The following is a 72,089-nucleotide window of genomic DNA, read 5'->3' as shown; positions in this document are numbered from 1 at the left end:
AAATATTATAATTGTTTGACTCTTATGAGCCCAGTATATATATCTCTGCATTGGAGAATGAGCTAGAGTCCTGTTTAAATGCTTGAGCAGAGGTGTACCCTCAATCAAGTAGGGATCCCAGAAAGTGACCTCACCAGTCTAGAGAGTATTGTCTAGTATTAATATTGTGTGCCTATATCACACAACTACAGGATATAACTAGAAGAATGTTTAAACAACAGGGAATCAGCCAGTATTTTTTCTCAGTACAGCCTACTCCCTAAGTATTCAATAAGCCCAGTGAGTGGCATTGCCTAAATATAGAGTTTAGTCTAAGATCCTGCCTGGTCATTGAGGGAATATGTGATGCTTTTTGATCATGAGACCTGCCTGTAATCATAGTTAAAAATGCAGGAATTTCTTGAGGAGCTCAACAAAAGGCCATACCCATGGAAGTAGTTATTGAATCAAAATTGCAGTTCCATCCAACTGCAGTGCCCAACCAAAGACACTCCTCATGAGGGAACACAAGTTCTGCCCAGTCAGAAGTGGTTTTGAAGTTCAGATTAGGACTCCTAATAACTGCAAAGATTCAGGTAATACTATGACGTCAAGTAGAACACAGGTGTTACCCTCACCCATCTAGAGACCCCAACAGCAAGCCTCCTGCTTGTGAATTATATATAGCAGCTGACATATGCAGAGAGATCCAAGCAAGGGTCTTTTCATGCCCAAGGAAACCTATAAAAACTAGAAAAGGAGACAGTTTCCTCCAATGTTATGAGAAGTTGTTAAAAGAATATTAACTTCAGTTATAAGATAAATAATTCTGGGATGTTGTGACAAGAGTTGGCAAAACTGCCTTATGTACTTGAAAGTTGCTTATTTTACTTACATAGAACCTTTTACAGGCAGACATAAAGTGGTAATTCTATGATGATGGGAATTGACTAAACTTATTGTTTTATTTGATTCATAGTTTATGGAGCTGTCTAATTACCATGCTGTATCCCTTAAACTTATATTTCAATAATATCTTAGTAATCCTGGGGTGGGGGTAGGATAAGATAAATTAAAGTGTCTGTCACTCCTTGTCCTCATATCTTCGCAATAGGATCAGTGAAAAAATAAAAATGGTTCTTGAATGTCTTCAGCAAACCATAATTCATTTTTAACACTTCTTTATTCTTTTATTACTTCAACAACCACTTTCTAGAACCTCCTTCCACCCTCATTATCCACCACCACTCAGCTCTCCAACAAATATTAATTTTTTTTTTTTTACTCCAGGCTGGCAAGTAGCTCAAAGATGTGCTTTTCATTCAAGGCCTGGGTTCAATCCCTGAAACCCACTAGTAGCAACACCAAGCACCAAGTTGAAAGTAACCCCTAAGTATCATCAAATATATTAACTTGCCTTCCACCCCAGCAAATATATTCTTTCCTGGATTTTAATATTTATGCTTAATTTCTAGCCAAAATACCTAGTTAATCAGTGCTAAAATCTTTTAGACTCTAACAAAAACTCTTTGTTCACCTTCTCTTTAATTCCATGTTGTCTCAGTTTCTAGGACTGAGATTATTTACAATATAGTTTTCCCCTTATCTAGGAAGATACCTGTGGAGGGCTGAAACTACAGGTAACATACTAAGCCCAATGTACATTATTTTTCTATACATATATTCTAATGATGATTCTTAATTTTTAAAATAATTTGTAACATGCTTAATTTATAAAAAAGACCTAACTAGTTAGTAGAGTAACATCAATAATAAAATTAATAAATGTAAAAAATACTAAAATAATCTTTCCCCAGCTCCCCCTTTCCTTTTTCCTTTCCTTTATTTCTTCTTCTAGTTCTTTCCCTTTCTGACTATTGTACAGAATGTTTTCAGATCAGGGTTATTTTAGAGCTAAGTGTCTCTAAACTCTGTGTATATATATATTTGCTTTAATTTATTAAACTATATATATTTATTATTTGTGCACTTTTGTTTACTATATAACACTTAACAAGATACAATTCCAATAAAAAATAAACAGTGAAACAAAAAGGACAAGGATCAACTAGCAAAATTGCCAGGGATTTAAAAATAAAGCATTTGTATATCTTACAAGATAGAAAATGTGCGAAGAGAAAGTCATGGCTGAGAGACACTGATAAACGTTATTCAGAGTTTAGATAACTTGCTCCTTATTTGGCACTGAGCTGTGTACATATATAAAAAGCAAATTTCTTGCTTTTTTACTTAAAACCAACAATGAGTTTTGCAAAATGCTGCCCTGCTGTTTTTCTGATGAGTTGCTTCAGTATCTTTCTTAGGACTCTGGGTCTTTATCAGGCCCGAATTTCCCTTTCAGTGTTGACTGACTATTTAATATCTCCCAGTGATGGAATAAAAATGGTTCTAGAGCTGGAGCAATAGCACAGTGGGTAGGGCATTTGCCTTGCATGTGACTGATTTGGATTTGATCCCTGACTTCCCATATAGTCCCCAAAGCCTGCCAAGAGTGATTTCTGAGCTCATAGACAGGAGTAACACCTGAGCACAGCTGAGTGAGGCCCATAAACCAAAACAAATAAACCAACAAAAACGGTTCTACTTATAACCTTCTCAAGACTCTTTTCCTGGGTCACTTTTTCTAGGCCCTGCTCAAATTGGTATGCTCTCCAGAACAACTGTGCTCTATTGACTTCAATATGCCTAAATCAGCAGACTTTCATAGCCCTGTCAAATGTTTTCACCTATAATATAAATGTTTCAGTTCTCTAACATTGAGGCAGGCCATAAAACATGTTCAGCTCTGTTATTTAAAGTTCATCTTGACCTGACTCCAGGTAGGCTACAGTGACAAAATCCAGTGCATGGAAAGGTTATGAGTAGTTTTCATGGATCAGGAAAGCTCATTTTAAGTGATAAATCTGGAGGACAAGTGTAAAAATTGTTCATAAATAATTAATATCATGACAAGACAATGCACTGAATATTCCTAGTGTACATCACTGAACTATCCTGAATAAAATATTATTCTTTTTTCAGAATACGATTATTGTACATCGTATTTCTGAAATAGTGTGGGCTTTTGGTTTTAAACTTGCCTATCCCTGCAAAAGCTATGGAGTTTGAGAAATAAAAAAAAAAGCATTTTAGAAACTACATTTTGAGTTCATTTTTTGAAAGTAATGATAGGTACATTACAGAAATTATTCATATTATCCTATTTAGCTTTCCCCAAAGTACACTTATTTTATTCTTTGAGTCATCTCTTGAGGAGATAGACTTGAAGATTTTGTTCTCTATTTGAACCCTGGAAAGATTATGTGAGAGATATTTTATTAGCTTTTAACTTTGCATACTTTGAATTACTACTCCTTCCTTCCCTCCTTTCCTCCCTTTCTTCCTTCTTTCCCTCCCTTCCTTCTTTCCTTTCCTGCCTCCCTCCCTTCCTCTCTCCCTCCTTCCCTCCCTTCCTTCCTTCCTTCCTTCCTTTTTCCTTCCCTCCTTCCTTCCTTTTTTCCTTCCCTCTCTCCTTCCTGATTAAATATTATCTAAACAAAGTTTAAAAGTGCAGGAATTACACCTTTATAATCGGAACTTAAAGGGAATTCACACTTCTTCAAATGTTTACTACCACATCATAAACAACCACCAAAATATCAATATCCCATAACCACATTGACTTATACCATATTTCTTAGCTCCCATTTATTTCCTTAGGTAAATTCAGTCATATACATAGTATCCAGAGTTGGTTTTGTGTGTGTGTTCCCTTGTTCTTTTCTATATATACCATATATGATTGAACTCATTCAGCATTTATTTTTCTCTTTCTGACATTTTTATTTTGTAAAATATATTAAATAACCAAAGAGATAAATGTTCAACTATGTTAAGAATAATTAACAACAAAGGATAAAGAATAGCTAACATAAAATACATAAGTACCTAACACAAAAGTCACTTTCAAAACTTTTGTGAACCAATAGTTTTATTATGACAAGTTTTCAGAAAAATCATTTTGCCATGTAAGAAGTGTACAACACTAAAATAAACTGCTTACAATATTTAACTAAAAACAAATAGAAAGCACGATCTTACTTTTGCTAACATCCAATTAATTATAAAGAAACTTGCTCATAGAAAACCTTTAAGAGTTTTGATATTGGTTGGTACAATAGAAATAAAATTTATAATATTAAATGAAATAAATATTAAGATACAAATGGTCTACTCGAACAGAAAAAAAAAAGATACTAATGGTATAAAGGGATTATTGGGAAATAAAAATGTGGATGGTAAAGCAGAAGAGTAATTCTTTTTATTTGGGGGCTTTGTTCATTTATTTTTGGGCTACACCCGCCATGTTCACGGGTTACTCCTGGCTCTGTGCTCAGAAATGGCTCCTGGCATACTTGGGAGACCAAATGATATGCCAGGATTCTAACTGCCACCTGTCCTGAAACGCCCTACTGCTGTGCTATCTCTCCAGTCCCAGTAATTCCTTTTAATTCCTAAAAAGGTAAGATTGAGAGGCTGGAGCAACAGTATTGAGTTAATGTGCTTGTCTTGCATGCAGCAGACCTGGGTTCAAACCACAACACCCTGTATGGTCATACAAGCCCACTTGGAGTGATTCCTGAGTGGAAAACCAGGAGTAAGCTGAGTAATCCCTCGAACAAAACAAATAAAAAAAAAACCATAAAGATAAAAATATAATTTGGAACTTCTTTTGCCAGTTGTATTCATCCATTTCTCTAATACCCATAATAAACAGGATAGTTAATTTGGCACTATAAACTTAAAAAAATGATACTTATAATTAGTTCAAAATTCTAACTTTCTTTTTTTGGGGAGGCGGTCACACTGGCACACTCAGGGGTTACTCCTGGCTCTGCACTCAGAAGTTGCTCCTGGAAGGCTCGGGAGACCACTTGGGATGCCAGGAATCGAACCACCATCTGTCCTGGGTCAGCCTCATGCAAGGCAAATGCCCTACAGCTGTGCTATCTCTCATGTCCCCCAAATTCTAACTTACTTTTTCTTTTTGGGTCACACCCGGCAGTGCTCAGGGGTTACTCCTGGCTCTACTTGCTCAGAAATGGCTCCTGGCAGGCTCAGGGGACCATATGGGATGCCCGGATTTGAACCACCATTCTTCTGCATGCAAGGTAAACGCCCTACCTCCATGCTATCTCTCCGGCCCCAAAATTCTAACTTTCTAATTTGGTTTCATATGCATATGAAATATCAATGCCCATTGTTGATTGGAGCATTTGTTCTATCTTAGAAATAACAGCACACTCGTCTAACATAGAGCTTCCCCTATATTTTCTCACACAAGTAATTTATAAATGGATCCAACTTTCTTTATTTTTTTTCTTCATCATACCAGTCAAAAAGATGTGGTTTTAAAGAAGTAAAGTATATTATCACCTTTTATTATTGAAAAACATCTATGCCACAAAAAAATTCCAATGGAAATTATATATTTTAAGTGTAAACAGGAATTTGGATTAAGAATTGCAATTTGGATGAGAAGTCAAAAACTAGATTTGAATATCTTTGAGTATGTATTCTAAGAGGAAAAAAACTGTAAAAACATAAAGACCGCTAATTGCAGTTTCAGTGGAATCTGTCACAAACTGAACATGGCCTAAACTGGTCGTTGTACCAACACATTAATCTGTTATTTCACTATGAAAGATTCAGTGCTAAGAAATTGTTCTATTTCTGGCTTTTGGTGCATTTTTAAGCAAAGTATGCATCAAGTCTTTTTTTGGAGGGGGTCTATATTATTTGGCTGTGTTCCCTGTGATATATTGGTAGAGCATCAACAATTTTTTTTTTTTTTTTTTTTTGGTTTTTGGGCCACACCCGGTGACACTCAGGGGTTACTCCTGGCTATGCGCTCAGAAGTCGCTCCTGGCTTGGGGGACCATATGGGACACCGGGGGATCGAACCGCGGTCCGTCCTAGGCTAGCGCAGGCAAGGCAGGCACCTTACCTCCAGCGCCACCGCCCGGCCCCGAGCATCAACAATTTAAAGGAGTCTGTAATAATTATGTTTACTCAGTTTGGTATTATACTCCAGACTTTTGATGTCCTTTCAGAAGAAACAATTTTCTTTCATTTTTTTTTTGGTTTTTGGGCCACACCTGTTTGACGCTTAGGGGTTACTCCTGGCTATGCGCTCAGAAATCGCTCCTGGCTTGAGGGGACCATATGGGATGCTGGGGGATCGAACCGCGGTCCGTCCTACGCTAGCGCTTGCAAGGCAGACACCTTACCTCTAGCACCACCTTTCCTGCCCCTAAGAAGAAACAATTTTCTAACTAAAATGTTCATTAGACTATTTTTAGCTAATAATACTAAAGGTTCAAATTTCTTTCCAGATAAGCAGTCTTTTTTTTTTTTCCCTTAGCCTAAGTATGACTCTAAAAACTTGGGCTGAACCTCAGAAGTAGGGTGGAAACAAGGCTTTGGTAGAAAGGTATATTTAAGGGGGTAGGAGAGATCTTGAAGATGTACTGGCAAAAGGACCTACAAGAGCATGCAAATGATTAAACACCGAAAGGAGTCATGGAAGGATGTAACAATTAGGTTTATAAAAATGTGTTCTGGAGCAAAGAAAAGAGAAGACATGGGGAAAGAAAAGAGCATAAAGAGGCTGTGGATCATTACTCCATCACTCAGACTCTAAAGATTTAACTCCTAATATAGGCCAAATTTATTTCTTAGATTTCTGATTAGTTTTTAATTGAGACCAAAGTGAATTACAAGTCTTTCACAATTGCATTTCAGTTACATAGTAACAGTGAATTAGGCCCCTTCCCAGCACCAGTGTTGACCTCCATCCACCATAATTTCCGGTGTGCCTCCCATACCTCCACCCTCAGTTCCTTGGACTGCAGGTATATCAGGTCCCTTTTGTGTATAGCTTGTAGTTTGGGTCTCTTGATTCTACTATCATTGACATTGGTTTGGTTATTTAGGGCTGACCTTTTTTTATTTCCACTCTATACTCCTGAGATTGCTTGGCCCCTGGGTCCCATCCATTTTTTTTTCCTTTTCCCAGTTTGTAGGAAGACATATAAATGTGAGGCAGAACATTAATAGTCTTTTTTTTTTTTTTTAAAAATCTGTAGTTAGGCAAAGTAGGAAGCAGCAAAAAAATGTAGCATATTTTTATAGTGTTTTAGAGCTGAAAAAATGAGTAAACTGACAACTTTCACACTTTAAATTAAAATTTGAGTATATAAAATTTTTAATCTAGTTAAGAATAGCATGTTGGTTATAAAAAACAAAACAGAAAACTTAAACAAATAAAACAAAACAAAACAAAACAACACAGTTTCTTTTCCATCATTTTTGCCTTTCATGTAGGAACCATCTTTGACCTACCTATAAGCACAGGAGTAATTTCTCTCCATAGTCAAGAACATTTTAATTATGTCTTTTTTGTTGCTTTCATTGGAATTCTGCTAAAATTCTCATGGTTAGCTGATATTCACATTTAAATAATTTTGTCCCATTATTTTCTCTGACTCTTCCTTTTACATTTTAGGAATTTCTTGGGGTTTTTTTTTTCTGTTGAATCCTGATTAGATTTTCTAGTATTAATATTCTTTTATTTTTGTGGTGCTAAGTATTAAATCTATGGATTCACATATACAACATGTGTAATGTACCACTAAATCACATCCCCAACCCTAAAGTCACATGTTCTTTAAAGAACAGGATTTTTGGAGTTGTCATAGAAGTCCTTTTAAATACTGTTTCTTGATTTTAATTAATCGATAACTAAGTTCTCCAGGAATATATTCAGTTCTGCAAAATTCTTTCATGCTCTGCCCTTATCTATAAAGCAGTTTTTTCTCTTATTTCCAGGGAGAGATCACTCATTTTACTCTCTTACTGAAGTAACCAAAATCTTTATACCTATCACATCACTGATCGATATGTGATATAGAAAGAGGTATCATAATATAGCTCCTGCATAAACAGATGTTTTACATTTCGTCCAAGTTCTTAATATATCTTCCATTATAAATTGCTATATTTCTTGTAATTAAAAATAACTGGTTGCAAGTGAAATACTTTCATTTGCACAATACTTTGACTTCTCAGTGTTGGGAACAAGACCAGGTATTAAGAAAAGAAACACATCAAATGTTTTATTTACACTCTAACTGTGCAGCCAACTATGCAGAGGGATAACGCAAAGTATAGGCTAGAGCAGACTTGAAAGTACTGAGGAAGTAAGATGGGGCAATAATTTATTCTACCTACGGTAAGTCTTCAAGAGACATCACATTAAATCTAGTCTTAAATGATGTAGAGAAAATTTCTAGGCAGAGATTGGAATAAAGGAATGTCTTTTTGGCAGAAGAAATGAGAGACAGAGTATCATGGAATATTGGGACAAGAGAACAAAATGAAATAACTGAGTCACCAAATGAGTAATGATAAATCAGTAGATGTAACAGGCAAACAGACAAAGCATTAGTGTGTATAAACATACCTGGAAGAACTTCTCAAACCCCCACAAGGTTTATTACCTCATAAGAAATTATTAGGGTCAGGTACAATTTATTTTTTATTATTTTATTTAAATACAGTGTTTACAAAATTGATCATGATTGAGTTTCAGTCAAACAATGTACACCACCCTTCACCAGTGCACTCTTCCCATCACCAATGTCCCCAATTTCTTTCCCACACTACTCCTGCCTTCCTTTGGGCAGAGAATTCACTTCTTTTTTTGGTTTGTTTTTTTTTGTTTTTGGGCCACACCCGGTAACGCTCAGGGGTTACTCCTGGCTATGCGCTCAGAAGTCGCTCCTGGCTTGGGGGACCATATGGGACACCGGGGGATCGAACCGCGGTCCGTCCAAGGCTAGCGCAGGCAAGGCAGGCACCTTACCTCTTGCGCCACCGCCCGGCCCCGAGAATTCACTTATCTCTCTCTCTCTCTCTCTCTCTCTCTCTCTCTCTCTCTCTCTCTCTCTCTCTCTCTCTCTCTCTCTCTCTCTCTCTCTCTCTCTCTCTTCCTCTCCTTCTCCCTCTTCCTCTCCCTCACTCTCTCTGACATCATGGCTTGCACTATTTTTGTCATAGTGGACTCTTCTCTACCTTAACTCCAATCTTGGCTTTAGTTGCAAGTTTGCTGCCATAGACAGTTTGTTGGCCCTCATCTCTATTTTCTCTAAATATTTTTACCATACTATTTTGTATTTTTCTTATATTCCACAAATAAATGAGATTATTCTATGCCTATCCATCTCCCTCTGACTCATTTCACTCAGCGTAATAATCTCCATATCCATCCATGTATAAGCAAATTTCATGACTTCATTTCTCTAATGACTGCATAGTATTTCATTATGTATTCCAGTATCTCACAGTTTCATTAGCCACACCTTGGTTCTCATGCACTTGGGTTGTTTCCAGATCCTGGCTATTGTGCATAATGAATGCTACAATGAACATAGGAATAGAGGGCTTTTCTACATGGTGTTTTTGTTGATGTAGTGAGTCATATACTAGAAGAACAAAGATGTTTTTAAGATGTATTTGCATATCAAATAGAATATAACCTCATAGAAGATAATCAACATATCCCAAATAAAAGATAACCATATTGTACAAAATTTTATAGTGGTATATACTGAGAAAAATAATGAGGAAAATAAGTCAATATATGGCTTATGCTATACTAAAATCAAATATACTTGCTCCAGAGAAACTAATTTAACATCATTCTAAGCAATAAATTCACTTTTCTCCTATTAGCGGAAGTTCTGCCAGAGTTGCTCAGGAGCCCAAGAGCTAATTCTGGTACTCCTGATACACAAGAAGTTCAGGTTAACAATTTTAGCATGAAGGCCTAGCAATGTAGAGTTCGTTATTCTAGAACCCTTGAAGGGCACATCAGTTGGGGAATCACATGAAGAATCAACAGTGCTTAAGGATGGTATAAAGAAAAATGCAGTGTAGAGTTTTAACTCAGGTTCTCAAGTGCATCAGGCATGCACTTAGCCCTTTGAGCTAATTCCCCAGTGCCTATTTACTCCTTTAGCTTCACAATTAGAGAAACGTTATTGAACTAAACTTTGCTTTTATGGCTTGTAAATATTTTTATTTTTATGTTTTTCACACTTTTTTGAGATGAAAAGACAAGAATTTCTTTCAAACCTTATGCTAATGTGTATTAAAATAAATTGTGTGTAGAAAGGGTTTTTTTTTTTCTTTAGTTTTTTCCCCACTTATTAAAGTTCTAGGAACAATCATGTAGTTGAAAGATAATGAACCTTGGAGTTAAAGAGAGATATTCAAATTCTGAATCTGTTGTGCCTTAATTGAGAAAGTGAATTAACTTTTTAAAATCTGTATCTTCTCATCTATGAGAGAGACAACAGCATTTTGTTGAGTTTTTAAAATCAAGTAAGAGAAGAAACTATAGTGCAGTTGATGTTCTCATGTTCTTTAACTTTCTTTTCTTTTTTTACCCTAAATTCAAGTGTTTTTTTTTTTCATTGACATTTTTTAATAGTAAGCCACCAGAGGATTGCATGGGCTATAGATTAACAGAACAGTGCACTTTTGGTCCATTTAGTCCTAATGGAATTAGTGAGAGAGGGAGAGGTAGGAGTGACTTAAATTATTGGAATTACTTATAAAAGTAAATTACTCGTGTTCTTTGGTTCCCCCAAAGCAGAGGTAATCAGGTTGTGTTTAACACCTGCTTCTTTATGCTGAGCTGGAAGCAATCACAGGATAAAAATCTTTTCCCATGTTTGGCTTTTTTTTTCTTTTTTCAAATTAACATCTGCCTGAATTTTCAATCCCAAGAAATTAGCAATACAGAAAATCTGTATTTCTAAATTACTGAGACTTACATTTTGTCTTTGATTAAAGTTGACATATATGAAAAAAAAAACTTTTAACTTTGCAACACAAAGATTCGAGCTATTTATATATTCTTCATATGTAAAAATATAAATCCAGTAATAAAAATATTGGTACAATTGATTTTTTTAAATTCTTTGGAGAAATAGCCTCTACTATAAAATCTTTTATTTTTTGTGAAAAATTTTGTTATCTTCATTAAAGCATAGTGCATAATGAAACTCTAGTATAAACTTTATAGAAGGAATGTGAATCAAACCAATTTTTTTAATCTGCACAATGTGGAAAGTGTGCATATTTCATTTTTAACCTTTATCATTCCTTCTACACATCTACTTAGCAAATAGTTCTTAAGATGGAAATGTTCAGAGTTAAAGAACTCTAAACAAATCTATACAGCAGTGTTTACAATCTACTAAGAAAACAAAGATATATATCCATGACTACTATTATGAAACTTTTGATTACACGAGAGAAGATAGGGACACAACAGGATCCAGATAGAGTGGTACACGGTTGATAGAAAGGGTATAGAGTCACTATGTTACATTAGAGAATAACATAAAAAAAAAAAAGAGACAACAAAGAAATGAAAGTGGTTGAATGTGTTGAATGTATTGGAAAGGCAGTTTAAGAGAGACTCTAATTCCACAATTTGGGAGAATATAAAAGACTTTGAATACCAACTGTATGAGCAAAGGATTTGAATATCAAACCACTTAAATGGAACAGTAATAGGCACTACAATGATATGCAAAGTAAAGCAAGAATAAAATAAGATTTTAGAAGATGCTTGATGGTCAATCTTTCAACAAACAGACCTCATTCTAAAACCATATAAAGACTGTTTTGGAATGATAATGTGTAAAGTATCTGCTAACTGAAGAAAACTAGTCCTTATGTGATAAGAATGAGATATGTATTATTGTCCTCTGCATTAAATTTAAATCTCTCTCCTTGCTCCCACCCATGCATATAAGTAACAAGAGAATCTTGTCATACACAAGGCAAATTGGGAACATCATTACAGTAGCAGGCACAAACTCAATATACCCAACTTTTAGTATAGTTATATAATAATGGCTTAAAAATCATGGTTTGTTAGCAAAACAATTTTTTGTTGTTGTTTTTGTTTTGGAGCCACACCCGGTGATGCTCAGGGGTTACTCCTGGCTATGCACTCAGAAATTATGCTGGACCACATGGGGGACCGTTGGGTTGCCAGGGATCAGACCTAGGTCTGCCCTGGGTCAGCTGAGTGCAAGGCAGACACCCTACTGCTTGTGCCACTGCTCAGGTCCAAGCAAGACAAATTTTAAATCCTGTCTTTCTACCTAAATACCTACAATTCTACTTTTAATTGTAAAATTTTAGACAAATTCTTCAAATTTCCCACCTAGAGTTAAGAATTAATATGTAATTGGAAAAGAAAGTAGTTTTAGATAATGTTGATATGAGTTCTTTATATGAACAAAAAGATACAAGTGATGACTTGGTAAGTTAGTTGAAGTATAGAATCTTTATAAGTCATAACAATGGTATTTGGGGGGGGACTACACTCCTGGTTCTGAGCTCAGAAATTATTTCTTGCAGACTTGGGGAGCCAAATGGAATGCCGGAGATTGAACCCAAGTTGACCACATGCAAGGCAAACGCCCTACTTGCTGTGCTATCACTCAGGCCTAATAGTGGTTTTATATTCTACCTACCAATAAGATAGATTTTGTCTTTCCTGTACTTCAAATGACTACAAATACATGATGCTTAACATAATTGGAAAGGACTATTCATTAAATTGTATATTCAAAATGTTAAAAACATTTCACAAGGTAGTATTAAAAATCCCATTTGTTAATGTTACCACCAATGTTATGTTTAAGTATTGAAAAAATCTGTCAAGCTCTCAATGATGAATACAAAATTTCTAACCTTCTAATTGTTATTTGAAAGTTACAATTTTGTTTTTTGCAACAAGCATGTCAGATTCATAATAGGTTCCTTTTAGTTTTGAAAATTTCTACCAAGAGCTATAAGCTTAATAAGTGAAATTTGATTTAATTATATGTTAGATAAAAATCATATTTCATAAACATTTTTGTCAGAAACCAATTCAAATACTTCAGTCTAAGAAACCCACAATGTCATGATATATTTTATTTATAATTCTGGCTTATTCAAAGTATGAAAAAATTACTTAGGATAGTAAGAAACAGATATAATAAATAACCTGGCTTTATCTAAAATATCTGCTGTTAACCTGCTGTTAAAATATTAAAATATGGGTCCAAAGAGGTAGTACAGTGGGTAGGGAGCCTTGCATGTAGCCAAATTCAATCCCTAGCACCACATATGATTTTCTGAACAAGGCAAGTCGTGATTACCAATCCAATCAGTCAGGAGTGATTCCATAGCATCACAGAGTGTAACTCCAGAACAAAAAACAAAATGCAAGCATAGCAATGAAAATGTATTGGTGTATTGGTGACTCATGTCCCATTTCCCCTGGTAGAAACGAGAATGTCTTTTGTTAGAGCACTCTGGGCTCCCCAGGTGGGTTCCAGGTTGCTCGACAAGGAATACTTGGAACCCCACAAAAGTGTGGACTTGCCTGCCTCACCAGAAGGAGGCTTTGAATGTACCACAAACAAGCCGGTGTGAGCTGTGTTTGCAGGTCCTCTGTGGGTTCAGCTCACCACTGTGGGGCCTGAATGTATGTGGTGTGTGTATCCCCAGAAATAAAGTGGGGGAAAAGACTCAAAAAAAAAAAAACAGAAAAGAAAAGAAAATGTATTGGTGTATCAATAGACCAAGATGTACAGTCCTAATGCTAATATGAGACTACTAATTATGCAAATAACCATTTATGAATAACAAATTATTTGTAAATTTTGTCAACTCTGGGACATGTTTTTCTTAGCTTTTTCGTTTTATTTATTATCGAGTTGCTGTGGATCAAACCCAGAACAATACACATGCAAGGCAGGCAATCGTCACTGGCCTGGATGCCCAGCCCAGGGTTTTATTTACTCAACAGTATCATTTGAAAAAGAATTTAGAAGTAAAATTATGATGATTTTTTAACTTCATGTTTTTTGTGTCCTGAGGAAAGTTTTTAATCTAAGGTTACAAAGATTTTCTATTTTCTATAAAGTATTATGAATATTATATTTAGTCTCATATATTTTAATTTTGGATACATGTTATAAATTTATATTTGTCAATTAAATATGTATCTGTCAGTACCATTTATTGCCAAGAAAAATAGAATTGAAAATGGTTTATTCTAACATATTCAATTCAATAGAATAATGTGAATTTTCACAATTTTTGTTTCTATATGATGAAGATAATAGTCTTACCTTATTATTTATTTATTTATGTATTGGTTTTTGGGTCACACCCAGCGGCGCTCAGGTGTTACTCCTGGTTCTAGGCTCAGAAATCGCTCCTGGCAGGCTGGAGGGAACATATGGGATGCCGGGATTCAAACCACCGACCTTCTGCAAAAAGGCAAATGCCTTACCTCCATGCTATCTCTCCGGCCCCTTATTATTTAATTTTTAAAGTTTTTGTCAAGCTTTGCTATTATTTAAACAAAGATAAAAAATATCTTGGGGCAAGCTAGTGAAGTGGGTCCCTTGGAGGAGTTTAAAGGTTATCCTAGGCCAGGGGTCTCAAACTCGCGGCCTGTGGGCTGCAAATGGCCCTCCGTACAACATTTTGTGGCCCTGCCCTAGAGGAATCTTTTTTTGTTTTGTTTTGTTTTAGTTGTTTGGGTCACACCCCAAAATGTTCAAGGCTTACTACTGACTTTGCACTCAAGGATCACCTCGACTTTGCCTCCTGCGACCCCCAGTAAATTGAGTTTGAGACCCCTGCAGGCTTCTCACCCAGCTCCGAAGGGAAGGTTTGGGTGGGGCTTTGAACTTCTGGCTTTCCAGCTCCTAAGGATATCTTTTCTTCCTGGGAGCTGGGAGTTTCTGCCAGCATGAGGTTTGGCAGGCCTCCTCCATGGCAAAGGCCTTTATAACCAGGCCTAGGAAGGGTGCGGGACTTGGGTCACCCCAGCACCCTGCTACCTCCTTCCTTCGAAACTCCAGGGCTTCCTCTGGGCCACATGTCTGGGCAAGCCAGAGAGGTGGGTCCCTTGGAGGAGCTTAAAGGTTACCCTAAGCTTTCCCCACTTCCCACCCAGCTCTGGAGGGAGGGCTTGGGTTGGGGCTTTGAACTTCTGGCCTTCAAGCTCTTGAAGGTTCTCTTTCCTTCCTGGGAGCTGGTAGTTTCTGCCAGCATGGGGAATGGCAGCATAAGAGGTTCTGGCTTCAGGAAGTCCCAGGCAAGTTTCCTTACTAAACCTCTCCAATGTTCTGCCCCTGCGTGGAACATATAGACAAATATTTGGATATCATTGTGTTTAATCTGTTCGTCATATTCAGAATGCTGCCCAGAAGCTCATTTTATTCCTTTATTTCCTCACTCCCACCTACTATTACCCCACATTTAACCATGTTTTTGTGCTAATGATTTTTGTTTTGGCCAAGGTGGATTGCATATCTTTCACAGTAATGTTTTGGGGGAAGTCTGAAGCTTCAGCAGGCAACACGGGGATGACATAGATCCACACAGTAGGCTTTGGCCAAGCTTAGGGGAAGATGCAACCTCGGGCTGGCCCCACAGCCTTCCCTCCACTTCTTCCAGGTCCCCAGGATTACTCCTGACCACCTACTCAGGGTCCCAGTAAGTGGTTTCAGGCGAGGAGCAGTTGAAAGGAGACTTCAACAGTTGAAAGGCTTCTCTGTTACTGCAAGGGGGGGGAGGGGACTGGTGAACTTCCAGCTTCCAGCAATTAGGAAGCAAACGCCTCTGGGGGAGTCGGAAGCTTCAGCAGGCAACACAGGGACTATATGGCTCCATGCAGTAGGCTTTTTGGCCACGCTAAGGGGAAGATGCAGCCTTGGGTGCCCCCCATAGCCTTCTCTCTCCTTCCTCCTGGTCCCCAGGGTTACCCCTGGCCGCCTACTCAGGGTCCCAGCAAGTGGATTCTGGCGAGGAACAATCTAAAGGAGACCCCTGGCTTTCCCGTTCTGCAGGGGGCTGGGAGGGGACTGGTGAACTTCCGACTTCCAGCAAATTAGGAAGCAAATGCCTCTCTGGAAGTAGAAAGCTTCAGCAGGCAACATGGGGATTATATGGCTCCATGTGCTCTTCGCTTGGCAAAATCACAGACCAAAGTGGTGTCTCAGAAACAACACCCTCCCTCTTGACTATTTCTAAAACATAAAAGGGACATGTGTATCTCCTTTGTATATCTCAGATGTATTCCCTTAACATCTATAACTCTTTTTGAATATCCTCATATAGTGACAATTTTGTCCACTGGTTTTGTTATTTGATTGTTTGTTTGCTTTTCTCCTGTTGAGATCTGTCTTATAAGCAATACTGGTAGAAGAGTATCTCTGTATAGAATGCATGTTTGAACCAAGTTACAGGGAACGTTGGACTTTATTCATAGGCCCCCAGATGCATCAACAATATCTTGTGGCATTGTTTCTATTTTGCATAGGCACATTAAAATGAAAAAATAAAACATATGCAAACAAGTTCTTATCTAATAGAGATGGAACACAAATTTGGTAACGCAGTTAGGCCTTATACCCTAAACATTGGCATAATGATTTGGCTTAGGCCTCAGAAGAATGGGCATTGCCCATACAACCCTGAACAATGGATACCATCTATGAAACAACCACAATTGTTTATATAACATTACCAGGATCCAAACCTCTACCAGGGAAGACCTACTACTACTCTGGCATTAACTTATTCCAAAGAGTACTCTCAACACCCAGATGACTCAGCAACAACCTGCTTGCAGGGCAGATCACTCCGCATCTAATGGTGTGCTGAAACTAGAGGATGCTCTACGTCAGCCTGACTTTGATGAAAGAAATGCATAGAATCCAGAATCTTTAAATATAGGAACCTGATACCAACAACAGCTAAAGTGTGAAAAAGTTTTACCGGGACCATGGAGAATGACTCAGGTTAAACAGACTGTTATACCTGGAGCCCAGAGTCAGTCTTTTTTTTTGTTTGTTTTTTGTTTTTTTGGGCCACACCCGGCGTTGCTCAGGGGTTACTCCTGGCTGTCTGCTCAGAAATAGCTCCTGGCAGGCACGGGGGACCATATGAGACACCGGGATTCGAACCAACCACCTTTGGTCCTAGATAGGCAGCTTGCAAAGCAAACGCCGCTGTGCTATCTCTCCGGGCCCCCAGAGTCAGTCTTACACCAATAGACCTCGGGGATGAGGCCTTCTTGTAATCAGGCCAAGGATTTTTTTTTCTTTTTCCCCATATTTTTCTGGGCCTATGCAAAGAATGGCGATTGCCACTGTCACACCTTTACTATTTTTTTCTTTAACACTTATCCTTTAGGAAAAAAAAACAATTTACTCAACTTAAAAACAAATAACTAGTAGAATGCCTGTCTCGAATACAGGCAGGGGATGGGAGGGGGGCATTGAGAAGGGGGAATGTTACACTGGTGAAGGGGGGTTTTCTGTTTGTGACTGTAACCCAACTATAATCATGTTACTTAAATAAAAATATAGTTATAAAAATATCATTCAGATTTATACATACTATTTTTGTAGCTTTTTTCTTCTTTTTTTGGGGGGGAAGGGCCACACCCATTTGATGCTCAGGGGTTACTCCTGGCTAAGTGCTCAGAAATTGCCTCTGGCTTGGGGGGACCCTATGGGACGCTGGGGGATCGAACTGCGGTCCTTCCTTGGCTAAGGCTTGCAAGACAGACACCTTACCTCTAGCGCCACCTCACCGGCCCCTATTTTTGTAGCTTTTGTGTAAGATTGGTGATCATTCTTTCTTGAATGATAAAGTATACAATAGAACTATGGTATTTAAATTGAATTTAATTATTAGGGTAATTAATTAGCATTTTTAATGCAAATATAGATGTGAAGTTATTAAAATTTCCCTTTTATCAGTGTTAGATTTTGGCGTGTTTTCTGTTTTCTTTTTAATTGAGGCATACATGACCTTACATTTATTTTAGGCATGTAACATGACAACTTGATACTTGTATCTATTGAGCAATGATCCCCAAAATAGGTCTAGTTAACATATGTCACCACATAATTATAAATTTTCTCATTTAGTAAGAATTTAAGATTTACTATAAAAATATTCAAATATGCAAGACATTATTTACTATAGTTTGTCTGCTATCATTATATCCCATGTTGACATTTTTTAATGAAAGCTTGTATTTTTTTTAAACTTCTTTCAACCATTTACTCACCCAACAATAGCTGCCTTTTGCAACCACCAACCATTTTATTGTATCTGTATTATCAGGTTTTATTTTTTTATATATGAATAAAATTATATGGTATTCATCTTTCTCTGAATTATTTCACACTGGGTGCTCTCAGACACATATTGATGCAAAAACCAAGATTTTATTTATTTATTTTTTTGCTTGGGTGCCACACCCAGAGGTACACAAAACTTACTCCTGGCTCTGTGCTCAGAGATCACTCCCAGGAGGATACTGAAAATAATAGGATACCAAGGACTGAACCCAGGATGACCACATGCAACTGTATTTTCTTTATGTATGCTGGCTTGGGGGTCCATATGGGACACAGGGGGATTGAACAGTGGTCTGTTCTCTTCCTTCCTTCCTTCCTCCTTCCTTCCCTCTTTTTTGTCTTTCTTTTCTTCCTTCCTTTCCTTCTTCCTTCCTTCTCTTTTTCTTTCTTTCCTTTCTTTCTGCTTTCTTCTTTCTTTCTTTCTTTCTTTTTCTTTCTTTCTTTCTTTCTTTCTTTCTTTCTTTCTTTCTTTCTTTCTTTCTTTCTTTCTTTCTTTCTTTCTTTCTTTCTTTCTTCTTCTTTCTTCTTTCTTCTTTCTTTCTTTCTTTCTTCTTTCTTTCTTCTTCTTTCTTTCTTTCTGTTCTTTCTTTCTTTCTTTCTTTCTTTCTTTCTTCTTTCTTTCTTTCTTTCTTTCTTTCATTCTTTCTTTCTTTCTTTATGTCTTTATTTCTTTCTTTCTTTCTTTCTTTCTTTCTTTCTTTCTTTCTTTCTTTCTTTCTTTCTTTCATCTTCTTTTTCTTTTCTTTTTTTTAGAACTGTCCAAAGATTTTCAAATGACAGTAACAGTAATTTACAGTTTCCACCAAGTACACACACAGTTTCATTTTCTCTATATTCTCACCAACACTCTTTTTTTGATAATAGATAGTCTAACAGGCGTGAGTTGACTCTGGTTTGGAATTGCTTTTTCCCAATACATGACAATATTGTGTGAATGTGGCCCTCTTTCTGGTTTATTTGGTGAAGTGATTAACTTCTCTGTCCATTAGGTAACTGGTTTGTGTTTATTAGTCCTAAATATATTTTGTTAATTGAGTGCTTAATTTAAGTAAGATCTTAATTTTTTATCATAATATCAATAATTTACCAAGTTGTTCATAGTAAGTACAGTTGTTTCAAGCATTAATGTTCCAATTCCTATACCACCACCAGTGGGATATTGCTTGTTACAGCATAAAGACAAATGATATTGTCAAAATTTAGATCAATGAGTTAATTTGTAATTTTTACATCTCTCAGTGGTGTTACTAAAGTCATTGTCTAAGGATTTTCTGGGTTGATTTTTACTAGTTGAATTTTTTGTGTTGTTTAGGTTGATTGACCCTGGTGATCTTCAATGTAAATGCTCCCATGAGATTTGCTGTAATCCTACTGAGCTGACAGTACTTTGAAATTTGGAGATGTTGGTGCAGGAACTATAGATGAGGAACAATTTGTTGGCTTGGCAGTTTGATAAGCTGTAAGACAGGGTCATATAAGATACTGTAGGATGGAGTTGCTGGCTGCTGTGCCTTTAGGTAGAACGGTGAATTTTCATAACCCTGTTCTAAGAAAACTTGAGTTGTTAGTCCAAAGTCTATCCGGGAAGATTTAGCATTCATCATGCTATTATTAGTTATGGTACTGGGCCACTTATGAAAGCAAGATGGTGGGTCTGGGTGAGAAATATATTTAAAAAAAATCTTAAGGGTTGAAGCAATAGCACAACGGGTATGGCATTTGCCTTGCACGCGGCCAACCAGAGTTCTATCCTCTACATCCCATATCGTTCCTCAAGCCTGCCAGGAGTGATTTCTGAGCACAGAGCCAGGAGTAACCATTTAGCACCACCAGGTGTGTCCCAGAAACAAAACAAAACAAACAAAACTCATTTTAAATATTTTCTTATATTCAAATCACATTAGAAATTTAATAGTGGGCCAGAGAGATAGCACAAGCGGTAAGGCGTTTGGTTTGCATGCAGATGGACGTTGGTTTGAATCCCGGCATCCCATATGGTCCCCCGAGCCTGCCAGGAGCAATTTCTGAGTGTAGAGCCAGGAGTAACCCCTGAGTGCTGCCGGGTGTGACCCAAAAATCAAAAACCAAAAAAAAAAAAAAAAAAAAAAAAGAAATTTAATATTTCAAATGGAAATGGTGGAATTAGGCTTCCTTCCTTTGTTCCTTATTTCAAAAAGGTTTTTATTGCTTTATTTAAACACCATGGTTTATAAAGTTAGCATTCAATAATCAAACGCTAATCCCACCATCAGTGTGACAGTCCCTCCACCACTGTTCTCAATGTACCACTTAGCACTAAACTCCCAAGCCTGCCCCCTTAGCAGGCACAAAATTATTTTAGATTGCTTATTACAACTAAATGGCTAATGAAATTATTTTAAAAAAATGCTTTAACAAAACAAGTGAAAATAGGGCCATTAAGTTCTGGTCTCAGGGTTTACTAAACTGTTTGTTGCTAGTTGAGCATTCTGTTATATTTTTTTAATTATTAGTCGACTTTTATGCTACTTTTCCATTTAATTTGATGTGCTTCTACTATGTCCAGGAACTCCAAATTGTAGAACTGTGTTGATGAGCTTACCTGGGTCAATGTATTTACACAGAACTGGGCTGTGGGATGTTGATTTGGCTACTGGAAATGCCAGAAGTAGTGTGGGAGGAGACAGCCTGCTCCTACTGTTTTCAGCCCCAAAACCTGTGTGCTTGAAATTGTGGTCATTTTGGTCTTTGCATTTTAGGTGTGAAGCTATAACTGTGCCCTTGGCATGGTGGCAGCTGTGGGGTGTAGACATGGCTGCTGGGAAGGGCAGGATCTGAGCCTGTCCCATTCCTGAGAGTGTCCCAAAGTTTTCATCCTTAAAACTGGCGGACCTAAGATTTTTAGTTGCTTGGTTTGCATTTTTTTTTCTGAGATTAGTCATGAATTTGTAAACCAATGGCTTACTTTTAGTATTTTTAATGCTGAATATGTTAACTATTGTCATATACTATATATGATGTTGAGATGTTTCTCCTCCTTCAATACCCACCTCGATGAATTTTAATCATTGAAATTGAATTTTGTCAAATGTTTTTAGTGGCTATCACAATGATCCTTCGGCTTTATCCTTTAAGGGTGTTTAACTTTGATTTGGTTTTTAGGTCACCTCCACTGGTGCCTAGGACTTATTCTTGGCTTGAACTCAAGGATATATTTTTTTTTGCATAATCAGTGCTTCATTAATTTTTGTCTGAGGGTAATATACCAGTATATAAATTAATTTGCCTATCCATATATTCATTGCATAGCCATAATTATTGAAACAAGAAGAGTAGGGATTTCAACAACACAATGAGCATTTGTGTGCAGGTATTTGAGAACATAATTTTGCATCATGTTTTGGTTGACCATTTGTTAATTTCTAATTCTAGAAGTGTCTACTTAAATTTGTTGCCTAATACTTTTACTCTTAGTGGGTTTTAGGGGACCATACAGCCACAGGCAATGCAAACAAAACACTGTCCACCTATCTGCTCCTCAACCTATACCTATTTGGGCTGCATCAAATATTCTAGTAAGATTGATTTCCATTTTTGTCTCAACTATTCATTTAGTTAATTTGTTTTATTGGTTTTAAAATAACATGCTAATTTAGTATATTGTTTATATTCTTTTCTTTTTATAATACATTTATAGGTTATGCTTGAGGTCAGGAAATATGGTTAATGATTTCAATCTCATATTTATTGAGAATTATTTTGTGGCCTAACATGTGATGAAGAGACATGCATATTTGATAAGTGTATATTCTGAGTTGGTGCTGGACAGTCTGCATACGTACATCTGGTATGTCTATCTGGTCTAACGTGTCACGTAAGATCAAAGTTTCTTTATCTGGAGGATCTGTCTGAGGCTAAGTAGGTATTACAATCCCTATTATAGCATTGCCAGTTACTCTTCCCTCATTTGATCAATGTTCATATGTGAAATACATACATATTCACAAGTTTTATCATCTTAAACTCACTCTTCACCAATATTATGTAATGTCTTTTTTTGCTACTTACATATATTCCTTTATTCTATTTAGTCTGAGATAACTTTCTTTGCTTTCTTTACAAAAGTAAATAATTTGCACGGAATATTTTTTCCATTCTTTCAGTCTCAGTATGTCCTTGGTTTCTTGTAGGCACTATATGGCATTTTTTTAAATGTATGTTTAGCTACTCTATGTCCTTTGCATAATTAAAAAAAAAAGAGTATATTTCTGGCAGTTTTGTTTCTATTGTTACTTTCCTCCTTGCGGTTTTAGATGTTCTTTACATCGGTTGTTCAGAATTCTTTTCTATCTTTTGTGTACTTATCACATGTGTTTGCTGAGATTACCATCAAACTTATTTTTAATAGGTGAGTTAACAAGTCTGAACAATCTACAGACGTTATTTTCATTTAGGGAAAGGGGTCCCAGGGGCCAGAGTGATAGCACAGCGGGTAGTGTTTGCTTTGCATGAGACCAACCCGGTTTTGATCCCCAGCATCCCATATGGTTCCCCCCACCCCAACCCCCAGAGTCTGCCAGGAGCGATTTTTGAGCGCAGAAACCCAAGCGCTGCTGAGTGTGGTTCAAAACAAAAATGGAAAATAAGTAAGAAAGAAAGGTCCTTATTAGTGACTCTCAGCCAACAACTTAACTTTAATGTTAAGTTTCAAGGATGAAGTGCTGTTTGGACACTGAAGTGCTGGGGATTACCTTGGCTAACGAGGAAATTTTGAGGGATCCCAAGGCCACACCTGGTAATGTTCCGGAAACCATGTTGCAAGGAACAGAATGAGGTTGGCATGTAGACCTCAAATCAACCTGCTGGCCCTCAAGCACTACATTTTTATTCCTCACCTCATAGTTAATATTTTTAATGTCACATTTTACATCTTTTGTTGTGTATTAATTACTTCACTACTACTCATCGATTTGAGCTTATTTTCCATTAAGGACTTTTAAGGTTTTCTTTATTCTTTCGTTTCAACATATTCCTGTTTCTTCATTGCTTGACTCTTTATATTAGTTTCTGAACTTTAAATAGACAACTCATCCAGACTTAAAGACCTTGAGTAAAGGAACCATATAATTAGTATCCGGGCTCAGTCTCTCAAACCTGTGAGCCTTCCAGGTTCCCAGTAGTTTATGACCTCTAAGTCCTCAGAGGCATGATCTCTGAAGGTGGCCCCTTCAACTCTGCCTCACAGATCAGAGTTTTAGGCCAAGAAAATAGACCTTTTCCAAAGAAAGCTGGGGACATGTTTCTGTCTTTCATCTTCAAGGCAGTGCCTATGGCAGTCCTGTCTCAACTACCAGTCCAGTGGGACCAGAGATTACAAGTCTGTCCACAAGGTAAAGACTGTTCACTGGATGATAGTTATAAAAACAGAAGCATCAGACATATATAAACCACCCTCCACCAACATCCTGAAAACACTGGTAAATCTGGAGCACAGATGAACACTAGTTGGACAGAGCAAAAAAGGAACAAAGATGGAGATCAGCAGTCTCTGATCCAGGAAAGTACTTTGCAGGCTCCTAACAGTGCTTGCCCCTCAGACTATGTTTTAACAAGCAAATGACCTGAAAGAAATGGTAGTTATTTAGTTTGTCTCTGCACCAGGTTCTTGAGGGGTGACTCTGGGCACATTAGTATTAAGTACCGTTCCTCAGTTTCCCACAGAGCAGAGCTTTGTGAGTTTCTTAGTGCAAGAAACTCAGTAAGAATGGTATTTATAGCGTCAATTGCTTCACAGAAAATAAAAAGCTTCAAATCAATAATCTAAGCTTCCATCATAAAACCACCAAGTTCAAAAAGCAAACAAAAAATTGTAATTAGTTAAAAGCAGAAATCAGTTGACTGCATAGTCAAAAAATAAAATTTCAAATCTCCATTAAGATAAGTGTATGGAAAATATATTAAATATTTATATGCAATATGAAAAGAATTTATCTATTATATGTAATATGAAAAGAATTATATGTATATGAAGAGAATAAAAAACTTTTTACAAAAAAATTGAAATCAAAGAGTAGTAAGAAATACTGAGGACTCTATAAATCAGGTGAATGGAATAATTCACCCCCCAAAAAATATATTCACACACAAAAAAATTCACATTTATAAAAAATATATTCACATCACCCATTATGAAATAGGACATAAATAACTCAGTACCTATTTTTTAAAATTGTATTTATCACCCCATCTCATGAAATTTCTAGCTCCAGAAAATATCACAGAATTCTATAAAACATTTTATAAAATGAGCCTCAACTTTATACAATTCTCCAGAAAATGAGAACATTTAGCAACCTTGTAACCAAAAACAAAGAATAATGACAACATTAATCGTAGAAATTTATTATATAAAGATCAAAACAAGATAGATGACAAAAGTTAGGAAAACACATAAATAGAAAATTTAAAATGACAGATAGTACATGGCAAAATATTTAATTTCATACATTATATATAAAATACTAGTTAAAACAATAAAGTAGTAACATTAACCTTTAAATTAGAAATATTAACATTTATTTCTAGTGGGAATCTGAACAAAGTGGTATACAATACTGCTGACAGTGTGAATTGACAATATAGGTGAAAGGAAACAAATTTTTATGTGTATTCTGGAATATTGGACTTCTATGACAGCATTTATAATGTTGTTTTCCTCTCCCCATAGTAGACAGAACTAGTTCCAGATTTAATCCTTTCCAATGTTTTATACCAGTTACTTGGCAGTTATCTGACACCTTCAGATATATATGAAAATGATGAATGAGAAAGGTTAAATCCAGAGCCAAGAAGGGAAAATACATTGATAACAACACTAAGAAACTTAAGACTAGTGTCAAAGAAGGGTTGAGGTCAAAATAATATGTCCAAAATTGATGAGATAATGTCAGAGCTCTCAGGATTCAGTGTTTGGAGACAATGTTTTGGCAATATACTTAACAATACTAAGAGTTACAAATACTATTTTTCTGGTGCAAGTCAATGTTGTCTTTTGAGTTCTTAAGAGAACTTCCTTTATTCTTTTGAAGGAGAACTAAAATATAAGACTACCACCTAAAACACTAAGATCTGACAACCATCAACCAATTGAATTCTCTCAGCAGAATAGAAGAATATTTACATATATTATCAGATCGAAGGAAAAAAGGCAACTGGATTTAGTTTATGAACATATTCTAACCACTAACAGAATACTACTGGTTCTATTTATAGAGGGTGATGAAGATATTTGAAATATAAATTTGCAGAGCAGCGTTCTCTCAAGCTTCTATGAAAATACTCAAAGGTTTAAAAAAAGTTTGTAGAAATATTACTAAAGCATATGGAAACATGATACTCAAATAGCATTAAAATGAAAGAAAGCTATAAGATAATTTCCCATCAATATGTACAAAAACCACTGTGTCTGTCCTCAAGGAACTTCCTAATAGCTTTCATTTGCCTTCCTTCTGGTGGTCTAGATACTTCAAAAATTTTATTCACTTACATGAATGACTTTATTAGTAATGAAAATGCATATCAGACCTTAGGATTCAAACTAATTAAAAAGCTGACTATCAGCTACATCAATCTTATAATATTAATCTGTTTCTTTTTGTTTTTGACTTTTGAAACAGAATTGACCACCAAGTAGGTATCTCAGGATTCTAGTATATAAAAGATTCATGTAAGAAAAGACATTTATGAATAGATATATTTATATAAAATCACAATCACAGTAATTAGACGGCAGTATTAGTTACACTAATAAGATAAGAGGAAATCTCTGCTCATTTATAAATGATACAAAGGAAAGAGAAAATACAGATTAAGTAACAAAATGACATTCCATTTTAAATAAAAAAAATTAGATCCAAATTATTTAAAAATTTGTTTATAGGCCAAGGTGAAGGAGTAAATCTGTATTTAAACCTTCCAGAGGTGATCATTTGGGTCTATTGGCTTTGGATTTTGTCTCCTTTGTCTTTCCATTTTGACATTGAGTAAATCTGGCAACTGTAGAAACACCATCCACAAACTTGGTTTTGAAAAGAACATTTGCATTGTTGAACATTCCTTCTTTTAGGGATACCACAATGAACTTAAGGGGAAAAGGGAGAAAACAGAATTATGCTTTTGTGATTTCAGTGCCACAGTTGGGACTTCAACAGACATAATAATAATAGAGATAACAAAAACAACAACAATAAAAAGCAAACACTGAGATACATGTAACTATATATTCTCAAATGCAAGTAATAAATTATCTCAACACTAGGTCCCTAAAACTTGTAACTTTCTGTTTTGCTTTAGGAATCTGTTAATTTTACTTTATAACCTCAGGTTACAATTCCTGCCGCTTGATTGTATATTGCTCACCTTCTGGCTAGTATAGTGTATATACCCCAGTGCAATACTTCCCTCTGTGATGTTAATAATATCAAAACAGGTGTCAAGTTCCTATAACACTGCCACTAACTCAAATGAAATAACTGTTTAATAAATGAAACATTGCACTTCACTGTTACCCGTTGCCGGCCAGAATATACAGTTTTAAACTACGATAAGTGAGGTGAGGGTCCCTGAATATGACAATGCTTTATCGATATACCCTATTTTGAAGCCACAGTTTCTGCAGCCACAGCTCAATAAGCATTGTTGCGATTGTATAGCCACAGGCACCCTCTCTAGGGAAAATATTTGTTAACATTAAGTTAACTGCAAATCAAGAAAAGATAAGATTCTCACTCATACTACAAGCAACAATGGCAATGTCTGACTCTAACAGGATATTAATTGTTCTTTTTTTCTATACACACTTGAAGTATATATATTGACAATAGATGATAGCTATTAGGTTTAGAAAAATATTATATTTACAATTTGTTTTCTCATTCTTACCTGTGAATGTGTGAAATGAGTACGCAGCATTTGTCCAATATTCTGGGTGTGAGACAGATCCAATGCTGCATCCACCTCATCCAAGATATAAATTGGAGCAGGTTTGAAGAGGAGCATGGACAGTATCAGTGACAAAGCCACTAAGGACCTAAGATAGTTTGAGAAAAGATGAGTTAAGCTGTATCAAGACACTCAAAGAAAGCCGCTATGACAGCTAGAGATGCTGGTTCAGTCCATGGCATGGCATGACCTGCGAGCAATACAGAGCTGGGAGCAAAACCCACATACCTCTCTCTGGGTGTGACATCCTTTAGGCCTCCTAAAATCAAACCTGCTGTTATTATTTCAAATAGGGCAGAATTTATTCAGCTGAAAATAGAAAAACATAACAAAAGAGCTATAAAGGGGACTGCCAGGGCATACCTAAGCTTTTTTGGGGGGCTCAGCCCACCAGATGTATCCTCCTCAGATTTTCCTGGTGGGTAGAACTAATTTAGCCTCCATGGGGTTCCTCAAAAGGCCCCCTGTGGATGTCTTTTCCCCCGCGTGGATGTTTGAGGAATTTCCAAAGAGACGCCTAGCATTACATTTTCAGCCAGTATTTGACTATCTCTCCTTTGTATATATCAGGAAAAATAATGGCCTCTATCAAATAATTTGGCTCAGAAATTCCAGCACCAAAGTTTATTTGAGAACTCCTTTTTCTAGATACAGTCAGCCCTAAAAGCAAAGACAATTTTTCTCTTTGCAACTGCAGTTTCTGGTAATCAAGGGCGTAACCAAAATGCAGATCTTGACTATTGACCCTCCTTTAGAAATAGGGAAGCTCATTCTTGGAGATTTAGTTCCTCCTTTCACTTAGCCTCTAAAACTATAGAGTCCAGCCTAGAAAGATCAAGTTTCTAGATATTTCCTACTTCCTCCTAATCCTGATTCTGCATTTAAAGTAAACTTCAAGGAGTTACCTTGAGTTGTGACCTTCTCTCTTGTAACAGAATTTTTACATTCACACCCATAGCTTAGGTATTGTTAGTTATTGTTGTACTAGGCTTTGTGATTACAATTATTCTTCACCTGTGGCTAATTTTACCCTATAAATTCCCCTGCTTAAAAATTAAACTTGTTGCACTCCTGCCAGAAACATGTTGACCCCACATTCCCTGTGTGGTTTCATTTATTTCATATTTCATATTCGGCCGCTCGTGTTACCCGTTTTCCTCTCATGAAAGGACTATGACCCACGAAAATTGCTGAGACACAACACGTCCACACAGGGGACCATAGATATAGTACAGAGGGGCACTTGACTTGCATGTGGCTGCCCCAAGTTTAATTCCCAGCATCCCATATGGTCCCCCAAGTACCACTAGGAGTAATTCTTGAGTGTAGAACCAGGAGTGATCTCCAGTGATCTCTGATCACCACCAGGCATAGCCCGCAAACAAAAACAAACAAAAAAAGACAGCCAGAACAATTATTAACCTTCCAAACTTTTGCTCTCTATTTTTTGTTTTGAACACGTCTATTTTGAATAGAACATTTACTATTTTTGAAGCAAAATAAATCACAATACTACTTTTGGCATTTGTATTGAAGATGTTCATGTGAGGTTTCCTGTGTTCCAATAAAGTATTAAGAAACACATAAAGGAAAAGATAATTATGTACATCATTTTTAAAAAATGAAACAAAAATTACCAACAAAGGGAACAGTGAAATGTTGACATGAAATTGCCGTTTATCTATTTATTTCAATATAATGGAACTGAAATCATTTATGTAGCCTAAAAATAGTTTTATCTTCATCCAAGTCAAATATTTAAAGTATCAAATTTAAAAACGAAACAGTACAACTGCATCACGAGTTAAACTACTTTGCTAAACAGTGTTATATGTTAAGTTGTGAAACTTATTTTGGTTAATACGTTGCAAAGCCCATCTTTAAAAATATTAATAACATCAATAATAAGAAAGAGTGCACTATTTTTCTATTGATGTAAATGGCATGATTTTGTGATAAAAATAAACAGGGTTTAATATTTTGCCCACATAGAAATGATATAATCTCTATAGGTGTATCAGAAAAATCCAGATCATGAGCAGTATATTCTTTGGAGTAAAATAAAAACTAAATAGCCATCTTCAATTATGTGAATATTTACTGTTTTTTTCCTCAGGAAATTTAAATACTCCGCTTTTGCACAGAAATGCTCAATGATCTTCTAAGTTTCTTGAAATGTGTGGATCTTATAACCCATAGTGTTGTTAAGCTGTGACACTAGAAATTTTCCACAAGTCCTAGTTTATGCCATCAACACTTTCTAAACTTTTATACCTGCTTACATCTGGTATTTTCTTTTCACATGAGAATTTCCCATGATTTGTATAGGTCAATTAGAATAAAATTTTCCAGCTTTTGTTTTTCTAAAATATATTGATATTGCCTACAACTGGAGAATCTCTATTAGACCTCAACTTCTAGGTTGATGTATTTTCCTTTTATAGGAGGCTATATATAGTTATCTATAACTCTAGACTTCTGGTTTTTGTTTTGTGTTTTGGGCCACTCCTGGCTGTGCTCAGGTCTAATTCTTGAATCTCTGCTTAGGGATCACTACTAAAGGGGTCTGGGGGCCATAGGGTTGCCAAGGATTGAACCCTGATTGATTGCATGCAAGGTGAGCATTGTGCCTATTGCAGCCTCCAGCTCTGTCTAGACTTTTGGACTAAAATTTTCTATTTCTCTCTCTTTTTGCTGGGGGTCCATAAGCAATGTTTAAGAATATACTTTCCTCAGAGGTTGCTCCCAGGAGCACTCAGATGAGCTTAAGATCATGTGGAACGTGTGTAAGCCTGGAGATGAGATCCCATTCTACCTGGGATTCAGTGAAGTCAAATTTCTGAATTTTGAGAACTTATAAATTGTGAGAATTTAGAGCCAACACGCTAAGCATTTTTTTTCTATCTTCATTTGGAAATCTCAAGTTAGGTAAATTATCTCACAGGTCACTGAAGGTCTATACTGCTACACTTAGCTTGAATGGATTCTACAACTATCTTATCTGCAATATAGTATTCAGGTTTTTTCTACAGTGCTAACTAACAATCAGTGATACTTCTTAGAGATAACTTTTCTCTTCAATATTCTTCCTCATATTTTGGAAATAGTTACCACCTCTCTTATCACTTTCCTCCTTATAGTGGTCACTCTATTCTAAGTGCTCTATGATCTGGCCAGCTTTTTAGAGGACTGGGAATGCTTTTAAATTAAATTCTATAGAAAATTTTTCCCATTTCTTGTTTCAAAATAAGCCACTAAATGATCCAAACAGCAATGTTCTATTTTCAGGAGGAGGGAGATAACCCTAATTCTTGAAATAATCTAACTAACCTTTCTACCAGTTTCACCACCTGTTATTACATTTCTTGGTCTGTTTCCATTGACTGAATTTTTGCTAGTTAGTTTCTTGATTTCTGTCTAGAAATTTTTGTAAGGTGCTGAAATGTGGCATGGTAGATTGTTCAAGAGTTTCTCTGAAATAGAAGTCTTGTTTAGAGATAATCTAGAGAAATAAGGGGAGAGAAAGAGATATGTAGCCTCTCCAAGGGAAAAAGCCTATCTCTGTTGGGCTTGGTACTAGCAAACATGAAAATTCACATGCATCAGCTTGATCACCTCAAGGCCTATATTCTAATTAACTTTGCAAGGACATGTTTAGAATTACCTCACATCAGGTACTACAATCTTATTCCACAGAGTAATTCATTGTGATCTCCTAACGATTTTTCCTTAATATACTGAGATTGCTATTTTTTTCTGTTGATTCTTGAGCACGGCAGTAAATGTTCCCAGGGAAAAGCTGGCATGCACTCTGGACTTGGCAGGTTTCTCTTCTCTTTCAGGTATCAAATGACAGGGCCAGACATTTTCCCAGAGTCTGAAGGGTATTTGTTACAGATTCTGTCTAACATTCTAGTTGCTCATCTTAATGACTTTTTTTACTACCTACTTTTAAAATCAGATGTTCCAATCAGAATCCTGTTCTTCCATTGTACACATAAAGATAGCTACAGCAAAGTACGACTGAATTAAAAGGGAGGAAATGAAATGATTAACCATAAAAGAGTAAAAAGAATCATAATATTTTAAGGAGTTAACTCACCTCTGCCCACCACTAAGTTCAGTCAGGTTTTCTTTCCAAATATTTCCTAAGGCAACTCTGAACTCCAGACCATCCAACACAGTTTGCCCCTCTGGTGGTGCCAGCTTAGCATCAGCACCGGGCAAAAGGGTAGAAAAAATAGATCCAAAGTCCTTGTTCACCTGGATAAAAAAAAAGATATATATATATGGTCATTTATAAATGGTCATATATATATGGTCAATTTTCAAGAAAAATCACCTGTTAACATGTATGTCTTTAACCCAGTTATACAATTTGCTGTTGTGTCTACCTCATACACTGGCAAATTAGGACACCGATGATAAATCTGGTAATGCCCATTTACTTATCATTTAAGGCTACTGTTACTGCAATAATCTAATCATTTCAACAAAAACTGCATGGTGCCTAAGAGTCACCTAAACTAACTGCTCCTTTACAGAAACAGTTTACTGAGTCTTCTGATCTTCAGGGGGGATTTGACAACTATACCAATCATTATGCATACCATAGTTTTGACATTTATATAGGCAATACTGTTGATAACCTCACATGCATTTGTACATGCACACATGTAACATAGGAGATCAAACTTTTATTTGGAGAAAAAAAAAACAAAGTGAAAATGCTTTTTGGCATAAAATGTCATCTAAGGCTTTTGAAAACTATTTTGGGGGGTTGTTCAGATGGTATGGCACGATAAAATTTAAATTTCAAGAAAATTTGAGAAGTCTAAGATAAGAGAAGTTCAAAAGAAACAAAACCAAATAGCCAGATCCGATCTGCTCAAGATTTCTGCATGTTTCTCAGCCAGAGGGAAGAGGAATAGAATTGAATTTCAAGAGAAAATGATTAAAGAGAATGTTCGACAAATTAACTACAAATGGCAATTTTAATGTTGGTTCTTATTTAGAAAAGGACATCCCACATTTCTGTATACTGCTTATATATTTCACCTTTTAGGGAATAGAGATAGTACAGTGGCTAAGATGCTTACTTTGCTGCAAAATGGCAAACCCGGGTACAATCCCTGGCACACCATAGGCATACCTCTGTCCACAAACCCCATGAGTGACCACTAAGCACGGAGTCAGGAGTAAGTTCTGAGTACTGCTTGCTGTTGCGGTGTGGCCCAAAACAAAAATAAAAACGAAAAGAGTATTTCATCTTTTTTAGCTGTGTTTTCTTCATCTATAAAATTATGACAGCTATCAAAGTCATGGAAATATTTTAGGCTGTTATGTCAAATACTAAGCAGTATGTAAAAATGTAGGTATGTAAGCATGTAACTGTAATGGTCTTTGCTAAAAATAAAAAATAATATATAGAGATTAAGATGGTTGCTTATTCAGTCGACCCCAGTTCAATCACCAGCATTTTTATGCTTCACTAAGCACTACTCAAAGTGACAGCAAAGCACAGAGCCAAGAGTAAGCCCTGCACACCACCAGGTATAGTCTAAAATTGACCTTTTCCCAAATAAAGGAAAATAAATCCCTATAGAACATATTTATTTATGACTTATATACTACAAAAATTTTAAAAACTACTCTTTGATCCTAAGTAAGAAAACAGGAGGGAAAACCAAAAAAAAAAAAAAAAAAGAAAAAAAAAAAAAAGAAAAAGACATTTTGGGCCCAGAGAGATAGCACAGCGGTGTTTGCTGTGCAAGCAGCCGATCCAGGACCAGAGGTGGTTGGTTCGAATCCTGGTGTCCCATATGGTCCCCCGTGCCTGCCAGGAGCTATTTCTGAGCAGACAGCCAGGAGTAATCCCTGAGCACTGCTGGGTGTGGCCCAAAAACCAAAATAAATAAATAAATAAATAAATAAATAAATAAATAAATAAATAAATAAATAAATAAAAGAAAAGAAAACAGGAGGGTAGGAAACTTTACTGGAGATAAAAATTTCCAGTAATCAGTTTCCCAGTGTGAAACTGAATTGTTTCTATTTCAGGAACATTTATAATGTACAGTATATATATGCAAATGTATAATATATAACAGACATTAGATGTTATGACATCTATAATCAACTGTGACCTCATAGTAAGGAAGAGATCAAATAGTATTCCCTTTAAAGGTAACAAAGATCTGGCAAACAAAGCAGAATGATAAATGGAGGACTAGGAAGTTAAACATTTAATATAACTTAAGAAGCAAAAATATAGATACTGTGAATATTTTGGAGTACAGAAACCCACCTTTGCAAGCTGGTAGTCAAGTCTAAAAGGACTAAACAATTTTCTCATACAAACAAAACCTGTCATTTTATTTTGTAAGATAAATTCTTTTATTTAAGCATGGTGGCTACAAAATTGGTCATAGTTGATTTTCAGTCATAGAATACATATCACCCTTACCAGTGGACTTTTCCTGATATCAATATTCCTGGTTTCATTTTTTCTTCCTTTGCTTTTCTATTTTTTCCTATTTTTCTTTCTCTCACCCCCCCCCATCCCTTTACGACACTGTGGTTTGCCCTACTGTTTATTAGAGGGTATATGCATGTCAATTTATTACCTTTTAGCACCCAGTTCTTGTTAAGAGTGATCAGTTTCGACTATTGACCTAAGATGGACTGGTTCACCTGGTCCTTATCACTACTATCTCTGATGTCATTATCCACACTATCTTTTATTTTTCTTATATCTCACAAATGAGTGAGATTATTCTATTCCTCTCCCTCTGACTCATTTCACTAACCATAATAATCTCCATGCCCATCCATGTATAAACAAACTTTATGACTTCATTTTTTCCTAAAGGCTGAATAGTATTCCATTATGTAAATGTACCAGTTGTTTTGTTTGTTTGTTTGTTTCCAGATTCTGGCTACTGTAAATAAAAAAAACTGCCTTTTTAAATTTCAGAGTATAGATCTATCTATGCTCTATGTTTTCAACTAATGAAGCAAATATGATAATATTTTTGGTTCGATTACCTTTTGCCAGGCAATATTTAGGGCTTGATTTTTCTTCTGGTCAAGATCTTCGATAGTTGCAAGAATTTTCGATTTGTCATTTTCTACAATTCTTTTCTTTTTCATCAAGTCATTATACTAGCAAGAAAGCATAAAGAACTGGGAATAAATTTTCTTTACATTCAGAATAGTCAGAAATGAGGTTTCTTACATATAAACAGCATATGTACATATATTTACCAGAAAAAAATGTACTGTTTTAAGAGAGGTTACAAACCAAATTATAAGGATGGCATGCCATCTATATGTAAAGTTTACTTATTGCCATTCAGAATTTATAGGACAAATCTATGCTAATTTTGACTCAACTAGTTTTCCCTTGTTTTTCTTGCAACCTCCTATCATAATACTATACCATACCTCCTACCTCCAATACCATAAGTAAATGCAAATAAAAGTGGCCCTGAGAATTTGTTTTCTTAAGATTAATCTTAACAGTGGCTCAAATATTTATTTTTCTACCTTTATGATATCTTTCTCTTTCCCAGGCTCAAATCCTTTATCTTATTCCAATACTTAGAACACAAGTAGCTTATTCTGCCCATTATAGCTTTGTGTCCTCTCTTCTGAGAAAGAACCCTCTTTCTCTATACCCAACTTGATTAGGACCTGAAGTTTCAGCTCAAGCATCACACCTTCAGAGCGACTTTCCCTGGTTTAAAAATAGAAAATCACTGAAAAAATTTCAGTGAGGATACAGAGAAAATTATACCTAGACTAATAGAAAAACTTTTCTAAAAATGCTTTTAACTCATTTCTCATTATAACCTCACTTTGTCAAGATTTCAAATTCTCCCTAAAACGAAAAACAAATACCCACACCACTCTGCTAGTTTCTTTGCTGTTTCTCTCATGTAGGGAATGTCTGTATCTTAATTTTCTAGTTGCACTTAGTTTCTTGAAGTAATGACACAAAAGGAAAGGACAGTTTCTAAAAGGCTCCATGTGCCAATCAATAGTAAACTATAATTTTTAATTTCTAGGGAAATGGAAGCTGAATTCTTGAAAAAATAATAGAGCTAGTTATCATTACATAATATAAGCACACAAGTCAAAGTGAATAATGTTCATTATATTTTGCAGCTCAAATTCGAACCAAGTTTCCTTCCCTAAATGTCATGAACTGAAGTTTTAATAGAGAAATGTAAACTACTAGGAATTCTGCAAGTTTATATTTACATATTAGACTTTCATATTTAATGTATTCTTACGTTCTTATGTCTATAACAATATAAACAAATTTGCTGTTTATGTTTTCATGTAATCAAATTCATGATGTTAACTATATTCTATCTTTAATACTCAAATTCAAACAGAATTTTGCAAAACTAAAGAAGGGACAAGGCAGAGTATAAAAGGACAAGAATGCTGTTTTCTCTGGGATTCAGGGTAAGGATGACTTTCCCCATTGGACATAGTGACATGGCAAACTATATATAAGTTTTGCCAGGATAGAGAAAATATATATATTATCATCTAGTAACAAAGCATTAAAAGAGAAATGCTGCTGGATTTACAGGTTAATACAGCAGTGATTATGTGTGTAAGAATCTGGCTCCTGTGCAGAATTATGGAGCAACTGGTGATCAAACAGCTGATTATTCTATTTTTCAGACTTTTAAGAATAAAAGAAAATCATAAAGCTGTAATGTTAATTTGATCCAAAAATGTTGTTTATATTTAAACCAACAATAATAGAACACAATTATGGCAAATGTAGTCATGACAAGTAGAAGAATAAACAACTAATGGTATAAAATAGAAAAAATTGTAAGGGTTAAAAGTGTTTAGTATTATCTGTACATATCTAAAACTTTAACTTTAATGCCCCAAGGAGGTTATAAACAACTAAAAATAACTCACTTGGAAGCAGCTAATCATAAAAAGTGACATACCCGCTCTTCAGCTTCCGTTAGTACATTCATAGCTCTCATATTGACATTTCTTCCTAGTTTCTCCTTCATTTCTTGCAATTTTTGAAGTCTCTGACCAGCTTTTTGGGGATCGTTAGTTTTGAAATCATAAGCACTATTCGGCTGGCCAAAGAGGTGCTTTTCACCATTAATCCATTCATAATCTTTCAACATTTTGGATACCTGTGATTACAACATTTAAATATTAGCCTCTTAAGAAACATGAAATTGTATAGGGAGCCAAACTAAACCAAACCCTTCCTTTATGTATACACCAAAAGAGCCAACTTGGAGAAAATTACTTAATCTAGTTTCAAAACATGTGAACTTGTGAATGTTAAAATGTGTGTGTATGGTGGGCACCGCCCAGCTGTGGTCAGATAGTTGGTTGCATGAGATGTAAGTTCCTGACCTGCTGTACTATTACTCTGGCCCTGAAATTTCAAATTCTTACATGAATACTAAAGTCAGAGATTTAGTAAAATAATGAAAGATTAATCTAGATTAGTATCCAATTAATTCTCCAATTCTATCTAAAATCACCCTAAAAACTAGCACCAATTACAGCCCCCCTTCCCATCTTCCTTTGATTAGTTGGATGATATGACCAGTTATAATCTAAAACCACCCAAAAACTCATTCCAATCTCCACCTCACCATCTTTCTTTGATTAGGAAGATAATATGACCGATTAAACGAGCAAACTACATTCCTTCAGTAAGACTGTCTTCTACAAGAGGTTAATTCCATAAATACAGCTTTACCTCCAGGCTCCAAAACCAACTAAGTATTTTCATTTCTAGTCTTATCTAATATACTATACTATTGCTCTGTCTGGTATCTTTAGTGCCCAGTACACAATATCATACCACTAGAGATGCAATAAATATTTCTATTTTAAAGACCTATTTCGATATTTTGGAAGTTCCAAATGTAAGTCCATCTCTTTACCTCTTTAACTATGAATAATATTTGCCATCAACAATCATTTTCAATGATCAAAATCTATAAACAGTAATATTTGCTTTTGTTCTGTTCCAGTGAATCCATAAAGACAATTCTACCAGAATACTCTAAAATCAACTCATAAAATACTTAAATTCTTTGATGTGGACATAAAAGTGTTTTTAATGGGGACAGAAAGATAGAGAGATAGCAAGGATAAGTAGGTTCTTAGAGATAGCAGGGATTAGTAGGTGCTTCTCCTGTTCAACACAAGAGTTCCCCAATAAGTATGGAGTGACTCCTGAACACATAACCAAGAGTAAGGACTAAGTACTACAGGTTGTGGACCCTCCTATAAAGTGAAAAAAAAAATGATTGTGGGACGCTCAAATTTCAATCTATAGGCCTGACAGTATTGACAATAGATATGTATTTCTGAGTTTTTTATATTATGTGAAATAAGATAAATGGTATTATCAATACAAACACATTGGCTGTATGAACATTTGGGAAATTACAGAAGTTGTTTCCATGACAGTCTAATTATTTGTCTTTAAAAAAAATCACATATTTTAAAGTTTTATGCCATTGATAAAAATGATCATTGGTAAGAAGCCTCTGTAAGCCTCAAAATAATGTTAAGCAGTACTTCTACCATTTGTCTCGAGTTTTTCATTGAGCAATTTATGAGAATATCTGATAGGAGTAAAATGCTGATAAAAGGTAAAAAATTAAGATAAACAAACCTTTGCAGCAGCGTCCTCAGCTTCATGTTTATGTTTCTTGATGTTGTGACCTAGTTCCTTAATTTTTAGTTGAGAAGCATTGTTTTGCTCTTTATAGTTTGCCACTTCTGTACATTTAGTTTTAATGACACTGTCTTGGGCTGCTATCACTTCTTTTTGCTTGGTTAATTCATCTTGAGCTTTATTTACTACCTCCTGAAATAAATAATCAGAAGAGAAAGAAAATACATTTTAAGCAACCTGGGAGACTGGTTTCACAAAGAGACCATCTAACAATCTTCTGGTTAAAGTGGTGATGTGATTACAGGTCCTTATATTCTCCTTAATAAGACCAATAAAATTAGAGAGGCAGGGCCGGAGTGATAGTACCGTGGTAGGCCGTTTGCCTTGCAAGCAGCAGATCCAAGAAGAATGGTGGTTCAGATCCTGGCATCCTATATGGTCCCCCGAGCCTCCCAGGAGCAATTTCTGAGCACAGAGCTAGGAGTAACCCGAGTGCCGCTGGGTGTGCCCCCCCCACAAATTACAGAGATAAAACATGTATCACTAACAGCAGTTTTGAACTAAAACTGTAGTTTTCTAAAAATCAGAAAAGAGAAACTAGAATATAGAAAACAATATCTTAATAAAAATGTATATATATTTATTTTGTATTTATTTTCATATGTCACTTTAGAATGTAGCTAACCATGGTAATAGAAAAATAATTTACTATTATTAGTAAAATTAAAAAGTTATATAGGGATAGCATGATAAATGAGGGATTAGAAGAAAAATCAGAAAGAAATGAAGTATTTTTAAAAACAAAAATTTACTTAGGAGACAAAACTGAACAGAATATGAGAAAATCACCAGCAATCCAAAATAGCAAACATTTTGATCCTCTATCTTCAGAAAAGAAATGTTCCGTTATTGATTTGATATGTTAAACAAAAAAATTAAATTTAACTACAAAGAATATCAAGAGGAAAGATTTAATTTTTACAACACAACATGCCATAGCAATGATCATCTTGAGAAAAACATAACAGAAAAGAGCCCCAAATTCATCATTCATTCTCCTGCTTCTCATAATTGAATGTTTCTCCCTTACCATTATCAATGATTAGTATTAAAAAAAAAAAAAGGCTACCCTATAAAGGAAAAAGGGCTTCACTTTCTGAGTATATCATGTTTTTCTCAAAGAAAGCCTCATGCTTCAATGGGCTAGCTTAATGGAGTTTTACAGCATGTACAAACTAGAACTGGCCAACTTCCCTTAGAACTATAGCCAGCTTCACCACTACAACTCCAATTATATCTTCTCTAACAAATTTGGTTTTTAGCCCCAGCATTAATAAATTTTTCAGCAAAACTTTGCCTACTCAAATTAGTGTATAATTTTTGTTTTCTGAGTAGACCCTGGCTATGATAATTAGCAATATTCCAGGACTCTTTTAAACCAGTAGTCATTTTAGATTACTATAGTCAAACTTCTTCAAAACAAAATACCCATGTAGATTATTACCATTTGCAGTTTCTCCAATAGCAGCATATCATATCTTACCTTATTTTTAGCTACCTCAGCTGCCATTACTTCAATCTGACCTTCATAGGATTGAATAGCTTCAATTACAGCTTCAAGCTGCTGTTTATAAGATGTATGTTCTCTTTTGAGTTCTTCTAATTCCAGAGTGATAGCTTCAACTTCCTATAAAGAACAGCAATTTCTAAGCATTTAATGGGTTATTAAATAATAAAAATAAATGCCTGAAAATTCAGTAACATTCTTGTGTAGTAGGATTCACAGCTAAGTTACTCTCACTCAACTTCAAAATAACATACTAGTTGCTTTCCTAAGGGATGAAAAATGTTACTTACTCTTCTGGACTTAAAAAAATGTGGTCAGCGTACAGCTGGGAAGATGCTTGCCTTGTTTGCAGCCAACCAGGATTCAATCCCTGACACCCCATATTGCACTCCGAGACCTACCAGGAGTGATCCCTGAGCAAAGTGCCAAGCAAGAGTAAGGCCTAGGGCCAGAGTGGTGGCACAAAGAGTAGGGCATTTTGCCTTGCTCATAGCTAACTTAGGACGAACCGCGCTTCAACCCACCTATGTTCCTTACGGTCCTCCAAGCCAGGAGTGATTTCTGAGCATATAACCAGGAGTAAGCCCTGAATGTCACCGGGTGTCACTGGGTGTGGCCAAAAACAAAAGAGTAAGGCCTGATCAATGCTGGATGTATCATAAAAGCCCACTCCTTCTGTAAAATAATTATAACAAATGTATGGAAAATTTTGGGGTTCCAGGAGATCTGTATACACTAATTCCTCTAACCTTTTGTGGACATTCTGCCATCTATAATTTATACAATATATAAATTTATAGTATAAATTGATACTATATTTATAAATTATATTTGCATATTTATCTTTGTATTATAATTTAACTTATTTAATTTATAAGTATAAACTTTTGGTTTATTAGTTATAAGTTATCTTGATTAACCCATTCTAAGTTGAAAATAATGTAAAACGGAAATGCCAGTGCAGCTGTGGCTTGCTGCTGCTGCTTGGCCATTACACTAACTGTTTTTATACCACTTAAAATAGAATCAGTTTTTCTTCATTTTATTTTTTTTTTGTTTCTGGGCCACACCAAGTGGTGCTCAGTACTTACTCCTAGCTCTACATTCAGATCATTCTTCATGATTGAGGGCCTGTATGGGATGCTAGAAACTGAACGTTGGGCAAGTCGTGTGCAGGGCAAGTGCCCTACCCACACTGTACGCAATCACTCCAGCCTCAGAATAACCCAAATTTTTAAAATCCCAGTTTCTATTTAAATAAAGAAAGTCTGTACAGTTCTATATGCCAGACCAATTACTTGGAGCAAAGCTTGTTCTTAAAACATAAATTTTCAAATGTGAAAGAGTTTTTAAATTTTCTTCCATCCCTCTATAACCTTTATAACATTCATTATTTATAATATTTATAATATCTAATATATTTCTATCATTTATAACATTCATTATTTAGTGACATGATCACAGGTGGATTAAAAATAAAGAAAAATGTAGATTTAAGTAAAACTATATTAAACAATATACAGAGAATAGCCCATGGACAGAAACATCCAAATGTAATTCGTAATTCCAGTTCTGAGCTATTCAAAGGATATAATCGGATACTACCACTTTACAACTAAGTGGCACTTTGTCAATATAATACACTTTCCTTCATATCATTTTATTAATCACACACATTCAAGGCAACATTGCTCTTTCTGTAAAATTCATAAGCCAATATAACCTACAACATGGCATTCAATTATAGAACATCTGAAGAATTTATTTCATTGACTTTTAATATGAACAACAATTTCTTAGAAACAAACTTAACTTTTAGATTCTGTGATAAGGCCAACCAGTGATGTCCCATCCCTTTCCCCTTTACATTGATGTTAAAAGATTATTTCCAAATTAAAATTACCTGCTGTTTCTCTTTCATTTTCTTGCTAGAGGCATCTGCTTTCATTTTGGCATCATCTAGTTTTTTCTGAGCTTCCTTCAGTTCTTTGTCCCTTTCAGCTTCTGCATTTTTCATTTTATTCTCTAGTATTGCATATTTTTCTTCTGCCTTTTTTTGAATTTCGTTGGTGTTTTTTAAGGTCTTTTCACTTTCCTCTGCATCATAAAGTAGGCAAATTGTGGCTAAATGAAGTCTCCCAAGTTTGAGTTATAGATAATGGCTTACAAATTCAACTAAATGGTCCGGAAAGTTAGCAGCTTGAGATTTTAAAAAAATTATTCCAACCTTATTTCAAAAATGGTATGAAGAAGCACAGATATGAAGAGCATTATCTAAATCATCCAGCGATTTGTAAAGAAATCATTTACAATAAGCTATTGAGTAATATAAATATGAGCTCAAATGTACCTACTTCAAACAGCCTATTAAAATGTTACAATTTATTTTAAGTACACTTCCATGCTCTCAAAAAATAAAATTGAAAGCATAGCTGATTTTGTTCCCCTAACAAGCATTCTATGTTCTTTGCTGATTACTTTTATTACAGAAATAGCACAAGAATATACTTTGGGAGAAGCACATAAAATATATATCTAAATAGACTAAACAATAAAAGAACAAGACAATGAAAATATTATAAAACAATAGACAACATGGAAACCAGGATTGCACATTTTCCCATACTGCTTTTCATAACAGAATATTCATGGAAATGCTATGAATATTGTTTTAAGAAACAAGAAAAATAATACCATATAATTTTGATTAAAAGTGTAAGATTCTGAGACAAACATAGCTTTAAAATTACTTTTTTGAAGCACAATTTTAAATGGGATTGTTTTTTAATATCTTTCTTCTCTTTCATTATTTGTACATAGAAAAGTATATTCATATGGAATATGTTTGCATATTCATTTTGTAGCCTGCCCATTTACTATACAAACCTACTGTTTCTAGAACCTTTTTTGTAAAGTTTTTAGTAGTTTCTAAATATAATATCATTATCATCTGCAAACCCTGAGAGCTTGACTTTCTTCTTTCCTATATGGAGAAAGATCATATAACCAGTATTTAAAGGAGGCCCAGTCCATGGTAAAAAGCTTTCCACAAAAAGCAGGGGAGTGCACTTAGGGTAAAAGAAAGGACCAGTATGAATGATAGTTGGAATTGACCATTGTGGACAAGAACCAGGTGCTGAAAGAAAATGGTGATATGCATGATACCTCTTCAATAACACTATTGCAAAAAAATAGTGTCTAAAAGAAAATAAAACAAGAGAGAGAAAAGAAAAAGAAAAGTATCTGACAGAGGCGGCAAAGGGAAAGGCAGGAGGAAAGCAGAGGGAAACTGGGGATACTGGTGTAGAAAGTCACACTAGTGAAAGATGTTGGACACTATATGACCGAAACTCAATCATGAACAACTTTTTAACTGTATCTCATGGTGATTCAATAAAAGAATTTACATATAAATATTTTAAATTAAAAAAATAAAATCAATTATTTTACACAAGTTAAAAGAATACAACTCAAAGATCTTTGTAAAGCTGATAACTGTCCTATAAGAAATCAAAACTGCTAAGTAGGAAATAAAAATCAAAATATAAAAGTAACAAAAAATGGGAAAAGAAATTTAAAAAAGCACAGAAATAGAAAGCTCTAGTGAATATAACAGAAAGATCACAAACTTCACCAGCAATCTTCAATTAAAATGGTAATGCACCATCTTTTCAGTGATATGATAGAAGAGTTGTAAACATCACTAAACTTTAAATATAGTAATTTGAAAAATTTCATTACTTGAGTAGCTACTGAATACAGTACAAGTTTGGCACTTTAATAACAATATATATTAACTAAACATAAACAAACCTATTAAAGTGAGTCCTTCTAAAATCCTAGAAGTCACCTGTATACACAGATTAATTAAATACAGAATATTTTCAGCTTACCAATGATTTTCTGAAGAGCATCTAATTCTTCTTGTTGCTTATGGTATGAGCTTTGCTGGAGCTTGGTTTGTAAGATATCTGCTTCCTCAGTTTTCATTTCCCATTGCTGCTTTAGTTGGCGATATCTTAGGAAAAAAAAATCATAATTTTTCTGGTGTCCAAGATGCATTCAAACTATAGACTCTAAGCTAAAATAAACTAGCATACAATGTAAATAACATAGCAATCCCAGAGTAGTTAAAACAAATCTTTTAAGCTAAAAGTAATGTTTCTTATAGGTTAGGTAACATGGTTACAATAGTGTAAAAAATGTATGATATTGATGTCACTGTACCTCCTTCACCTCGCCACCCAGAAAGTGCCCAGGAAATCTCACGGATGTCCCTAATTATTTCTACACCTTTGCATAAGGGAGGATAGTAACTTGCGTTCTTGAAGCATCAATTAAATTCAAATCTGATTTGGTCACTGATTATTTTCATCAGCCTAAGATTTATAATAAGTACTTGAAAAATAAGTACTTGCAATTTTAGAAAATATTAAAACTCGTCTCCCCCAAAATGATCCCCCCTTTTGCAATCAGAGGCAGTGCAGGAGGCAAGTCATGTGACCTACAAGCAACCAAACAGGTTGTGTGTTTATGCACTATATATGGTCTCTAGAAACCTTGCCAGGACTAATACTTAAACATAATGCAAAATGAAGCCCTGAGCACAGCAGAGTGTGAATTAAAGTCCTCTTTCCAATCCTTACCAAAAGGAAATTCCCTAAGAAGTATAATAAGCAAAACAGATTAATATGATAATGTGTAATAAATCACATAAAATTTCAAAAATTGGTTAATGCCTATTTTTCAAATATTAAAAACTATATTTAAAACTGATACATCATACACTTTAAATCATTGTTCAAACAAATAACTAAAATACTGGCAATGAATTTTTCCTATAATAAACCCACTTAACAAAGTAAAAAAAAATTTTTTTTTTTATTTTGGACCCTACCTAGCAGTGTTCAGGGGTTACTCCTGGCTCTGAGCTCAGAAATCGCTCCTCACCAGCTTGGGAGACCATATGGTAAGATGGAATCAACCTGGGTCTGTACTGGGTCAGCAGCATGCATGACAAATGCCATATTACTGTGCTATCACTCTGGCCCCAGAAAGTATTTTCTTTAGCAGGTATCTAGTAATTCAGATGTAGAGAAATTTTGATATAAATTTACAAGCTTGCCCTCTCAAAATATCATAAAGCTTGAGAAAAAAATTAAAGTAAAACAACTCATAAAACAATTACTGTGTATTCATTCTAGCCTGGTATCATTTAACGTCAATTAAAACTTATCATTTATATTTCAAGACATTTTAACCATCAATTAGAAATGTGAATTTAGAAATTTGAAAAAAATTATGTAAGCTATATTTCTTGCTATGGTCTATCTATGAAAAATGTTTTCCCTTGATATTTCTAATTTGTTTCAAAACTATTTCCTAAGCTGGAGTAATAGTATAGCAGATATGGTGTTTGCTTTGTATGCAGTCAAATCCAGGTTTGAACTCTGGCATTCCATTTGTGCCAATGAGCACTACCAAGAGTGATTCAAAACCACAAGCAAACACTGAAAAATGCCAGAAGTAAATCTCCCCCTACAAAACAAAGCAAATATAGATAATTCCTTTCCTTGACCTCAGTGTAATAGTATTTATCTTGGGGTCGGAGCAAAAGCATAGTGGTAGGGCGTTTGTCTTGCATGTGGCTACCCAACACGGACCTCGGTTCAATTCCCTGGTGTCCTATATGGTCCCCTGAACCAGGAGCGATTTCTGAGTGCATAGACAGGAGTAACCCTTGAGTCACCGGGTGTGGCCAAACAAACAAACAAACAAACAAAAAGTAGTATTTATCTTGATTAATAAGAATTAATCAAGGAAATGCTACTAAACAAATTAATAGTGCTAAGCCAAATATGGCTACAAAATGACTTGTCAGAGCTTCCACAGCACAAAAAAATTTATACCTATTTAACTAATTTTTTGGGGGGAGGAGGAGAGCAACACTTGGTGGTGTTCAGGACTCATTCCTTGAGGGCTCGGGGACAGCATGGGAAACCAGGGACTGAACTCAGCCATGTGTATGGCAAACACCCTATCCACTGTATATCGCTTTTAGCCCCCCCAAATTTATATTTATATCTTTATATCTTTTTATTTATATTTATATGAATAAATATTTTTTTCTTCACAGAGTTATTTTGAATCTTTTAATATTTATTCAGTTTTTACAATTTTTAAACATCAAAAATGTTTAATTTAAATCTCCAGATTCTATTTGACCTTCAGTAGTATAAAACAATTATAAGTAAATTTTCAAATAATAGTCTATTGTGTTTGTAGCATTTTACTTCTTAAAACTTTTTTTTGTTTAGTTCTGTTTTGTTTTTTGGGCTACACCCATTTGATGCTCAGGGGTTACTCCTGGCTAAGCGCTCAGAAATTGCCCCTGGCTTAGGGGGACCATATGGGACTCCAGGGGATCGAACCACGGTTCTTCCTTAGCTAGTGCTTACAAGGCAGACACCTTACCTCTAGCGCCACCTCACCAGCTGCACTTCTTAAAACTTTTAAAGCATTAAGTGTTTTCTGGAGCTAGAGCTAGTACAGTTACAGTGCTTGTTTTATACATGGCTGAATAATAAATTAACTGATAAAACGAATATATAAAAAGGAGCAAGGCTCTAATATTGAAAATAGAAAAATATACAAAAGCCAATATCATAAACAAACAGAATTTATATTGAAAAAATATATAATAGGGTATTTTACTCACTAAGAACATTGAGTTTCCATTCTAATTTTAGCAGTGACTATTATGAATCAACACCTGTGGGCTACCTAGTGATCTGTATTACTTATAAGATAGCTACATGTCAATTGTATTTCTTTAAATAAAATTTTTCTTTCATTTTCTTCATATAAATTTTTATGCCCATTTCCCATGAAAAATGTGAATAAACATAATCTTACTGTTCAGCAGTGTTTTTAAGACCTGCTAATTCTTCTTCTAGGGCCTGCAGTTCATTCTCCTTGACTTTCAGCTTATCTTGAATATCTTTGAATTCTTGAAATTTAGTTAAAATAGAAGCTGCCTGAGACCGAGCACCTGGTGGGAGAATATTGGAACAGGCCTTGGACAGTTAGTTTTCATATATCTACTAAATAATAAAAGCTTTCTTGGAGAACTATACTTTGAATGAGTCAATAGAAAATCCACTCAGTGAGCTTATGCAGTTATAAAAGTCATCACTTGAACTTTTTAAAAGCAATTGTGTACTCATTAACAGAATTTAGCAAAGTCAAAAAATAACTTAGAAACATCACTTGAATCTCAAAATATACAAGCTCAACAGAAATACGTATTAGATAGACGTGGTGGGCTCTATATTTACTCAATAGAAATACTGCCATGCCTAAGGGCCCATCCCTCACCATGTCCATTTTGCTCCCACTAATGCTGGCCTTGGCCTTTTGATTTGCCAATGAAATGAAATGTGATTTTTCTAAAAGTAAGCTCTAAAAGGTAACACGTATCATTCATATTTTTTCTATTTCTCATGACAAAAAAATAAACAAAAAACAGTAATTATTTCTCCTTCAGTGAGGATCTCAGAAAAAAAAACTTTCTCGTTATTTAAAAAAATATTTTGCTCTAGATTTTATAATCCCCTAACTTGTAATTGCAAACACTACCTGATTGTGTGCTAGGGATCTTGCTCCTAAATTATGAAATTCATTTCTCTGGCTATTGTGTTTTTGGGCTAGGAATATATTAGAAACCTATCATTACAACTCCAGAAACTACAAAAGAAAAAGGAAGGCCAAAATTAATAGAAAGAATGAAAGCACAAGAACAAAGCAAAAATTAGGTAAGAAAATAAAAAGAGAAAAGAATAGACTAAATGGCAGTTCTTGGAAATGAAGTGACACACTGACAAATATTCTGCTACACTCATACAAAAAGAGGACTTAAAGGGGCCAGAGCAGTGACACAAGCAGTAAGGCATCTGCCTTGCGTGCACTAGCCTAGGACTGACCATGGCTCGATACCCCAGCGTCCCATATGGTCCCTCAAGCCAAAAGCAATTTCTGAGCGCATAGCCAGGAGTAACCCCTGAGTGTCACTGGTGTGGCCCCAAAACAAAATAACAAAAATAATCATAAATGGGACAAGTTGTAAATGATAGGACATATAAAGATGCATAAGAAATTACTACAATTATACACTAAATAGCTGGACAAAACAGAAAATGTGAATACATTTAAACATACAGGGAAGGTGCCTGTATTACATGCAGATGACCCAAGCTGGATTCTCAGGCATGACATAGGGTCCACCCCTAGAGATAGGGCATCAAAATCTAAATTTAAAGCTAGAATGATAGTGACTTAATAACTCCATTTCTAGGTGTTTTGTAAAAATAAAACAAAAAAACCCAGTAACTCAAAAATATAGCTGAATATCCTCCCCTTCAGTACAGCATTGACATTAGCCATAACATGAAACAAAGTAAATATCCAAAGTAAACGGGGGGGGGGGGGGTGATGTAGCTATCACAATTAGAAAAGGTGAGGGGAGGGAAGCATGAAAGGGAAGGGTAGGAAAGGGTCAGAGAAGAGAGGGAAAAGGGAAGGTGCCATGCATTTTGTAACAGGATGAACTGAGGTCCTCATGATAAATCAGAAGTAAGCCAGGTGGCACTTATATTTTACCCATAAGAGCAGGAGGACACTGCTGATAGAGATCTATGGAAAGTTGGGGCACCACTGTGGACAGTAGAAATAGTGAGTAGGAACAAAGGGACTTGCAGCCTGCCTCTACACAGGTCTCCTGAGTAGTTTATGTGGCTTATGTGCCAACAAGAGAATCTCTTATCCACATAAGCTCTGGCAGTGGGGAAGACTAACAGTAATTAAGGAAAGAAGCACCTTGAAGGAACAAAGCTAAAAGAGGACAAAACCTACCATGCCTCCTGGGTGACAACAACAATCCTGCAGACCCAATTAGTACTAATGCTCTATATTACCTCTCTGAAATGGGACTTGTGAGAAGAAATGCTTAGGACTTTCAACTAGCTTGAAGAAACAACGGAACGTACTACCAATAAAACACAGGAAAATATGAGAGGCAAAATTTGAAAAATACAGACCGAAATGTCAAAACTGACAAACCTATAATATAAAAAGTTCTTTGGAAGGCCTCATGAGCAGAGAACAGCCACTGTGGACCAAACTAATGAGATTGAAGATGAAGTGCAGAAAATTTTCAGACAACAAGAAAACTTAGGTCCATCCCATAAAGCTAAGAAGAAAACCCATGAAGAAGCAAGTCAAAGACATCATTGCTGAGAAGTTCCCAGAGCCAAAGTGTGCATGCTTCCACATCCTAGATGCCCAAAGAGTACAGCTAAAAGAGAGCCAAATAAAAACATCCCAAAGTACATGCTACTTATCATGAAAAAAAACAAAAACAAACAAACAAAAAAAACCATAAAATACTGAAAGCAGAAAGACTAAAAAAAAAACCTCAATGAAATCAATGCCTCACCATGAATACTTTACCCAGCCAGACTCATTTAGATCTAAAGAAATGATTCACAACTTCAAAGGTAAACAATAGTGCAAAGAATTGAAACCACCCATAAGAGAACTAAAGGGGCTCTTTTAAGACAAGATAAACCCAACAAATAAAGAAAACTTACATAGAATGATGGCAAAAAATCCCATGGAAATAATCCCTCAATGTTAGGAAAAATAAAGTAATAAGATTTATTTATACATGGATATGAGTATTATGATGAGCAAAATGAGTCAGAGGTAGAGGGATAGACATAAAATGATCACCCAAAGACAATAGAGAAGACCAAGAAGACACAGGGAGAGGGATAGACATAAAATGATCACTAATTTATCACACACACACACACACACACACACACTCACACACACACACACACACACAAGTTAAGCAGAGACAGGACCAGTGAGACAGTAATATTTGGAAGTGGACATGTACTCTGAACACTGGGTACTGAGAAGTAAAGTTATAACATGATATACTTTCAGAAATAATATTGCAAGCTACTAAATGTAAAAACTACATTTTTAAAAGAGAAAAAAAGAAGAGCAAGAGACTGACTTAAATGTCTGGTATAGAGGCAATTGGGGGAAAAGTGGGAAACAAACCAAGGACACTGGTGATGGACACTGGTGATGTGCCATTGCTGAAGGGATGAGTTTCTGACACTGTATAAGTGAGACACAATCAAGAACAACTTTGTAACTGTATCTCACATTGATTCAATTAAAAAATTATTCAATTCAAAAACAGTCACTCAGGAAGAGAAAATACTTTGTAATTTAATGCGGAATATGGGTCAAGTGGGTGAAAAGAAAACAGCCAAGCCAACAGAAAAGCTCCAGAAGTAGGGGGTGGAAGAAATGGTGCCAGTAGTTACAAAGTATGAACCTTCAGTTATAAAAGAACAAGGTCATGAGAGTTGTAACTAAATATGATGATTATCATACTGCATTTGAACATTGCTGAGAATAGGGGCTAAGAGAAAGTATAGCTAGTAGGATGTTTGTCTTGCATGTGGCTGACACTGGTTCTATCCAGTTTTATTCTTGAGTGCAGGGCCAGGAGTAAGTCCCAAGCACAAGTCCCAAAATTAAAAAAAAAAAAAAAAAAAAGGAAAGAAAATTGGAGTCAGAGAGATAGCATGAAGGTAAGGCATTTGCCTTGCGTGCAGAAGGTCGGTGGTTTGAATCCTGGCATCCCATATGGTCCTCTGAGCCTGCTAGGAGCAATTTCTGAGCGTGGAGCCAGGAGTGACCCCTGAGCATTGCCGAGTGTGATCCAAACCCCCACCCGAAAAAAAACATTTTTAAAAAATTGCTGAAAAAAATCTTTTTTTTTGGTTGTTCGTTTTATTTTTAGGCTACACCCAGTGGCATTCAAGGATTACTCCAGGCTGTAAGCTCAGATATAGCCCCTGGCAGTCTCTGGAGACCATATCAGATGCTGGGAATCAAACCCCATCTATCCTGGCTTGGCTGAGTGTAAGGCAACTGCCCTACTGCTGTGCTATTGTTCCAGCCTGCTGAAATAAATGTTAAAAGCTATTATAACACTGAAAATTGAAAATTTCTATGTATAAAGTGAGTAAAAGCAGACTCATAATGGTCAATATGTACAAATATCTGATCTCTAACACCTCCAAGAGATATGCAATCATATCAATTTTATAAAAGAGAATAAGCCTGTTATCTCAAAGGTATTACGAGCATATTAGTTATATACACAAACTGAAATGAGAGGACCTGATTTGATGCTCAGAGATTTCTCATGTACCAGCAAGTTACTTAGCCATTCTGAACTGTAATTCCTATAACTGGGTATTTTAGATTGTAGAAATAAGCATATCTACCTTCTGTATATAGCTATTATAAACTTAATTAAAGCTGTATGATAGAATGACAGAAATGTCCTATAAATAAATTGTTCAGATACCAATTTATTATTTGTGGCTACTGGGATCTTAAAATGCAATGGATAATTCTGAGCCCTGCTGCATGTGACCCCAAAACAAAAACTGAGAAATGTATTTTAATAATCAATTTTAATTAGGCCATGATTTTAATTTATTTACTAAAAGTAAAGAAGTCATAAATAACTAGTGCACATCAATTTAATAACACTGCCTGGCTCACAAATAAGTACTATACAGTGTTTATTGTTACATAATCACTTAACATAGATCTGAAAGCAATACAGCAAACTAGAATAAAAGCACTTCACTGTCTAAATTTCCATTTTAAAGCACTTAAGTACCATTTTAAGAACAAAATTAAATTTTGAGGAGCTTGTTTTGTGAGTCATACCCAGAGATGTTCAGGGGCTACTCCTGGCTCTATACTTATCATTCCTGGCTTTGTTGGGAGAAGAAATAGGATGTTGAGTATCAAACCTAGGTTGGTCACATGTAAAGCAAGTGCCCTACCCCAGTGGTCCTCAAACTGTGGCCCGCGGGCCACATATTGTATTTGTATCTGTTTTGTTTCTTCATTGCAAAATAAGATATATGCAGTGTGCATAAGAATTCGTTCATAAATTTTGTTTTTACTATAGTCAGACCCTCCAATGGTATGAGGGACAGTGAACTGGCCCCCTGTTTAAAAAGTTTGAGGACCCCTGCGTGACTATACTATTGTTCTGGTCTCCTAGATTTTGCTTTATTTTTAGTAAAAGCAGTAACACAAACACAAATCAAAAAAGCTAGCCTTTTCACGAATAGTTACATTAAATATAAGCTAAAAATATAAACTTCATTTTTTTCAGAGACTAGATTATCTGAATAGTCAGGAAACAATAGAAAATAAGCAAAAGGAACAAACAATGCAATGAAAGAAAATAACTACCACTTCCTGAGAGCATCTGTATTTTCTAATATAGTATAATTTAATATTTTAAAGACTACAAGCTGAGCCGAAGAAATAGCATGAATGTAATGCATTTGCCTTGCATTCAGAAGGACGGTGGTTCGAATCCCGGCATCCTGAGCCTGCCAGGAGCGATTTCTGAGCGTAGAGCCAGGATTAATCCCTGAGCACTGAGGGGTGTGACCCCAAGACCAAAAACCAAAAAAAAAAAAAAAAAAAAAAAAAAGACTCCAAGCGATCTACCATAACTGAATTAAAAGGAATTCTGAATAACCTACCTCCACTTAATGTCCCATGAGGATCAAAAACTTCACCTCCTAGAGTTACAGTTCTGGTCATTATTCTTTTATCAAAGGCCACTTTCTTTGCATTATCCATATTATCACAAACAAAAGTTGTTCCAAAGACAAATTCCATTGCTTTCTTCAGCTCTGGTTTATATTCAACAAGTGAGAGAGCCACGTGAACACTGTTGGGGCCTACCTGTGGGAAAACAAAAACAAAATAGTCATAGTACATATATATTATAAAAAACAGTAAAACAAACTTTTATAGTAGAAAGTTAAGTAATACAGAGTTACCAACAATCCTTTTGAACTTCTAAAAATGTTTTAGAAAAATAATTCAGACTCAAGCACTGAAAGATCTATTAATACTAAGTAATAAAGCTCAAATACCAGAAATTAAGAAAATATCTATCAAATAGGGGCTTCTTTCAACAAGTTTTAAAATACAAAACAGACTACACAGTTTCTTAAACAGATCAACACAAAGGACTGTCAGTTATTACTTAATTGGTCGTTTTACTGTTGAAGTTTCATTCAAAGTAAATATGCCAGAGCTGCCACCTGTCAGTTAAAAAATAAAATACATACTAATTATCGAGAGCAAAAAAATTGATTTTTTTAACCAGTTCATTATTCTGATCCAACTGCCTGTCTGCTCATAACCTTCAATGATAATGACACACAGAAGAATCACAATGAAGGCAACTAGGGAAAAATCTATTTTCAGAATTATCCTTTAACAGAAATTTCTATAAAATTATTCTAAGAATCTGAGTAGAAATACTTTTGTTGTCACTTAAAATTATAATTTACTTCCAACACCAGTACTCCAAAAGCTAAAATATCTGTCAAAGGCTTAGACAACCACAATTGATTTAAAAATAAAGGAAGTAAATGACCATGAATTCTACCTTACAATTATTCTGCACTCACCCTCCTTCTCTTGACTATATAATTGCATTTTGAAAACAGTTTTATAATGTATCTCTCAAAAACTGTCTGGCTCACCTGTTATGTATGTCAACAGGGTAAGGGAAAAATTTCTAACAAGAGCAACATTATTGCTAACTGATAGATACTTTCCAAGCTTGTGGCTGTAGGTATGTATGTCTGGAATGAAAATAAAAACTAAAGAATTCTAGGATTTTAATATAATTTCTATAAGTCCAGCACTTCAAAATTCAAAAATTAAATATTACCTGACATCAACATACTTGATTTAAGGTTTAAAGACATTTAAGAGACAGAAAAATAGTATAGAAGCTAAGTCACTTGAATTGTATGTATTTGTCCCAGTTTTAATCCGTGTCCCCTATGATCCCACCCCTGAGCATCACTAGGAGCTACCCCTAAGCTCAGAGCTACAAGTAGTCCCCAAAAAGTTTTTTTTTTTTAAAAAAAGTGTAATAGAGAAGAAGGCCAGGAGGAATGCTCCATGATAGGAAGTTTGCCATAAAGAGCGGAGTACAGTTAAGATAGTGAAGGGAGCACTATTAACAATGAGAATTGGAAATGATTTCTGTGGATAAGAACTGAATGCCGACAAAAGATAAAATGATATGCAATATTCTCCTTTAGCAACATTACAAACCAGTATCTAAAAGGAAAAATGAATATATGAGATAGAAAAGAAAAATGTCTGCCCAGAGGCAGGAAGGCAGGAGGGCAACTGAGGATATTGGTAGGGGAAAACATACACTGGTGAAGAGTGTTGGCCACTGTATGACTGAAACTCAATAATATGAATAACTTTGTAAATGTGTATTTCATGTTGATTCAATTAAAGAATTTAAATTAAAAAAGCATAGAATAAAAACCTCCCAAAAAGACATGGAGTAATTCTCAAGCAGCATCAAGTGAGGTCCACAGCTCCCCATCTCCATTTTTTAAAACGATATTTTGAAATACCTTCAGAAGTGCTAATCAACATCTCTATCTTCTTTTCATCTATTTTTAAATAAAGCAAGTCTAACAGTTTTCACTTAAAATTTTATGTATCTAAATATAATTAAATAATCCAAAATAAATGTTCTCTAATTTGGACAAAGATACAGGTAACAGTGAGGCCTGTGTCTGGGTGGGAACAGAGAGGCTCCAGTCCTAATCCCCTCTACCAAGCTCGAATAGGGCCTCCATTCCAGCTTTCCCTCAGTTTCCTTCTTGTTCCAGTGCCATCATTAAAACTACTTTCCTTTCCATCAGTTCTCCTTTCCCAACCGCGTGGACGCTAATGTGTCAGCACAAAGTCATTTCAAGACATATCATACACTTCCTGGAAGATTGGATCTAGCACTTCTTTCAACACCCTATTATTCCAGCACTCCAAACCACTAAATGCAAACATCAATGGGAAAACTAAAGAAGACATCTACTGTAGGGAATATTGAGAAAAATCCTGACAAATCTGCAAGTCCATCCAAATGCCTGAACCTTATAGATAAGGACCTAAAATCAATACTTATTGGTTTAGCAATGAAAATCAAGGAGTCACTAGCTGTGAAATTAAGAAATCTATAGATGAACAATTCAACCAACTTGAAGAAAAACTCTTTCAGAAGATGAGAGAATCCATTTAAATGGAACTGAAGGAACTAAAAAGCATACTAACAAGCCATAATAGTTGAATTACACAGGTGGAGAATTGCATAGAGGAGCTTGAAGACTAATTACAAGCCGGCAGTTATAAAGGAGTCAGAAAAAAAAAAAAAAAAAAAAAGAAGGGAAGACAAAATCCTGGAAGACACTTTGCTTTCCCTTACATTGAAACAAACATATTATGATCAGTTCTGTCAACTATATGATACATTTTCTTTAAATTAAAACCATTTTTAATAAAGAAAAAATATTCAGGTAAAACATAAAACTTACAAGATTTTGAGCAATCTTCAGAGTTTCAGGAGCAATAGATCTAGCTGAAATTTTATTAAGTGGAATTATTGTATATCGACGCTTCAGCTCCCCTTTCTCCAGTAGTTTTTTCCCAGTAATCTAAAATATTTTTCCATTGAAATTAATTAAATGTATATTAAATATTAATCAATTATTAACAACACATTAAATATTAATCATATATATTAATGATGACAGAGAACATTCAAATGAAAAGCATCAAAAACTTAGGAGCTCATTATCAAGTAATTGTGCAGTCTCTTCCATCCCAAACAATAAAAAAAGAAAATCTAAGAGCGATAGTATGCATTAACATTAAGTGCAGGATTAAGCAAAATACCTCTTTGTAATAGTTGATCAAAATAAAATAAGAAATCAAAAGGTGACTAACTAAATAGTTTTACCATGTATGAAGAGCAATTTAAGAAGTTTAAAATGCCAAGAGAGTACCCAATTATTCTAGTAGTGCACGACCTTTCAGGCATAAATTTTCTTTAATTAAAAATCTACTGACCTCTGTATCTACTACAACATTGTAGAGTCGTTCCCCAGCTACCAGTTCTAAAGCTGTGGTTGCTGAAGTGTCTTTCACACTAATCAGAGAAGCCACAAGTCCTTTCACACAATTTCTATTCCAGTTCTTCTCTGGATCTCTAAAACAGAAAAGTTGGCAAAAATTAATCATAAATAAAAGAAGTAAAAAAAAAATTATGTGTTAAATGCACTTTCTGATAATACATTAAATCCAAAGCAAAAGCAAATGAATTCATTTTTGACAAAAACAAAAATTTTAAAATCCCTAGATGACAGGTCAGGTATAGTATTTGAATTAATCAGAGACCGTTCTGTATATATGCATTCAAGTAACAGGAATAATTTCATCATTCTAATTTTATTACATATTTTTTTATAAATACTGCATAGAAAACAGAAATAACAAAATATTAATGTAGGTGTTTTAGCATGGTAAACTTTGTTTAAACATTTTTGCACCCAAATCTTCATGCCAGAGATACTTTCAAAAAATTGTTTCTTGAACACTACTACATTAAAATGACTAAAATTCATGGTTCATATCTGTTACCTGTAAGTAAATCGAAGATTAGGAAATCTGGCCAAGAGAGAATCATATGTTTCCTTCAATCTATTGATATCACGAGACAGCTGCCTGCGCTTTTCCAGAAGGATTTCCTCCTTATTTTCTAAACAACAAATCATAAGCAAATTAAAAAAAAGTCTAACAACTTATTCTATTGGTTTAAGAAAAATATTAGCAACCTCTATTTTCAAAATAGTTCTAGAAGCAAAATACAAAATAACTACTATTCTACTATATAATGAGAGGCTAGTTTAAAATTCAGATTTCTATCATCTGACAAGTAAACATTACTTCCAGTAGTCATCATTCTTAAGAAACAACAAATTGAAAACTTAAGAACAGACTTCACAAAGGTTTTGAATTTCCACATGACACTTCTGAAACAGGAATAGCTCAGCAATAAATATGTAAGCATCAATATGCTTACATATTTTCATAACTACATTTACAGGTATTAAATTTAGAAATACCCAACAGAGGGTAAATAATATATTCTGGTTATTTTCCTTTTCTTTTTTTGTTTTTTTGGGTCACACCAGTGGCACTCAGGTTTCTCCTGGCTAGGCGCTCAGAAAGCACTCCTGGCTTGGGCAACCATATGGGATGCCAGGGAAAGAACCCAGGTGCATTCTGGGTCAGCCACATGCAAGGCAAACACCCTACCGCTGTGCTATCACTCGGTCCTAAGTTATTTTCTTTTAGTAATTATTTTGTTATAATAATTTATAATCTTTTGTATTTAAAGTCTAACCTTCATAATTTAGTTTTTTCATTTCAACTTCAAGTTTTTCTTTAAGTTTCTTCACAACCTCTAATGCATCTTGGTCCTTTCTGTAACCACTATCCATTTTCTTTACTTCAGCTTGTTTGGTCTTTAATTCTTGTTGGGCATGTTTCAATTTCATCTGGGCCTATAACAGAAAAAGTTTAACAGATTATGTAAGGTAGTCTTGTGAAATAAAATATGTGCTAGTGATTAGATGGCCATTGACCTAGATTGACTAAATAAAGAAACATATTCTAGTGGCTGGATCATCTGGATTATTTTATTGGCCTTGCACAAGGACCACATGAGTTCTATCCCTGAGTAGCCCACCTCCCCCAAAAAAACAACTCATAATATGAACTAATGCTCAAATTTTTTTGCAATTTGTAAGGTTATAATTTCTTGATATTTATTAAGTAAAAGACTAAAAGTTCAAAAAAACCCTGTGATTTAACTGATTTTAACAAAAACTAAAATATAAAAACATTAGAAATCAGTTTTATATCATTTACCTTAGATGTAGATATTTCTATTTGTGTATCTTTGTATCTGCATTCATTTGACAGTGGAAAAACTATTTAATATAAGTTTATATAAAAAAGGAAAGTAAATTGACTGACATGTCAATGCTAGATTAAACATCTCAGAAGTCTAAAATTAAAGTAACTGAGTCTTATTTCTTATATTCCTGATTTTAAGATGTACAAGATATGTCACCTTTAAAATTGAATAGATGTATACCCTAGTTCAGGGGTGGCAAACAAGCGGTTCTTGAGCCGCATGCAGCTCCTGACCAAAATCATTATTTTGTATACTTTATTTGTGTATACAATTTGTATACATTATTTTGTGGCTCTTTGCCAAGTTTGGATTTTGTTCTGCTGCTTCTGAGGAGGGATCTCTGAGGGGAGATCTCCGAGCCGGGAGTCCCGCCCCAGATTGCTTCACCCTGTCTTCCATCCCTCGGAAACAACTGAGGGAAACAACCCGTGTGTCACATGTTAGATCACATCTTGCCGTTAGTTCTTAGTGTGGAGGACGCAGCACACCCTCACCATCTGTGCAGAATTTTGACCCTCACTCAAAATGGCAAAATGCAATATGTGTTTCATATATTGTTGTTAAAATTCGATGCTTTTGTGTGAGTGTTTGTCTGTTTTGGCAGGTCACTGCGTGGTGTGGCTCTCTCTCACAGTTTAAAATTTTGGCTCTTTGTGTCGAACTTGTTCGCTACCCCTGCCCTAATTTCTTAGAAAAATCACAATATGAAAAACCAAGAGAATATAACGTCTTTTCTATTACTAACTTTTTTTTTTGTTTTTTTCAGCCACACCCGGTGACGCTCAGGGGTTACTCCTGGCTATGCACTCAGAAATTGTTCCTGGCTTGAGGGACCATATGGGAATCAAACCGCAATCTGTCCTAGGTTAACATACAAAGCAGACACCTTACCACTTGCGCCACTGCTCAGGACACTGTATTACTGATTAAACACACTTTTATGGACTATCAAATTTCTTAATGAAAAGAGCTGTGTATTATAGGATATGTTAAATAGGATTATCACAATCAAATCTATCTACCTTTAAAGAATTTAATTATTCAAATTTATTTTGTCATTTTTCTTTAAAAATAAAAGATTTATGTATATGTATTTTTCTGTCTGTGTTTGTAAAACCTTAAACTGTGAAAGAAGGTAAACAAATTTGAAAACCATTATAATAAACTAATGACCTTTGAAGATGAAGAAATTAGAGCAGAAAAGTGGGAGCAAATAGAAGATAATCGCATGGATGGGGCCGGGCGGTGGCGCTAAAGGTAAGGTGCCTGCCTTGCCTGCGCTAGCCTTGGACGGACCGCGGTTCGATCCCCCGGTGTCCCATATGGTCCCCCAAGCCAGGAGCAACTTCTGAGCACATAGCCAGGAGTAGCCCCTGAGCATTACCGGGTGTGGCCCAAAAAAAAAAAAAAAAAAAAAAAAAGAAGATAATCGCATGGAAAACAAAAAGTTTCAGAAATAAGAAATAGGAAAAAGGAATATTATCGAGTACTTCTGTTGTAGCTAAAATAAACTTGAATTTTTACCTGTTTGGCTTCTGTCTGAGCTTTACTCATGTCATTTTTACAAGTCATCATCTGGCCAGCAAGAGTTGCTTCTGCTCCGTCTTCATTACTGGAAAGGCCAGCAGAAACGGCATTGAAGCGCTGCTGTGCGGCAGCCAAAGCTTCAGCATCTCTATTGCTGGCTTCTTGAAAGGCATTCAGTCCATCTGAGATCTTTTTCACTTCCTTTTCCTTTGCTGCTAAAGTTTTAGAATCCTTAGGAAGAGTTTCGAATTGCAAATTTAATAGATTTTTAGAGAACATCAATTTTCTTAAACACGTACCTTTATGCCATCAAATTTTTATAGTAATTTGAAGAGAGCATGACGATACGTATAAATTTAAAAATAGTGTTTCTTTTTTGTTTCTGCCACTCTTATGAAACATTTATATCACTCTATTTTGTTAGAATCACCCTTTAGATATACATAGAAATCTTATAACTTCTCTTAATACACCCTTTTCTATTTATTCAAGCACTAGACAACTATCTCAGACTGCTTAGATTTTGTTTCTTTTTTATCTGTATCTTTAAAGCAGATAGAATCACCCAATTTAAATATTAAAAATGTCACTGTCCTACTAAACTATCTTCAGTAATTTTACAGATCACTCAAACTCCTCAAAATGTTGTTGTAAAATGACCCTCTATTTACATCTTTTTGCTTCCCCAATTCTTCTGCAGACAGCTGCTGTACTTTTGACTAGAAACTCCCCTTCCTTCCCCAATTCATCTGCATCCGATCTCCCTTGGGTCTTACATGAAATCATCTTTATAAATATAGGTTCAATAGTTACACAATGTAAAACTCCCAAACTCCTCTTTCTTATACTTCCAGTCATCCCCCTGCTTGTTTTTACTCCCTTAGTTATCACTATAAAACATGCTATTGATTTCAGTTATCATACAATTGTTTCACTCAGTGTACTGAAAATCAACAAGGTGTTTTTATCTATATTTGTTATTTTATTGTTTGTGCACTGTAAGCTCAAACAACTAAACAAGTCCATTATTACAGTACATATAAACAGATAAATATATAATACTCCAATTATAAAAAATTTGTTTTTTTTACCTCGACTATATTTTTCTCCAGTTCTTTACGTTTGTTCTCTTCACTGGTGAGATTTTTTTTCTTTAGATCAAAGGCACTTTGAGATTTAGTATTAACTCGCTGAGCTTCTGTCAGAGCATCTTCTAAAGATCGAAGTATACCTCCAACTTCCTATTAGCAAATATGCCCATTAAATCAAATTACTTGAATTGTGTCTGTATTATTTTATTCTCTTGAAATATTTTGTTATAAGCTATTTTCTTACATCAAAAGATTAATACATTAATATAAAGACAATGTCCAGAATTACAGGAACCATTAGGTATTACTAACCTTATCTTTCTGTTTTTCCAATTCTTCTATTTCATGACTAAGTGCTTTTATTTTTTCATCATTCTCAGATAACTCTTCTTGAAGTTTTATAACTTTATCTTGCATTTCTTTTAAGTCCTCAGCTGAGCGGTCTTTGGTATCTTCAGCCAGCAAAAACTGATAAGCAATATATAATCGACTCAAATGTTCTATCTCCCTCATTACTTTTTGGTATTCCAAGTAAGATGATCTTTCCTGAAAGAAATCATCAATAAAGTGTTTAACTCAAATTCATATTTTAAACAAATTTGAAATACTTAATCTACAGAAAACTGGGAAGCACTAAACTGCAAGACCTTATTGAACTTATTAAAGCACACTCTCTTGGATTATTAAGACAAAAGACTTTAGGAAACTTTATCAATAGAATGTTGGCTTTTTATCAAGATTAAAGATCTCCAGCGAACCCTAATTGGCCTTTTCTTTTGAGATTAACCAAGATGGACAAAAGAAGGCCGGAGTGATACCACAGCGGTAGGTAATTTGCCTTGCACGTGGCTGACCCAGAATGGACCTGGGTTCAATCCCCGGCGTCCCATATGGACCCCTGAGTCAGGAGTGAGTTCTGAGCACATTACCAGGAATAACCCCTAAACATCACTGGGTGTGGTCCAAAAACCAACAAAAAATAAAAAATAAAGATTTAGCAGATAGATAACAAATTTAAATATACAATCAAGGGGCTAGAGAAATAGTTGTTCAGCAAGGAACACAATTTCTTGCTGCAACCAACCAGGTTCTACCTACAACATCACATATGGTCCCAGGTGTTCTGCCAGCGTGATCCCTAAGTGAAGCCAGGAGTAAGACCTCAGCACAGCACAGTCTGAAGCACTGCCCCCAAAGCAACTAATACACCCATCAGTGACACACTATGAAATAAATGAATTATATTGTACTAATACCAAGATGCCCACCTAACATTCACTCATAAATATTTATACATAAACTACTCTTTTACACATTACTAAATTTATCTCTCAGGTAGATAAAGTAGTACATAGTAATTCTAATTTTTAGATAAAAAAACAAATTCGGATTGGTTAAATATCCTGTCCATATTGTCACAATTAGAAGAATTTGCATTATCAACAGATATCTAGATTTAAATGTTATCTAGTATTTTCTAGTAATCAAGCACACAAAAAATATGCTAAGATTAAAATCCTTTAAGTTTTATAGTAACATCCATATTATTATGTAGATTCAGAAGGTAGCTTTAGGAGGATGAATTTTCAAAAGCATCAAATTAGTTTCTAGGGGCCGATGAGGTGGCGCTAGAGGTAAGGTGTCTGCCTTGCAAGCGCTAGCCAAGGAAGGACCTGGGTTCGATCCCCTGGCGTCCCATATGGTCCCCCCAAGCCAGGGGCAATTTCTGAGCATTTAGCCAGGAGTAACCCCTGAGCGTCAAATGGTGTGGCCCAAAAAACCAAAAAAAAAAAAAAATTAGTTTCTAAATGTACAACTTTAAAAATAATATGCTAAGAAGGATATTAAAAGGGACAAGGAGCTTGCATTGCAATGTGGCTGGCCCCAGTTACGCTGGCACCATATATAGTCCCTTGAGAATTGCCAGGAGTGATTTCTTAAGCACAGAAGTAAGCTCTGAGCACAACCAGTTTTCCCCAAACATAAACAAGAATCAAAAAAGTGTTATAAATGCACTTTCACTAAAATATGGAATATGTTAGAAACGCCAAAGACAAGTGAAAAACTAGTTATCAGTTTCATTATTTTTCTCTTACAAATGTCTTGGTAGTATTTGTAGTGACAGTCCCTACAATCCTAGATTTACCACCAAGTATTATTTAGAGTTATATAAGTATTAATTTTTAATGATGTACATCTTAAACATTATTTAAAAAATTATTTTTAAAATGCCTTTTTTATCAAGAAATACTATTTCAACCAATTCTAATAATCCAAGAAAATCTAGACATTTTCCTTCAACAAAGAATCAAAATATGAAGGTGGAAGAGATAGAGAGCAGACAGGAAGCACTTACTTTGCAACACAGCAACCCCATGCTTGAACTGCAGGGTCCCATGTGGTCCCCCAAGCATGTGAAGAGTAACTCATGAGCATAGAATTATGAGTTAAAACACTGAGCCCTGGTAGGTATGGCTCCAAAGCAAACAAAGAATCAATATGCATATCATTTTCTGTAATTATGCAGAGCAATTTTTCAAAATCGTTATGACTCAGTAAGTAAAAGACACATCTAATTTCTTGTAAATAATACATATTTCATTCCAATGTTAATGATCTTGGCTATGCAGCCAATAGGTGAAATTCTGACTGGCTGTATTCACATATGATACATACCTCTTTTAATTTTTGAATAGTAGGAGTAATCTCTTCTTCAAGTATCTAAAAAAATAAAGGAAAAAACCCTCTTCAGTATATAAAGTCCTATTAAATGATCAGAGAGATATTACAAGAGTTAAGGTGTTTGACCTGCATGTTGTAACTCCTAGTTAGACCCTTGGTACCATATATTGTCCCTTAAAGATCAAATAAAGCCTGAACTAAGTCCTGAGCATATCTGGGTGTAGGCCAATAAAGAAAAAAAAAAAAAAGGGAAAACCAGCATGCAAGTCTAAGGAACCTAAATTGGGGTTGAAAACTGCCCTCTTTACAACAAAGACATGCAAAGAGAGAAAATTACTATTTTGTCTAAATAGTTTTTACATGAATTTCATTACCGTCTTAATTTCTTTAAGTTTAGCCTCCTTTTTTTCTATAGTTTTCTGAGCAGCAATTTTTTTGTATTCATACATCCTGGTTCCAGCTGCTTCTTCTATCATAGACAAAATCTAGAAAGACAAATATATTATAAATATATGATTGCCTTCTAATACTATATTGCTAAATTAATTTACTTTATGTTGTGTTCCCAGAGTTTTCTCTTTATGGATATTAATTCAGGATCTGGACAGAGTATAAAAGAAGTTAAGGTGACTGTCTTGTTTGCAGCTGATCCCCATTTGATCCCCTGTTCCTCTTGGTACCTCAAGAACAGAGGTGGGAGCACTACCTAACTACCACTGGGTGTGGCCACTCCCGTATCCTCTCTTAAAACCAAGTCTAAAAGGAATAATAAAAAGATTAATACCACTTCCCTTTCATTTTACAAGGAAATGTGAGTAAAAATTTTCATTTCTACCTAACATTCTCCCAAACACTCAAGAAAAAAAATTAAATTACAAATATGATAATGATTTTAGTAACTTTTAATTTTGGGGTAAGAATAAGAAAGGACAGGGAAGGTGTTTGTAAGAACTCCCAAGCAGATTTCAGTGGTCTAAGAGGAACTGGGGAAACGGGGCAAGTCAGTTCAATACAGTGAACTTGTAGTTTGAGTAGGAACCACCACAAGTACCTGGGAAAAATAGTGTCCAACAAATATCTTAATTTCTCGGTACCTCAGTAATTTTCATTCAAAGTATTAATAAAACCCCCAGAACTTTTATTTTCCAAAATAAGTATAAAAGTACTCTGAAATAGCTACAGCTTTGTTAAGAAAATAAATCTTGCAGAACTATCTCAAGGATTATTTCTCCAGCAGATACTTTAATTTCTATTTAGTAGATTCCAAACTTGAAGTTTTACTTTAAAAATGTCTCCGCTTGCTTTGCACATAGTAAATCCAGGTTCAGTACCTAGCATTCCACATGGTCCCTGATCTCTTAGCACAGAGCCAGGACTAAGACCTAAGCACCACTGGAGCGGCCTCAACACAATCCTCCCCCAATGTACATGAAAATAAATAACCACAGGGCCAGGCAGAAGGTTTGTGCACATATACATGCAGGACGCCTAGGTATAAGCCCTGGTTCCACATGGTTTCCTGAGGACTATGGGAGCAAACACTGACCAGAGCAAGAAGGAGCCCCCAAGTACCAACGAATGTGGCCCTAAAGCTCCTTAAAAACATTAAATAATATATTAAATATGTATAAATATTAAATAATATATTGAATTTATCAATAACATTTACCCTTTTATAGCAATTCTTGAAAGGATGCCAAGAGAAAAAATACTAATGTCCTAAATAAACTGTGTATTATGAATTAATTTTACACAAATTATTTTTCTATGATATTTAATTCTGCCACAGAATACTGTTATATAAAAAATATTTTTAAGTACTGAATACATAAAATCCTAGAAAAAAACATAAATGATAAAATCCTTGCCATTAGCCTTGTTGATGAGTTTCTGGATCTGACACCAAAACCAAACATGTAGGAATACATCAAATAAAAAATAATACAAGAGGTGTGTTATGATAAAACATGAACCAATTCTGCCATTACTGTAACCTTAAAAAACTTGCACTGAACTCTTTTAATTAAAGAACTAGACTGATTTTTTTTAGTCTACATAAGAAATGCAAAATTAAATGAATAATTTCACAAGTATAGTGACAAATGGATCTGAGGTATGGAGAAGTCTTCCAAACAGATTTCCTTGCTTTCAATCAAGAAAAGCTCAAGACAGAAAATACCTAACTCATTCATGTTATTGCGGTATTGCCGCTGCAGGGAACTGGCATTGATGGCCTGTGTGAATCTCTGGTTTACTATCAAAGCTTCATTCTTTAAATATTTACATGTTGAAAATATTGATTAAGATTAATAAAAAAGAAAATAAAAACAACTAAATGCCAAAGGAACTCATGAACAAATGGAAACAGTAGTCTTTTTCATTTGGAGAATAGGAGAAATGTGAGAATGGGGAGAAATATCTGTAAATCATAACTATATGATAACCAGTTAATATCATAAAGTATTGCAAAACTCATACAACTCAACAGGGAGATAAATGCAAATTTAAAATGTAGAGGAAACAAAACATTTCTATTCAAGAATTACAAATGGGAAATAGGTCTAATCTCTAGGGGCATATCAAAACCACAATAATATCACCTCACATCTCTTAGGATGGTTATTATAAAAAAAAAAACAACAACAAGAAATAGAAGCATTGTTAAGACAGTGGAGGTAGGGGAACACTTGTGTCATGTTGGATGAAATATAAACTAGTGAAGCCACTGTGGAAAACTGGATGGAAATTTCTCAAAGAACAAAATATATGACCCAGCAACTCTTATGCTAAGGAAAACATCATAGAAACTCCAAAAGGTAAGACCTCCAAAAGCAATTTATATCTAAAGTATAGATCAGTGTAAAAAGTAAATAAGGTATATTTACACTTTGGAATATATGTTAGTCATAAATAGAAAAGAAATCTTGACATTTTCAGTAGTATGGAAGGACCTTGAAAGCATTCTGAAAGATAAATCAGGCAGAGAAAACAAAAAACCTACCACCTTACTTGTATGTGAAATCTTAAAAATGGAACTAAACAAATCACAAAAAAGTGAGAATAGATCGGTAGCTACCAGAGGGATGGGAAAAAAATGGTTGCAAAGGTCAAAAGGAACAAACAAGTTGCCTGATTTGAAATAAAAAGTTCTAGGAATATAATATAGAGCAATCATGATTAATATTAATAATACCTTGTATTTGAAAATTGTTAAGGGATATCATAGAAGATTCATTCTTAGGAGCAGGAAGAATTAGAGGGGTAGAACACAGGATTGACATGCAAGAGACCAAACCGACTCCCTGGCACCATCTGTCCCCTCTCACAATACCACATATATACCCTATTGGACCCTGAATACAAAGAGGTGTGGCCAAGTATGGATCACCATAGCAACAGACCCAAACAGCAGAGCATCAGTAAGATAGGTATTATCACAAGAAAATCACTAAGGTGATTGAATGTATCATGGAGATCACTTGCAATAAATGCCAATTAAATAAACACTATTATGGATTCTGTTTTGTTTATCTTAATGTTCTTTGGCTGAAAGTTCAAAGTTAAGCTATCAGCAAGGGGACTTCTTCTGAGAATTATGTTATGGGTGATTGTCCTTCCACTGTAACTTTACGTTGTCCTCTTTCTTTGCATCTTTGTTCTCATAATTAAAAACAAAAAGTTTAAAAAGAAAAAGAATATAACCTAAAACTCACATGTTTTATGTGAATGATAGTTCAATTAAAAAAAATCTGCTCAAAGGTAATGTCTTTTATTATAGTCTCAGAACAGATGCAGAATAGGATCTATTGACTCCAATCCAGGATAAGATTTATTGACTCCAATTTATAAGTGAAGAAAACTGAGGCTCAGTAATGTCACAAAAAATACAAAATAAACTAAAAGATTCAGTGTAAAATTGATAACAACCAACAACAAAATCAAAGGACCTTTACAGTTTCCAAGAAATAATCAATGACATAGGTAAAAAAAGATTAGATTAAAACAATATATATAATAACCATAGTAGTCTTACCTCAGGAGGTTTCATATTCAATACTTTTGTAATTCGACCCTGAAAATAAAATGGCAAACTTTAATAATGCTAAAAAAATTACAAATAGTCTAATCAAAAGGCTTATTTTATTATCTCAGTATTTGCTTATCTGCACTGAAGCTATTATATCCTAAAATGATATTTTGGTTAAGTTTCTTTGCTTAGACCCAAGAACAAGTAATTAGAAATTTGCAATGTTACTATACACTTTTACTCTATTGCTAAGTCACACACATTAGTAATACAAAGTAATGATATAGAAGTATTTTATTCTAAGCAGGCACATAAACAAAATTTATGATTATTTGAGATTTCTAGACTTTAATGGTTATAGTCATGTCCCACCCATGTATCCCCAAGAAATAAATCATATACTCCCAAGTCTCAAAAAAAATCACTGAATTTACTCAATAGTACAAAAAACAAACAAAATTATAAACAAAAACCATCTCCAAAGAATCACTTTGCTTAGGCATTAGATTTGTGAGTTAACTTTCAGATTTCAAGCTGTGATATAATGAAAATATATTTATTTGGGGCTGGAGAGATAGCACAGGAGAGAGTGTTTGCTTTGCACATGGTTGACCCAGGTTCAATCATGGCATCCCATCTGGTCCCTTGAGCATGCCAGGATTAATATGAGTACACAGCCAGGAGTAACCCCTGAGCATCAACATGTATGGCCCCCAAACCAGAAACAACACTCCAAAGCACTTGTTTTAGTTTTATTATAATTTTGACTTGCCAGGAATTTGTCAACTGAAATGTACATGGAAGATAATGTCAGTCCTTATTTTTTCATCTAAGTTACTCAAAAAATTATCTAAAATTTACCAAATACTTGAAATAAAATGCTTTAATCTAATATCTCATATACTGTTTTAAAACAATTCGTAATAGTTTGCACGAATGGTTCTTAGAATAAAAAATTAATTCAAAGATTAATTTTAAACATTCTTCAAAATTAAAAGTATATAAGGCTGTACCCCAGCACAAGTTCCTCAAGCCAGAAAAGAATGATCCTTGAGAGCAGGGCCATGAGTAAGCCCTGTGTACAACTGGGCATAGGCCCCAAAAACAAAAAATAAAAATAAATTTAAGTGTACAAATATTAGAATACATGAGTACAAATAACTAATTCACTTTTCATAACAGGTACCTAAAAACATACACAAAGAGTAAACACACACACACACAAAACCAGGGTATCAAAATAAATACCTATTTCAGTTACTCAAAAGTAAGAGATATTAAAACCATTGAGAGATTTAAAAAACAACACAAACAAAATACCTGCATGATGAGAAAGTGAGGGTTGTTAACATTAAGACCAACAGAACAAAAGAGATCCTGTACTCTGGTATTATTTGCATTTACTCCATTGATTAAGTATTTATTTCTGCCACCAATAACCACCTAAAAGAAAAATATTGTAATAAATAAATGAAATCTTAAGCTAAGATCATCAATTCTCACTCAAAATTATTTTTCATTTTTTTCTTCTACATAATGGTAAACCAAAGCTATTTGGAGATAAATGGTGGAGAATGAGCATCATATTCAGAATGAATGCATAACCTAAGGATATGTGGGTTCTAATCCAGGGACTTAAGGTACAGGATCATCCACTTCCCTCTATTTCAACTTCCTCTGCACTGGATAATTTTTCTTGAGCCAGAATTCAATAGCACAATGGGTAAGGTGTTTGTCTTCTATGCACTGGCCTGGGTTCAATCCTTAGAACCCTCCCAGGGACCTTGTAAGGTCCCTAGAGCCTGCCCAAGAGTGATCTCTAAGACAGAACTAAAATTAGCCCAAGCCCTGCTTGGTATGGCTCCATCACCTCCCACCTGTTATCCCCCCAAATTCGTATTAGATATTTTCATGTATTAGTTCCCTATAAGTCCTATTTAGCTTTATATTTTCACAGTGCATACAACATATTTATCCATTCCTGCCCTAATTATTTTTTTTTATTTTTGGGCAACATCTGGTGACATTCAGGGGTTACTCCTGGCTATGCATTCAGAAATTACTCCTGGTTAGAGGGACCGTATGGGACCATAAGGGATGGAATTGCAGCCGGTGCTGGGTCAGCCGCATGCAAGGCAAACTCCTTCCACTGAACCATCTCTCAGGCTCCAATTTTTAGACTATATTTCCAGTCAGAAGCTAACCCTTCCTCTCCTCACCTCCTAATTTCCAAAACAATCACATACTAAAAAGTAAAGTTGTGATATATCAATTGTTGTTGAACTCTGCCTTGTGTTTTAATTACTAAAAACACATCATAAATTTTCAGAAATTCAAATAAGATTTAGTAGGCACTCACCTGCCTTGTTACTACAATTTCATCAAGTACTTCAAATCCTAAAGGACTTTGCTTTTTGTCAGAATTATCAAAGGTGATTGACACTGAGGCTTTGGTAATGCCCGCTTGCCCATTTTTGTAAACTAAATCCTGTAAATTTGAAGCCCGAACCTAAAATGAAAGAAAAGTTCATTAATTATAAAACCCTTTATCACACAAGAACTTTAAAAATGAATTTCTTGCTGTTGGAAAATCACCTATGAGGCATTCATTAAGTAGCCAAGAATAAGGTAGGGCTGGAGGGATAGCACAATGGCAAGGCATTTATTTGCCTTGCATACGGTCAACCCAGGATGGATCAGGGTTTGATCTCTGGCATCCCATTTGGTCCCCGAGTCTGCCAGGAGCGACTTCTGTGTGCAGAGCCAGGAGCAACCCCTGAGTACTGCAGGATGTGTCCCCAAAACAAAAACAAAAAAAATCTTAAAAATAAATAAAATAAGGAGTCACATTCAATAAAATGTCACATTCAGAAACAAGGATAACAATCTATGATTGTTTCTCCAATGTTTTATTCAACTCTGACTTAAATTGCTTTCTTACTTAACTCCTAAAGCAAGTTCATTTGAAAGATTCTGGGTAAAAGAATATGTACAAATTTTACTGCTCATCAAGACTCATTAGTAGCTTCTAAAAAGATTATCAGAATGCTGAGAAGCAGTGCAGGAGTGGGTGAGGACAGTATTTGGAAAATAATACTCTGGTGAGAGACTTTCTTAAAGCCAAAGTCTGAGTGTCATGAAAATGAATCTAACACAACTTTCTTGAGGTTCTATTTTCCACTTAAGAGATAAAGTTTAGTTTTTAGGGGAGATATAAAATATCAAGCAAGGTGGAAAATAAAAAAGTCAACAGAATACTAATGACAATCTCCAAATCCAAAGGATTTCCCCATTAAACCTAAATTTACTTAAATCATAAAACCTTGCAACTTACCTGAGACAGGTTGGAGATGCCCAGCAAGAAACATATGGAGTCCAGTATATTGGATTTTCCACTACCATTTAAACCCGTGATGGCATTGAAGAGTGGGTCAAAATCATTGACTTCTGTCCTCTGAGCATAGGACTTAAATCCCTCCAAAACAACTGATTTAATATGCATTTTCACTACTGACTTGGATAGTTAAGCCTCTACTGAGAATCAAAGGGGCCACAAAGCAGATCTGTATAAAAGAGAGGCATCACTTTGAAGAGGCAAGTCAAACTGGAATCACAGTAAATGCAAAAAAATAAAACCCAAGAATGAATGAATGACTTATCGAGTGACGTTTTGGGGAGCAAGATAATCTGTTTCCAACTTCGAAATATACATACCACATGGAAATGAGTCAAAACATTGCTTTGACCTGGAAATCTGCACTTTTTTCCTAGGTGCTACACTTCTACGTTCTCATGAGCTATCTAAAGGAGGTGATTATGCCCATATTATTTTGCACCCAAACTCTTGCAGGCTTACTCTCATTTACGGGTATACCAGTGCCTGTTCAAACGTCAGGGGCACTAGGATCCATGGTGAGCTCAGAACCCGGGAAAGGGGGGGGGGGGGAGTCTCTACATCTCCCCTCACTTGTTCTAAATCATTGCATTTAAACAACAAGCTCAGTAAAAAGCTGTTCCAACAGCATCTGCAGCCACATTCACATCTGCATGTCTGAAAGTGCCCGCTTTGAGGAGAGGGAAGAGGAAAAAGATATTTATGAAATATGTGAATTTTGGATTTTTCCTACCTCTTTAATTCAGCCCATTCCTGTCACCTCACCATGCTTTTTGGGGGTGGAGGGGGGGTCTAACACGTCCTCAATCTAACTGCAAGGCTGGACAGAAAATGACCACTCTGCTAGGAACCCTAAACGATGAATACTAACTACCCTAAAGCCTCTCCAGGATACTGCAGTCCTTGCACCCTTTTCCCAGATCCCCGGACCCATCTCCCGCCCAACCTGCCAAGCTAGGCCCAAACGGCCTTGCGCACGCACCCGGGTCCCTGCAGCACAGGCCGCCTGGAATGGAGGCGCTCCTAAAGCTCTTCCCAGACTCGCGGGCGTCCAGTCCGCAACCCTGCCCAGCTTCGGGCGCTAAAGAAGTCTTAACTCTGCATAGTAGCGATCGCTCTTGCCCAGCGCCGAAAGTCGGCGCCGGAAATATTTATTCCTTTGAATTTCGGCGCGAGTCGAGGACCCCGCGTTCCTGGCTTAGCTCATGAGAGGCTTCTTAAGATATGCCTGTATAAAAGATTCCATTTCTTTCCTTTCTTGTCGAGTAATTAAAGTGACATGAAGAAATAAAAAGTTTTAGACTAAACTAGATGTGGAAATATAAAGGTATGACCAGAATGAGTCAAGTAATATGTGGTAAAAATTGAGATAAACTTCAGGCATATTTTGGACAGCCTAATGTCGCCTTGGCAGGGCTTCGCGCGTTCTCGAGTCCGACTCCACCCCGTGGGCGGAGACTCCGGGACCTGGGTGGGGTGATAGGCGGGCGGGCGCCAGTCCCTGTGGTCTCTATCTGATAAGGCCCTGGAAGCCGACTGGCTGAATTGTTGGTGACCTAGTTCCTCTCTGGACGTCCTAGGCTCTCCCAGTATTGGAGCTGTGCAAAGAAAAGAGGCCTTACTGAAAGCTGCCTGATGAAAATATTAAGACTCAGTAGAGCCAGCATAGCCAGCTCTACTCTTCCTCTCCCCCCCCCAGCTATCTTTTTCTTGATGCCTGCCTGCATCCTAGTAATAATTCACAGCTGCTCCTTTTATTGATTTCTATTTAATCTCGGTATATATATATATATATATGTGTGTGTGTGTGTGTGTGTGTGTGTGTGTGTGTGTGTGTGTGTGTGTGTGTGTGT

General features: G+C 35.4%; 1 protein-coding gene across 1 annotated transcript; it reads right to left on the bottom strand.

Annotated features, from left to right (window-relative positions):
- Window positions 1-25,856: 25,856 nt before the first annotated feature.
- Window positions 25,857-70,344, bottom strand: SMC2 (structural maintenance of chromosomes 2). Its single transcript, XM_049770241.1, has 24 exons — window positions 70,177-70,344; window positions 69,202-69,351; window positions 68,163-68,285; window positions 66,849-66,887; window positions 63,190-63,300; window positions 62,810-62,854; window positions 60,446-60,679; window positions 60,134-60,283; window positions 59,040-59,273; window positions 56,940-57,099; window positions 56,174-56,291; window positions 55,604-55,742; window positions 55,069-55,188; window positions 52,192-52,396; window positions 46,442-46,577; window positions 43,420-43,544; window positions 41,430-41,623; window positions 39,503-39,646; window positions 37,957-38,151; window positions 36,248-36,448; window positions 34,314-34,430; window positions 31,369-31,529; window positions 27,207-27,354; window positions 25,857-26,406 (listed from the first exon to the last, which is right to left on the bottom strand). Exons 1-24 carry the CDS (start codon window positions 70,342-70,344, stop codon window positions 26,251-26,253), a joined length of 3,573 nt encoding a protein of 1,190 aa, XP_049626198.1. The 3' UTR covers window positions 25,857-26,250.
- Between the last annotated feature and the right edge of the window lie 1,745 nt (window positions 70,345-72,089).

This window comes from Suncus etruscus, chromosome 1 (genome assembly GCF_024139225.1).
Source record: "Suncus etruscus isolate mSunEtr1 chromosome 1, mSunEtr1.pri.cur, whole genome shotgun sequence".
NCBI lineage: Eukaryota > Metazoa > Chordata > Mammalia > Eulipotyphla > Soricidae > Suncus > Suncus etruscus.
The sequence above is the reverse complement of the archived record's forward strand: the minus strand, read 5'-3'. Positions and strand labels throughout refer to the sequence as shown.

What these genes read in the sequence shown, in the direction of transcription:
- SMC2 (XM_049770241.1), bottom strand. Translation starts at nt 70,344, where the DNA reads ATGCATATTAAATCAGTTGTTTTGGAGGGATTTAAGTCCTATGCTCAG. An exon ending in CTCACTTTCTCATCATGCAG is followed by an intron (nt 66,888 to 68,162) that starts GTATTTTGTTTG and finishes TTTTATTTTCAG; the next exon opens with GGTCGAATTACAAAAGTATT. An exon ending in CTCATTTCACACATTCACAG is followed by an intron (nt 26,407 to 27,206) that starts GTAAGAATGAGA and finishes TTTCCCCTTAAG; the next exon opens with TTCATTGTGGTATCCCTAAA.